General features: G+C 37.1%; 1 non-coding gene across 1 annotated transcript; it reads left to right on the top strand.

Annotated features, from left to right (window-relative positions):
• Window positions 1-39219: 39219 nt before the first annotated feature.
• Window positions 39220-39323, top strand: LOC146891241 (U6 spliceosomal RNA). Its single transcript, XR_014997844.2, has one exon. It is a non-coding gene; the product is annotated as a U6 spliceosomal RNA (small nuclear RNA).
• Window positions 39324-72089: the final 32766 nt, after the last annotated feature.

The raw sequence follows: 72089 nt of genomic DNA, 5'->3' as shown, positions 1-72089 counted from the left end.
AGTCCCCGTGCCAGCCACATTTAGAGAATCCAGTCACATTCAGAGAATCCGATTTGATCACGTGCTCATTCAGTTCCGGTCCTATTGGCCTTGGTGAACTCTCATTAGATCAGTCCCCTTGTATCAGTGGGTGAACGCACTCCTCACGGTCCTGCGTTCCTTGTTCATGTTCTCCCTCCTTCTGCTCCTCATTTTGACCTTGGGGGCTGAGTCCAGTGTTCCAATGTGGTTCTCTGTCTCAATCTCCATCCATCAATGGGTGAAGGTTCCCTCTGGTGTTGCCTTCTTTGCTCACGTTCTCTTTCTTTCTGCTTCTTGTTTGGGTTAAGGTAGTTAAGTCCAGTATTCCAATGTGGGTCTCTGTCTCTATCTCCATCCATCGCCAGATGAAGGTTCTAAGGTGATATGCAAAATATTCATCAGTATGGTTATGGGACAAGACCAGTTCAGGCACGCTCTCCTCTGCTGTCCAGGGAAAAATTTGGAGATCTCTCGTTGGACCTGGGAACCCCTCTAGAATCAAGTCTCTTGTAAACGCTAAAATGGCTTCCTTAGATGAGATATATACTTCCCTGCTTCCATAACCATTTTTCCTCCCTCCCCCCATCCCAATTCCAGAAGCTTTCCCCAATCCTCCCCTACTCCCTTCTCTCTAACCATCTCCCCTTACTTCCATCCCCCAGACAACCCCGTGCACCCAAGTTTGCCTTGCAATCTTGATTACTTCCAATATCCAGCAGGATAACTATAAGATTTTCTTCAGGGTCACCTTCTTATTTAGCTTCTCTAGGATCACGAATTATAGGTTCAAAGACTTTTAATTATGGCTAGAATCCACTTTTGAGTGAATACATACCAAATTCCTCTTTTTGGGTCTGGGTTACCTTGCTCAGTAAAGCATTTTCTATTTCCATCATTTTGCATGCAAAATTCAAGATGTCATTGTTTTTTACCACTGAGTAAAACTCTAATGTATATATGTTAAACACCTTCTTTAACCATTCTTCTATTGAGGGGCACCTAGGATGTTTCCAGGTTCTGACTATAACAAATAGTGCTGCTATGAACATAGTTGAACAAATGCTTTTGTAGTATGATAGGTCATCTCTTGGGTATATTCCCAAGAGTGGAATTGCTGGGTCCTGAGGGAGGTTGACTCCCAGTTTCCAGAGAAATCCCAACACTGATTTCCAAAGTGGCTGCACAAGTTTGCATTCCCACCAACAATGGATGAGTGTTCCCCTCACCCCACATCCTCTCCAGCATAGGCTATCATTGGTGTTTTTGAGTTTAGCTATTCTGACCAGTGTAAAATGGTATCTCACAGCTGTTTTGATTTGCATTTCCCTGATCGTTAAGGATGTTGAGCATGACCTTAAGTGTCTTTTGGCCATTCGAAGTTCTTCTGTTGAGAATTCTCTGTTCAGATCATTACCCCATTTTTTAATTGGGTTAATTAGAGTTTTAGTGTCTAGTTTCTTGAGGTCTTTGTATATTTTGGAGATCAGACCTTTGTCTGATGAGGAGTTGGTGAAGATCTTCTTCCAGTCAGAAGGTAGCCTTTTTGTCTTAGTGACCGTGCCCTTTGCTTTACAGAAGCTTCTCAGTTTCAGGAGGTCCCATTTATACATTGATACTCTTATTGTCTGTGCTACTGGGGTTCTACCTAGGAAGTGGTCTCCTGTGCCTATGTCTTATAGACTACTTCCCACTTTCTCTTCTATCTGGTTCAAAGTTGTCAGATTAATGTTGAGGTCTTTAATCCATTTGGACTTGATTTCTGTGCATGGTGATAGATATGGATCTACATTCAATCTTCTACAGGTTGACATCCAGTTATGCCAGCACCATTTGTTAAAGATGCTTTCCTTCTTCCATTGCATACCTTTAGATCCCTTGGCGAAATGCAAGTATTCATAGGTTTGTGGGTTAATATCTGGGTCTTCTATTCGATTGCATAGGTTGAATTCTCTGTTCTTATGCCAATACCAAGCTGTTTTCAATACTGTAGCTCTGTAATAGAGTTTGAAGTCAGGGATAGTTATACCTCCAGAAGTTCCTTTATTATATAAGATTATTTTAGCTATCCTGGGTTTTTTGTTTTTCCATATAAAGTTGATTATTATTCTCTCAAGGTCTGTGAAGAATTTTGATGGAATTTAATGGGGATTGCATTGAATCTATAGATTGCTTTTGGTAAATTTGCCATTTTAACTATGTTGATCCTCCCAATCCAAGAGCAGGGGAGATATTTCCCTTTTCTGGTATCCTCTTCAATTTCTTTCTTGAAAGACTTAAAGTTCTTTTCAAATAGGTCTTTCACTTCCTTGGTTAGAGTTATCCCAAGGTATTTTATGCTATTTGTGGCTATCATCAAAGGTGAAGTTTCTCTAATTTCCCGCTCTCTTTCTTTATCCTTTGTGTATAGGAGGACAACAGATTTTTTAGAGTTGATCATGTACCCTGCCACATTACTAAAGGTGTTTATCAGCTGTAGGAGTTCTTTGGTAGAGTTTTGGGGTCGCTTATGTACACTATCATATCATCTGCAAATAATGAGAGTTTAACTTCATCCTTTCCAACTTGAATCTCCATGATCCCCTTATGTTGTCTTATTGCTATTGCTAGAACTTCAAGCACTATATTGAAGAGGTATGGAGAGACTGGGCAGCTTTGTCGTGTTCCTGATTTCAATGGAATGGCTTTGAGTTTCTCTCCATTCAGTTTCATGTTAGCTGTCGGCTTGCTGTAAATAGCTTTTATTATATTTAGGTATGATCCTTGTATCCCCAATCTCTTCAACACATTTATCATATAGGGATGTTGAATTTTGTCAAATGCTTTTTCAGCATCCAATGAAATGATCATATGTTTTTTTTTCCTTTCAGTTTATTTATATGATGGATTACATTGATAGATTTGCATATGTTGAACCAGCCCTGCATCTCTGGGATGAAGCCTACTTGATCATAATGGATAATTTTTCTAATGTGTTCTTGGATTCGGTTTGTCAGGATTTTGTTGAGAATTTTTGCGTCAATGTTCATGAGTGAGATTGGCCTGTAATTCTCTTTCTTGGTTGTGTCTTTATGTGGTTTTGTTATCAGGGTAACTGTAGCTTCATAAAAAGAATTTGGCAATGACTCTTCTGTTTCTATATTATGAAATACATTAAGGAGTATAGGTATTAGCAGTTCTTGGAATTTCTGGTAGAATTCTGCATTGAAACCATCTGGTCCTGGGCTTTATTTTGTTGGGGGGTTTTGATAACAGCTTCTAATTCTTCGCGACTAACAGGTCTATTTAGATTGTTCACCTGGTCTTGATTTACTTTGGTAAATGGTACTTATCTAAAAACCAGTCCATTTCTTGTACATTTTCCAACTTTGTGTCATATAAACTTTCGTAGTAAGATCTAATGATTTTCTGAATTTCCTCTGTGTCTGTTGTTATGTCCCCCTTTTCATTTCTGATCTTATTAATTTGAGTGTTCTCTCTCTGATGTTTGAGTAGTTTGGAGAGGGGTTTGTTAATCTTGTTGATTTTCTCCAAGAACCAACTTTATTTCGTTGATTCTTTGGATTGTTTTCTGTGTTTCTATTTTGTTGATTTCAGCCCTCAGTTTGATTATTTCCAATCTTCTACTCCTCCTGGGTAAGTCTGCTTCTTTTTTTTCTAGAGCATTCAGATGTGCTGTTAAGTCTCCAATGTGTGCTTTCTCCATTTTCTTTAATTGGGCACTTAGTGCTATGAACTTTCTTCTTAGCACTGCTTTCATAGTGTCCCATAGGTTTGAGTATGTTGTGTCTTTGTTTTCATTAAATTCAAGGAAGACTTTAATTTCTTTCTTTATTTCTTCCTTGACCCAGGGATGATTCAGTAGTTGACTGTTCAGCTTCCATGAGTTTGTAGGCTCTCTGGTGTTAGAATTGTTATTGAATTCTAACTTTATTCCATGGTGATCCTATAAGACACAGGTGGTTACTAATATTTTTTTGTATCTGTGGAAGTTCGCTTTGTTACCGAGTATGTGGTCAATTTTCGAGAAGGTTCCATGAGCTGCAGAGAAGAAGGTATATTCTTTCCTATTTGGGTGGAATGTTCTATAGATATCTGTTAAGTCCATTTGATTCATTACCTCTATTAATTCTCTTCTTTCTCTGTTGGGTTTCTGTCTGATTGACCTATCCATTGGTGAGAGAGGTGTGCTGAAGTCTCCTACTATTAGTGTGTGTGGTTTGATGACTGCCTTGAGTTCTAAAAGTTTTTCTTTTTCATAAGTGGGTGCTTTTATATTAGGGGCAGAAATATTCAGGATTGAGACTTACTCCTGATGATTGTTCCTGCTATGAGTACAAAATTCCGTCTCCATCTCTTTTGATTGATTTTAGTTTGAAGTCAATGTTGTTGGAAACTAGAATGGCCACACCCGCTTTTTTCTTAGGTCCGTTTGCTTGGAAAACCATTTTCCAACCCTTTACTCCGAGTAGACGTCTGTCTTTGTGATTGAGGTGTGTTTCTTGTATACAGCAGAATGTTGGATCCTGTTTTCTTATCCAATCTCTAAGTCTGTGCCTTTTTATAGGTGATTTGAGTCCATTGATATTAAGTGATATTTATGACCAGTGGTTGTTGACGTTGTTGACTCCAGTTATTATTTTTTTATTTGTGTGTGTGTGTGTAGTAGAGTTTGTGTGTTTCCCTTCTTTGAGTTGTGGTTGTGAAGGGTTGCTAGATGTCTGAGTTATTGTAGGCAGTATTGGCAATGTTGAATTCCTTGGGTTGCGATTTTCCTTCTATTACTTTCTGTAAGGCTGAATTTGTGTCTACAAATTCTTTAAATTTGTTTTTTTCCTGGAATATTTTGTTTTCTCCGTTGATATTGAATGATAGCTTGGCTGGGTATAGTAGTCTGGGTTTGCATCCATGGTCTCTTAGTTTCTGCACTACCTCTATCCAGGACCTTCTGGCTTTCATGTTTTCCATTGAGAACTCTGGTGTAAGTCTGATAGGTTTCCCTTTATAAGTTACTTGACCTTTTTCCTTTGCAGCTCTTAATATTCTTTCTTTAATCTGTATGTTTTGTGTTTTGATTATTATATGGTGAGGGGATTTTTTTTTAATCAAGTCTACTCGGTGTTCTGCATGCTTCTTGAACCTTCATAGGAATATCGTTTTTTAGGTTGGGAAAGTTTTCTTCTATAATTTTGTTGAATATATTTTCTGGGCCTTTGATCTGCAATTCTTCTCCTTCTTCAATTCCTATTATTCTTATATTTGGTTTTTTTTTTATTGTGTCCCAGATTTCTTGAATGTTTTGTGATGACAATTTGTTGAATTTGCCGTTTTCTTTGATCAGAGCATTTATTTTCTCTATGCTGTTGTCAGAATCTGAGATTTGTTCTTTTATCTCTTGTATTCTATTGGTTATGCTTGTTTCTGTAGTCTCTGTTTGTTTACCTAGATTTTCCATATCCAGCTGACCCTCGGTTTGTGTTTTCTTCATTATGTCCATTTCAGTTTTCAATTCTTGAACTGTTTCCATTACCTGTTTGATTGTTTTTCTTGATTTCCCAGGTTATCATTCATGGATTTACTCGTTTCTTAAAACTTTTTGTTATACTTCTCATTCATTTCTTTACTCATTTCTTCAAACTTTTTGTTATACTTCTCATCCAATTCTTTAAGGGAGTTATTCCTATCCTGTTTAAGGGACTCTATTACTTTCATAATGGCACTTTTTTCCACTTCCTCTGAATTAAGAGGTTCAAGTCCTTCTATTGTAGGGTCATTGGGATCTGATGTTTTCATGTTGTTTTTTCAGATTGTTGGAGGAGTTCTTGCCTTGGCGTCTGCCCATATCTTCCTTCAAATGCTCTCTATTGGATCTCTGATATCGGGTCAGCTTTCCTTGTTGGGCAGGGACTTCACTGACAGAAGGCCTACCTTTCCTCAGGTAGGCTATTGAAACACAGGAACTGCTTCCTGATGGGTTGTACTTACCACCCAGGCCCAGCAGGCAAGGGAGCTGAGCTGGGGATATTTTATGGCCCCAGGGTGAAGGGAGGAAAAAGGAAGGTGTACCTGGATGAAAGCTGGGATGACAGGCAGGAGAGCTTAGCAGGGTGGAGCCACCACTGCAGGGTGACCAGGCAGACAAGGGGGATGGAGAAAGTCTGAGCTCCTCCTAGCCGGGCTTCTTCCATGGGCCAGGAGCAAACTCACCCCTTTAATGTATGTCCTCCAGGGGCTCAGTGCCCCTTGCTGGCCAGGAATTTCACTGATCTGACACAGAGCCCACCTGTCCTCAGGGAGGCTATTGAAACACAGGAACTGCTGCCTGATGGGTTGTGCTTACCACCCAGGCCCAGCAGGCAAGGTAGCTGAGCTGGGGAAATTTTATGGCCCCAGGGGGATTGGAGGAATAGAGGAAGGTATGCCTGGATGAAAGCTGGGATGGGAGGCAGGAGAGTTTATCAGGGTGGAGCCACCACTGCAGAGTGACCAGGGAGTCAAGGGGGTCAGGGAAAGTCTGAACTCCTCCTTGCCGGGCTTCTGCTGTGGGCCAGGAGAAGACTCACTCCTCCAATGTATGTCCGCCAGGGGTTCAGTGCCCCTTGCTGGCCAGGAATGTCACTGATCTGACACAGGGCCCACTTGTCCTCAGGCAGGCTATTGAAACACAGGAACTGCCTCCTGCCAGGTTGCACTTACCGCCCAAGCCCAGTGCCTCCTTATACCATTCTTACCTTCTTCTCTTGGCTTAATCCTCATGCGTCCCCTTTAGCAATAACTCAATTAGATGTAACCTATTTCTATGTTTCATTCGATGGTTAAAAAAAAATGTCTAGTTGGGGAATTCCATCTTTATTACTTAGTGATTCAATTTATATTTCTTTCATATATGCATATATTTTATGAATTTTCTTCTGTGGTAGGTTTTCATATAACCCTTCAAATGACCTTTAGTGTTGGCTGTCCAACTCTGTATTTTTTTCTTTATACCATTCTTACCGTCTTCTCTTGGATTAACCCTTCAGTAGCAGTCTCTCCTTATCTGTCCATAAATTTCAAGGCTATTAGAAACAAAGATATGTAAAATGATAGGAAATGTATTTTAAGTGAAAAATCAGACAATCTAAAGGTTGAAAAACAATAATTTTGATGACTCCTACAACTTAGGAAAAAAATGTGAAAAGATGAAGTGGCTGAGGCAAGGGGTTGGAAATAAGTGTCATAAAAAATTATTGTCAGTATTAGTGATCATATTGTATAAATTTTTAAAATCAACAATTTTTCAGAAACTCATTATATTGATATTGTCAATTTAAATGTCTATCTATTTATTGCACAGAATTAAAAAATCTAAACTAATTATATTTAAATTGGATTTACTCATGCTTCATAAACCAAGGATCTTAACAGTCAGCAGTCTCTAAGTACTTCCTATTGCAGAAGTCATTTACATATTGGGGCAAGATATTCTCCATTAACAGTGGTAGGTTGTGCCATTTCAGGTGGATATTCCTTTCTAAGAATAAGAATTCCTAACTAAAATATCATTTAAAATATACTTATTTGGCATTTCCTCCATCTTCCTTGAAAGCTAATTTACAGTAGCATTTCTGTCTAGTTTCATTATCCTGACTCTTCATTTCCAAATGCTTTTCTTCCCCCTCATGCATATTTCACCCTGACTGAAATTACATTCTGCCTCTGGGCTGTTACAGCCTTTCAATATTATCAGATAGTGACTCTTTAGAGTTCTCATTTAGCTAACCCACATCTGCTGTGGCTTGGTTCAATCACTGCCCATAAATCAACTCTTCTGTCTGTAGAAAACTGAATAAATTTGGTGTGTTACCTGATTTTTCAACTGATAGTTTCTCTTACTGAGACTGGAGTTGCAACTCTCAGCACCAAATCACAAACCTTGCAACAAATGTCCTCCGGGGGCAGAAGAGGATGTGTTAGGGTTACAGCATGACAGACAATTGATTAGTAAATGACATTCTGAAACTTGTGTGACCTAATAAGCAAATGAGTTCTTTGTGGGTAAATGGGAGTCAGAGGGAGGAACTGTTGGGTACAAGTGTTTTAGTCAGTTTCATACTACCTGTTAAAATAAAGCAAATTTTTATGAACACAGGCTGTAAAATTAAAGAATAGCTCAGTAATTGGTAAGTCTTACTTAACTTCTTCAAACAAGAAGCTCCATTATATTGTAGTGAAACTGGTAACTAATATAGCCAAAGGGCTTAGGAAGTCATAGCACATGGAGATTTCCCATATGCTAAGGGCTTCCTCTATTTTCACTGTTCTTACCCCAAAATAAAATATTCACAGACACTTTGCAGAATTCATTAGTTCTGTTATTAGATATAGAATATATTAACTTCATTAGTGAAAAGCCTGTGGAAACTTAGTCTCAGGCTGATATTTAAGGACTGAGGGAAGCATCTCTTGTTTTCTCTCTTGTTAGTTACCTTATCTTTGTTTCCCTAAAACTTCTTGTCTCGTAAAAATGACTAAACACCTGGCTTCCCAAAAAAGTTTGCTAACACACCAGTTTTCCTAAGAGAAATGTCCATTTCCTTTTACCATCTCATTTCATTTCTCACAATATAATTTGCCATTTTTAGGTAGAGTCTTTCTTTTCTTTCTATTTGTATTTGAAATTTGATTTGACTCAGTTCTACCATGGGTATTTTAACCTCTCTTAAACAACAAACCTCTTTCAGATGTTCAGTTTTATATTTAGAATCCTATCATGAACTGCTTTCATTTAGTAAATCCACACTTTTCGGTTACTTGTAAGCTTGGTACACACAGGCTCCCTTCACTTTTCATCAGAAAACTAAATAGAATGTTGCAGTGGGAGGCCACTTGTTTGTTCCCAACTGCCAGCCCCGAAATAATCACATAGAAACTATATTATTTAAATACTGCTTGGCCCATTAATTCTATCTTCTTATTGGCTAACTCTTACAAATTAATTTTATCCATTTCTATTAATTTGTGTATCACCAAGAGGCTGTGGCTTACTGGGTAAAGTTCCCAGCATCTGTCTCTGGTCGGGCTACATGGCTTCTCGCTAACTGATCCTTCTGTCTCCCAGCATTCAGTTTAGTTTTCTCTGCCTACCTCTGTTCACTGCACAGGCCCAAGACAGCTTCTTTATTTGTTAAGGGTAATCACAATATACAAACCATGTGCTTTCAGTTCCAGTCATTTTCACTTCTTTTAAAAGCATTTTTTATAATTTAAAACATTTTAAAAATTTAGGAACACAATGTATTTTATTTTCTTTTCCTTCCCAAAATTCATGTAGATCCTCTCCTCCTCCCTACTTATCCAACTTTAAGTTCTTTCTCAAAAACAAAACAAATCCAATAGAAAAACAAAATGTTCAAAATCTAGAAAATAAATACAACACTCCCCAAAAAGAAAAGAAAGAAATAAACAAATGCAATCCATCAAACTGTTACCAAATAAATGCACACAAAAATATGTTATTTTCATTATTTGTTGCTTATCTACACCAGAACACGATGCCTGTCATGAAGTAGTTGTTATAATTGATACCATGACAACAGAGTATATAATTTTCACCCTTCAAGTAGGCAAAAATGACAATTCTTTTGTTAAATTTTACCCTAGTGGCTACCTTTTCATTCATTCAATCACTCACTCTAACAAAATAAATATAGGAAGATAAAACAAAATCTATCCCATTGAAGCTGAACAAGATAGTCCAACAGAAGGAAAAGTGTCCAAGAGAAGGCACACATGTAGGAGTTTCACTAACTTGAACACTCAGGAATATCATAAACACTAAGCTGGAAGCCATAATGCGAGAACAGAGGACCTGGTGCAGACCACTACAGGCCCTGGGCATGCTGCTTTATTCGCTGTAAGTTCATATGAGCTTTGCTAATGTTTATTTAGATAGTCTTGCTTTCTTGGACTCTTCCATATCTGTGGGTCTTACAGCCTTTCTGCCTCCTCTTCTGTGAAGCTCCTGAACTCTGATGTGAGGGGCTTGCTTGAAACTCCTTCCCCCAAGTAGGACTCTAAGGTGTCTCACTCTTTGAGTAATATCTGGCTATGGATCTCTGTATCTGTTCCCATCTGCTGATGGAGGAAGCTTTACTGATGATGGCTGAACAAGACAGAAATCTATGAGTATACCCAAATATTCAGAAAAAAATGTAGTGATAACTTTGTAAATTTTTCTTACTGAGATATAAGAAACAACATGTGGGTTGCAGCTGTAACTCTCATTTCAATAGCTTACCAACTTCAAGGAACATGATACTGCAAACACATTATAGAAAGACCTTTCATTTTAAATAATGACTTAATCAAATCACTGAGTTCCATACATAATAATTTGTTTATATTTATTTCATGTAAACAAATATATTTATTTTTAAAAATAATATTATTATTTTAAAAAATAATATTCCACATTATGACCTTCTTACTGTTCTTTGATTTGCATCTTCTTAAATCTCTTTTAGAGGACACTGTCTTATAAGAGGTACCCTGGTCTCTTGGCTGCTACCATTTTTCCTGTCTCTTCTGTGACATCCCCAAACCTTATATGTTTGGGTTGTGGGACAAGCTCCACACTATCATTGGTTCTCTGAATTTGAAAGTTGTGGCTTTCTGTTATGATCTTTCTGTAATGATCTGCAAGAGGAAGTTTTCTTGATGTATCTGCAGATACAAGGAGAAGTATTAACAATGCATTTAGAGATTAATTATTTTAGGAATGTGGTAGTAGAAGATATTCATCTAAATCGCATGGTCTCATCAGTCAAGGGTTGTTGGCTGTGTTAATAGTACCACACTTGAATTTCCTCCTATTAAGTCAACCTTAAGTCCAATTGGTTGCTGTTGGGTCTCTTGAAGACAAAAGAGCAATTATTGAATCATTTGTAATATGTTACTGCTCTCATCATTTTGAAATTCACAGGCTTTACCATTGGGTGGGGAACAGGACCAGGACAAGGATGTGCACTCTCTCCATACAAATTCAATGTAGTGCTCGAAGTTTTAGCTAGAGTAATAAAAGAGAAAAGGAGATCAAGGGAATACAAATTGGAAAAGAATAAGCCAGACTTTCACCATTTGCAGATTATATGATAGTATAAATAAGTGACACCAAGAATTCTACCAGAGAATGTCACAGATGATAATACCTTCAGTCATGTAACGGGATAAAAGAATAACTCAAAAAATCCAAATAATAAATGGGCCAAGAGATAAATCAGAAAAACATTACCCTTTACAGTAGTCACAAATAATATAACATATGTTGGGGTAGCTCTAACCAAACAAGTGAAATACCTGTAAGACAAGAACTGTAAGCCTTTGAGGAAAGAAATCAAAAAGGGTATCATAAAATGGAAATATCTCCCATGTTCTTGGGTATGTAGGATCAACATAATAAAAATGGCAATCCTACCAAAAGCAATCTACAGATTCAATGCCATCCTGATCAAAATGCCAGAACAATTCTTCACAAATCTTGAAAGAACAATATTCAACTTTATATGAACAAACAAACAAAAACACCAGGATATCCAAAACAATCATGAACAATAAAGAAACTTTGGAAGGTATCACCATCTTGACTCAATCTCTTCCATGGGGTCATAGTCATAAAAAAAAGCTAGGTTGACATCGAAACAGACATATTAACCAGTGGAATTTAATTGAAGACGCTGGTATTAACCCACACACCTATGAATACTTGATTTTTGACAGAGAACTTGAAATTGTAAAATGAAAAAAAAGCACCTTCAACAAACAGTGCTGGCATATCTGGATGTCAACATGTAGAAGATTGCAAATAAATCCATATATATTACTATGGGCAAAACTCAAATCCAAGCGAATCAAAACTTCAATATAAATCTGACCACACTAAACCTGTTGAAGTAAAAGAAGGAGGTAGCCTTTTGAATACCTTGGCAGAGGAGACACCTTCCAAAATGTAATAGAAGCAGCACAAGCACTGAGTGCAACAATCAATAAATGGTATCTTTTGAAACTGAGGTGCTTCTATAAGGATATGGTAAGACAAAATGTCAGTCTACAGAATGGGGAAAGATCTTCACCAGCGTCTCATCTGACAGAGGGTTGATCTTCAAATTATATAAAGACCTCAAGAACCCAGACATCAAAATAACAAATAATCCAAAAGAAATTGGGGTACAGATCTAAACCATGAATTTTCAATGGAAGAACCTCAAATTGCCAAAAGACATTTAAGGAATTGCTCGACATCTTTAATCATCAGGTAAATGCAAATCAAAATGACTCTGACATACCATCTTACACCTCTCAGAATGTCCAAGATCAAAAACACTGATGACAGCTTATGTTGGAGAGGATGTGGAGTAAGGGGAACTCCTCTCTACTACTGATAGGAGTGTAAACTTATACAGCCATTTTGAAAATCACTATGATGGTTTCTCAAATAAAATGTGAATCAATTTGCTTCAACACCTAGCAGTATCACTCTTGGGCATATACCCAAAGGATGCTCAATAGTACCACAAGGGCACTTGCTAAACCGTGTTCTTAGCAGCTTTATTCACAATAACCAGGCCCTGGAAACACATATATGTCCTGTAACCAAAGAATGAATAAAGAAGATGTGGCACTCCTGCCCTCTTCCCTTCTCTCCTCCATACTCCCCTACCACCCTTTCTCCTCCCCCATGCTGCCAATTTACTTAGGAAATCTTGTCTACTTCCCCTTCCCAGGGGGGATCCTCCACTTAGCAGAGGAGAACATGAAGGATGGAGAAAATCAAGTTGGGTAAAGGACAGAGGGAGAGCAAGTAAAGAGATATCTTGAAAGAGGCAGTCATTTGGGGGTTATAGAGAAACCAGAAAATAGGGAAAATCTCTGGAAACTACAAGGATGACTCAAGCTAGAAATCTAAGCCATAGTGGAGAGGGCAACTAAACTGACCTTACCCTGTGATCAGATTAATGACTACCTGAATTGCCATCAAAGAACCTTCATCCAGTAACTAATGGAAGCAGATACAGAGATCCACAGCTAAGCATTGGGACAAACTCCCAGAGTCCAGTCATAGAGAAGGAGAAGCAATAGTAACAAGCAAAGGGCCAAGACCATGATGGAAATACTCAAAGAAACAGTTGACTCAGGCCTTTGGGAGCTCACTGATCCCAGGCTGAAAGCTGAGGAAACAGCATAAGACAGAATTAGGCCTTCTGAATGAGGGTGATAGTTATGTATCATAGGCAGTTGGTGGGACCATTAGCAGTGGAACCAGTACTTATCCTTACTGCATGAACTGGCTTTTTGAAGCCTATTCCTTAAAGAGGGATAACTTCCTCAGCTTAGATGCATGAGAGAGGGCCTTGGTAGTACTTCAAGTGATGTGACAGACTTTGTTGAATCCCCTTGGAAAGCCTCATCCTCTCTGAGGAGTGGATGGGGACTGAGATGGGGAGAAGGTGGGAAGGAGGCCTTGGAGGACAGGAGAAAGAGAAAACTTGGATTGGTATCCAAAATAAGATTATTTTATAAATAGTACAAGAAAATGTGATACATTTACACAATGGAGTATTATTCAGCTATAAAATAAATAATGTCATGAAATTTGCTTGCAAATGAATGGAACTAGAAAAAATTATTTTCAGTGAGGTAACCCAGATCCAGAAAGACAAATACAGTATGTACTCACTCATAAGTGGATACTAGTTTTAAAGCAAAGGTTAACCAGACCACAATCCACAGTTCTAGAGAAGCTAGGAAATAAAGAGGATCCTAATGCGGACATGAGGACCACTCTGGGAAGGGGAAATAGATGAAATTTCATGAACATTTAGGGGGCACGGGAAGGGCTGTGAAGGAGAAGGGATAGTGGACGAGAACATGAGGGGATGGGATGGCCTAGCTGGGAGGGTATGGTGGGGGAGAGCAAGGAAAGAGATACCGTGATACAGGGAGCTTTATGAGCCTAGATAGAAATCTGATGCTAGGAAACCTCCTAGGAACTCACAAGGATGACCCCAGTGAAGACTCCCAGCAATAGTGGAAAGGGTGCCTAAAATGGTCTTCCCCTATATTGAGATTGGTGACTACCGTAACTGTCATCCTAGAACTTTCATCCAGTAACTGACGTAAGCAGATGCAGAGATCCACATCGAAGCACCAGGCTGAGCTATGGAAATCCATTTAAAGAGAGGGAGGAGGGATTATATGAGCAAGGGAAACTCAAGAAGACAGAAAATCCGAACTTGTCAGAGATCATAGACTCTAGATTGACACCTAGGGATCCTGCTTGAGAATTAACTCGTCCCTGTGCATGGGGGGCAACAGTTTTGTAGTTTGTTTGTGGGAGCCCTGACAGTGGGACCAGGATCTATCACCAGTGCATGAGCTGACTTTCTGAAGCCCAGTCAGTATGGTAGGACGCTTTGCTCAGCCTTGATGTAATGGGTAGAGTGGGTTTGGTCCTGCCTCAACTCAATGTGCCAGAGGTTTTTAACTCTCCATGGGAGGCCTTACCTATTTTGAGGAGTGGATAGGGGTGGGATGGGGGGGAAGTGGAGAGGTAGGGGAGAAGGGCAGAAGGGGAGAAAGGCAGAACTGTCGGTCTGTAAAATGAAAAATACAACAAAATATATTTTAAAAGAAAAGCAAAGTGGAGTAGACACCGGACTCTGGGAAGCATACTTTTGGAAATTGAAAGATTAGATGTGGAGACCTGATTTTCCAATAAAGATAACCAATTTCTAAATCTTCTTTTTTACTTCTTTTTGGGACTTGGATCTTAATTGTTAGATATTTCAATTGCCAAAGTATCAATGGATTAACAGTTCTGTGTGGGAAAAGCAAATTCACTAGTGGAATTTAAATTGACTGCTGTGTCCTCATGTGACCCACAGAGTTGAAAGCACACAAAATAGAGAAAAACTCTTTAATTTGTTTATATTAAGTTAAAATCCTTATGGAATCGAAACTACCTTTATCTTTGAGTATTTTCTCAAACAAACTAGTAAAAAAAAAACAAAATGAGAAAACATTTTTGCTTAATGTCATACATTTTCCTAGTAAATGTTTAAATTTCCAACCGATATATTATCTTTATTATCTGAAATTTAAGGAGTATTTACAACCAGTAAATTTGAGATTATTTCAATTAAAATTACTTGACATTAGAAAAAATAATTTAATTTTAGTCTTGGTCTTACTTTATTTTGAAAGTACACCACAAGATTTTCAATCCCTTTTCATCAGTATTCTGTAAAAAAAATCACAATGAAAAGTGCTAACTCTTTGTGACTTTTTCTTTGTGATATTTTATTTTGTATAAATATCTGGTACTCTGTTTGACTCAGCTTGAAGCATTTCTGTTTTTTTCTAATGTGAAGGAATTGATTATTTAAGTGTCAGGTCCCTAAGGTTTGTCCTGGTTTTGACATCCAAACACTTGACTTTTAAGTGAGTTCTATTGCAGGCAGCATGCTTGCTATCCCTAGGCACCACATTTCTTTCAATAGTGACCACATTAACAATTACTGCAGGGCATCTAAATGGATGCTGTGAAGTAAATAGAAAAGGGATGGACCGCAGATAGCAAGCTTGAAAAGGAAATTGAATAAGAACACTTTGAAAAACCACTTGTAAAGAAGGAGACAATGTCATTCTTGAAAGCCTAGATATGAGAGAAGCCTATAGACTTTCTTAAGTTCTAATGGTCCCAGCTAAGGTGAAGTATTTGTCCAAAAATATTGAGAGAGAAAATGAGTCACCATCAAAATTTTTCCTTGACAATTTAAACATTTATTTTGAAAGAAACAAATGTTTATTCCCTAATCCTTTGTCACTAGTAACTAGTTTATTCATTGGGTGTATATGTGCCAGTGTGTGCATTTGTGTGTGTATATTTTTAGTTGCTATGCACCTTACAGTAGGTCTGATATCAACATGACAACGTATTAACCCGTTTATCATATCTTTCTTTTTTATTATTTAACAGTGTTTCACTCTGAGGTTCTGGCTGGTACCAAATTACTTGAAAGCTGTCTGTGCTTCCTTCCACATCCTGAAAGCAAAGACATGCACCACCACATCTAGCGTATGTATCACTATCTGTAAGGAGTTAACCTGATTGAGAAAGTAAGATTTCTCAAGATACAACACTAGTCAAATTTTATTCATAGACTAGAAACTAAGAAATATTTCTTTGTACATCTGTAGTGATTGGAAAGAAAATGGTCTCCAAAAGGAGTGACACAATTAGGATGTGTGAACTTGCTAGAGGCAGTGTGCCACTATGCAGGCAGACTCTGAGATCTCTCTTTCTCAAGTTTCCCTCAGTGTGACTGTAAGTTGACTTCCTCCTGCCTGCAAGATGTAGCACTCTCAGCTCTAGTACCAATTCTGCCTGCCTGCACCCATGTTTCCTGCCATAATGATAATTGATTGAACCTCTGAAACTGTGAGCCAACCCAACTAAATGTTTTCTTTATAAGGGAGTTGCTATATTTTTGTGTCCCTTTCCAGAAATAAAACTCTAACTAAGACAACAACAAATTTATTTTTAGAAATTGATATGAACTTAAATGATGTTGCTCAGTATTTCAACAAAAGAAAACATAAAACCTTGCATATTTTATCTGAAAAAGTAATAATCTCAGAAATATTCTCTTATTTACTTAAATATTAAATATTAAAGATTTTGTTTAGAAAGAGAAATATTTTGTTACAAATATTCTCGATATCTAAGTGACAAGGCACTAATTCTTGGAATTTAAACATGTAGATTTATTAGTATCTATACTATTTAGCATTGCTCTTTTTTAAGAAATGAGAAATTCTAAGAGCAGTGATTCATTTAAGTATTCTTACTATGTGTGGCTATTATTTTGAATTACCCTGTAACACATATCTTCTCTCTCTCTCTCTCTCTCTCTCTCTCTCTCTCTCTTTCTCTTCTTCCATTTCTTTAGGCATTGTAAATATCATGCAGACATAGTATGTTGAGAAAAATGGACTCAAAATTATCATACCATTTTTATCAAATTAGTGAGTTTAAATTCTCCTACATATAAATTTAAGGATTGGTTTCCAGATGTGATATTAATATAATTATTGTAAACAAACTGCTAAACCATAGGTGATATCCTGGAGTGATGAGGTATATTATGAGGGAGATATATAGCTTGAAATACAAACACAAATAAATTTTTGAAATAGAACATAGTATAGTTCAGGAGTACGTTGGTGACCAGACATGATCTGACATCCAAAGTTTGTTAGAAGTCATGCCACTGAGTCTAAAAATTGTCCTTTCTAGCCAGATGCTTGGACACTCAATAATTATCTACCAGGAAGAAGAATACTCTCTTTATAGATGGCAACAGTTAGGCACTCTAGTATCCACGTACATAGCTCAAGAGTAGCAGTAGCAGGTTTCAGCATCAAGATCTAAGATGAATTTATGGTGAGTTTGAACAAAAGAAAAGAGATGGGCCAATATTCCCTCTGTCAAGAGATCTACTGGCTCACTTTCTGGTCAGAAAATTATTAACTGGAGATGATTAACACTGTCACATTCATTTGTGGTTTTATATAGGAAGCAGAACACAAGAAACAATCAGTAAATCCAAAGGAACATGGAGCAATGTCCAGAAGAAATCAATTAAATAATTTTAGATCCTTTAATAGACTTGTGTAGGGAGTCTATTTCCCTAGCTGCTGTGGGACCCTGTCCTCCCTGATCCTTGAGACCAATATATTGGATGCAAATAATGTTTATGCTAACCAGCTAAGCTTTCTGCTAGTTCTGTCCTTGGTTCTGCTATAGCCTGGTATATTAGCCTGAGGGATCTATTTTACTTTAAAATGGTAATTTCTCAACCTGCCTCAAAGAAGCTCAGGTGCCAAGGCCCATCTAACCTGTCTGACATTGCCTTGTACCCTCGACCATCTGCCTGGGGAAAAACTCCCATAGAGGCCAGTTTCCCCAGCCCCCTCTGGGTGGGAGGAGTTTTCCTTTATTGGGGCCTTTATTTTCCTCCTCCTGCTCCAGGATGGGAGGAGGCTTTGCCTTTTTGATCCTGGTTGCTCATTGGTATAAATACCCGACTTGAGTTTAATAAAGGGGCCATTTACTCTGGTAAATGAGCAAAGGTCTCTTTTTGTGTGTGTCTCTTTTAACCCTCAGGACAATCATCCATTCTCATGGGCCCGAGTTTGGGAAAGCGTGCGCCTGGGTCGGGTGTGGTTATCCGCTGGAAGGCGGACTCTAACAGATGGCGTCCCTGGGTGGGCTTTGAAAAAGAATTGAAAAATCATGTCCTGCCATCAATGGATCCACCACGAGAACCCCAATAGAGATGAGGGTCACCCCATGATCCGGAATCTGGCCAGTTTTATAATATGCAATTGTACACATGTAATAGGGGATAAATAGCTTGACATATAAAATATGGATGCCAAAAGGTCTGATCCAGAGCTAAAGGCCAATGGGTAAATCAGCTGCTAAATTTCATAAAGAGACTAGGCACCAGGATTAAGATAACACTACACTAGAGACTGCTTAGACTAATTTTAAAACTCAGTCCCTGGCTCTCACATGCAGGGAACTTTAATTTTTGCCTAAGAGCACAGGCTGGGCACAATTAGCTCCCAACAGAAATCCGTTCCCAAGGCAACAGGGCCAAAGTAGCTGATGACTAGCAAATAATATAGCTGAGGGCTCATGGAAATGCGGGCCTCGGGCTGAGAGAGGATTCAACAGATATGTTTATGAGTTCTATTAAAAATTTTTAAATAACAAAAGAACAGCTTCACAGAGCTTGTCTTTCAGGGAGACTAAAAAGCTCCCATGCATGTTTAAATGCGGGTCACAGGACCGCACTTGGCCCCTCACAATGGCTGAGACAGCCATGGTTCTACAAGATGCACTTAGGAGCAGAGAAACAGGCTGCTATATAATACATGGAAAAATGCAGGCAGCCGCCAGGCCCTGCTTATGAATGGCGGGGCCATTACAGGCAGGCCAAGGAGGGTAAACACAGCGATATGCCAATACACTCAGCCGCGGATGCAAACTTGTCCAAAAGGCACAGCCGCGCTGACCAGACGCAATAAGGCAATGGCGCATAGGCTGGCTCGATGAATGGCTGGCACGCTAGGCGCCTCACAAACTCCAACACCTCCCGGGCAGGGACTACGAAAGGAAGACGCAGGGCAACACAGGACATGGCGCTGTTCTGGCACCTGAGCTGGCTTAAAGGGCTTGCCTGGACAACAGAGGCAGCCCACAAAAAGCAACTATAGCCAGGCCTTGATGATACAAAAAATAGTTAAAATCCGCCCACCTAAACTCAGATGACAATTTACAAACAGAAAGGAGGGATCTATGTCCCGCCTCCCGCTATGCAGCGCAGTTTCAGCAGTTTTAAATGGAGACTATGATAGATTCAAAGATTTTACAGACCCAAAAGAGGTTAGCTAAATCTTGAAATGGTTTGTTGCCTAATTTTCTAAAAATCCAAACTGTGCCAGTTTACATTTCCACCAATGGTGGAAAAATTTCTCTTAAATAAAAATTATAAACAATATTTAATCTTAATCATGTTATAAGAATAAAATAGAGTCAAGAGTTATTTTGATTCACACTTTTCCAATGATTAAAGATGTTATTATTTGAGGATTTTTTAAATGTCTCTCAATCATTTCAAGTTTGTCTAATGAGAGTTTTCAATTTAGGGTTGTTGCATATATTTTTATTTTATTAATTGCTCTTTGGAGGACTAATTTCTGGAGTCCTTATGTTTTTTATATGGATTGATGACTGACAAAGATTTCCAAATTTATAGCCAGATATGTCGATCCTATTATTTCTCTAATGTTGGCGGGAGGCAATATGCCCCCATAAAGATATCAATTTTGATAATGCTATCCAGTTGTATGAATGCTCACATACTGGATCAAATAATTATTTTCTGCCCCTGGAAAAGTTCCAGGCGGAACTGATTCTAAAAGATGTTTTGGAGCTGACCATTCAACCCAGTTCAAAACCTGCTATGATGGTGCAGGCCAATAAAAAATGATGTTTTAAGGTTGGCTAATTCAGGCCAATATTTATGCTGGTTGCTATGGCACAGGCCAATAGAATTTGCTCTTTGGAGCAGAGATCTACAGGTCTCTAAGTTCAAGACCAGCCTACTTCCAGTACTGACTGTGCTGAATTTTTACACTGAGTTTTTAGTACTCTTAAATGTTAATTTGGGAGAAGAGTTTTGTTTATGTTTTTTCTAGGAATGCTGACATGCATCTGGGTACTGTTCATGTTGTGGATTCATCTGTCCAGAGGCCTGAGGACAAAGCCTCTGCTATGGAGCTGTCTGACCTGATTGCTGTGGAGCTGGCAGGTTCCTGAAAAGTGATCCAGCTCCTACCCTTGTTCTATCAGTTATTGCTGTATTGTTATTGCTGTACAATTGCTATACTGCTGGATTTCCCCTTGATTTGTCAGTTATTGCTTGCTATCAGTTTTTCTTATCCTGTCAGCTATTTCTGCTGAGCACTATGGGTATCTTCAAGGCAGGTTGCAAAATGCCATGGTTGTTCAAATTAAGAATTAAATACTGAGGTTAATATTGACAGTTTGGATATGGTTTTTTGACCTTTGTTGGTCACAGAATAGGATTTTTACTGTTTTTCATGGTCCCTGAAATACAAAATTTACTAATTGGCTGTCATTTATTCTAATTAGCTTTCCAGGGATCTTACACCAATGCTATTGAGACCTTACTTAAAGGGGCTCTATTCTGAGCAGAGTTTCCCAAAGCACAATCTCCTTTGGGAATGCTTATATATGCTGGAGCATGACATTCATGATCTCATGAAGCCGGAGTCAGGACTACTCAGGTCAAGTCCTTTTGGCATTCGCCTCAAAATATCTTTCAGCATAATCTGGCTGGACTCAATGTATGACTAGTAACCAAAGATGGGTAAGGATTGAATGGGAGGAGACTCTGACCTAAGACCGAAAGGTATTTTGACGTGGAATACTTTTTCCACGATGGGTAAAGAATATGCCTGGCCATCACCACCTAAGACAAGATGCTAGTCATCATATTTTATATAAAAGGGGGACTTGTGGGACCCTGTCCTCCCTGATCCTTGAGACCAATATACTGGATGCAAATAATGTTTACGCTAACCAGCTACGCTTCCTGCTAGTTCTGTCCTTGGTTCTGCTACACCCTGGTATATTAGCCTGAGGGATATATTTTACTTTAAAATGGTAATTTCTCAACCTGCCTCAAAGAAGCTCAGGTGCCAAGGCCCATCTAACCTGTCTGACATTGCCTTGTACCCTCGACCACCTGCCTGGGGAAAAACTCCCACAGAGGCCAGTTTCCCCAGCCCCCTCTGGGTGGGAGGAGTTTTCCTTTATTGGGGCCTTTATTTTCCTCCTCCTGCTCCTGGATGGGAGGAGGCCTTGCCTTTTTGATCCTGGTTGCTCATTGGTATAAATACCCGACTTGAGTTTAATAAAGGGGCCATTTACTCTGGTAAATGAGCAAAGGTGTCTTTTTGTGTGTGTCTCTTTTAACCCTCAGGACAATCGTCCATTCTCATGGGCCCGAGTTCGGGAAAGCGTGCGCCTGGGTCGGGTGTGGTTATCAGCTGGAAGGCAGACTCTAACAAGCTGCTGCTTGCTTCTTCTTCTTCTTCTTCTTCTTCTTCTTCTTCTTCTTCTTCTTCTTCTTCTCCTTCTTCTTCTTCTTCTTCTTCATCTTCCTCCTCCTCCTCCTCGTCCTCCTCTTCCTCTTCCTCTTCTTCTTCTTCCCCTTCTCCTTAGTATTTATTATTATTATTATTATTATTGATTTTTATTGAGCTCTACATTTTTCTCTGCTCCCCTCCCTGCCTCCCCCCTCCCTTTAAACCCTCAACCCTCCCCCAAGGTCCCCAAGGTTGTCAATTTACTCAGAAGATATTGTCTTTTTCTACTTCCCATGTAGATTAGATCTATGTAAGTCTCTTTTAGTGTTCTCATTGTTGTCTAAATTCTCTGGGATTGTGATTTGTAGGTTTTTTTTTTTTACTTTATGTTTAAAAACCACCTACGAGTCAGTACATGTGACAATTGTTTTTCTGTGTCTGGGTTACCTCACTCGAAATAATGTTTTCTAGCTCTATCCATTTTCCTACAAAATTCAAGATGTAATTTTTTTTGTTGTTGTTTTTTCTGCTATGTAGTACTCTTACCTTTCCTATTCATCTTTTCCTCTAATAGGTGTGGTTGGGTCTGTCTGAGATTCTTTTGAATAATCTTATAGGTGTCAGTGAATTCAAAGCTCAGATGGTTGTTCCTCCTGGTACAGTCAGTGTCACAGTTCTAGTTATCTGTTGGTTACTGGGTGTGTCTGGAGATAGCTCAGCACTCCTGTGCCTTGTTCTCTGCTCACTTGCAGTTTGCTCCAAAATAGATTTTAATATCCATACATCTCCTTAAGTGGAAAGCATATGTCATTAATGATATCTCTAAGAGTTTGCTAAAAGACTCTGAAATGATGTTTGATACAAAGTTGATCACATTTGACTGGAAACGGAATAGGACTGAACCAGCTACCTAGGACAGAGGGCAAACAAACTCCACAAGGAGCAGAAGTCAGGAGCAAATCCAATCCCAGAAGCCAACCCAGTCCCAGGACACTGGCAGATCAGACTTAGCCAGCAACCAATCCAGAGTCAGCGATCTCCACCAGAACAGGTACAGGGGAGTAACCACTGAGCAAGTGAGTCAGAGCAAGAAACCACTGAGGTTCCAGACATGAATCTGAGACCTTCAAGGGAGTAGACCTAAGCCAGTACCCCAGTGGTCGTGAGTCTAGGACCTCCCAGGAACTAGGCCTGAACCAGGACATCTGCCTATCTGGGCATGAGTGAACCTGGAACCTCTGAGGGAATAGGCAGGAATCAGAGATCTCGGCAGGGCCAGGTATGAGTCTGGGTCCTCAAAGGGAGTAGACCTGAGCCAGGACCTCTGTGGGTCTGGGCATTGGTCTGGGACATCAAAGGGAATAGATAGGAACCTGGAACCTGTGGAGGTCCAAGCATGAGTCTTAGACCTTTGAGGAAGAGAGCCTGAGCCAGGTCCTCTGTGGTTCCTGGTACACACAAGCCTGGGAACTCCAAGGCAGTAGACTGGAGCCAGAAATATTTGTAGGACCAACTCAAATTCAGGAAATTCTGAAAGAGGGGATCCAGACCATGATTTACAGAAAGAGGGTAAAGCCAGCAACCTATGCCAAAGTAGGCCTGAGGCAACAAATTCCAAAAGAGCAGATCAAAGCACAGGAGCACTGTGCAACCTTCAGGAACTTGGAATAATCAACATGGTAATTAGAACTGTGGCACTAACTGTAACATGAGGAAAAACCATCTGAGCTTTGGATTCACTGGCACCTAGAAGGTTATTCAACAGAATCTCAGACAACTACAACCACACCTACAAGAATAAAAGATGAGTAGAAAAGGTAAGAACACATGTTACACCACAAAGAGCAACACAATACCAGTAAAACCTAAAGACCCTAAAACAACAAGACCTGAAAAAACAAATATGGCTGAAACAGAAGAAAATGACCTAAAAATAACTTCAAGAAAATGTTTGAAATGCTTAAAGAAGAAATGAAAAATTCCCTTAAAGAAATGAAGAAAAAGACAAACAAAAAACTGGAAGACATCAGCAAATCACTTAAAGAAAACAAAAAAAAATAAACATATGAAAGAGACTATTCAGGATTTGAAAAAAGAAATAGAGACAATAAAGAAAAAACAAGCCAAGGGAATTATAGAAAAAAATGATGAGGAAATAATCAGAAACCAAAAATGCAAACAGGAACAGCAGAATACAAGAGATGGAAGAGATAATCTCAAGTGCTGAAGATACAATAGAAGAAATAGACTCATCAGTAAAAGAAAACATTAAATCTTATAAAACATTAACCCAAAATATTTAGGAATTATGGGACACCATGAAAAGGCAAAATCTAAGAATAATAGGCATTGAAGAAGGAGAAGAATTTTAACTCAAAAGCACAGAAAATATACTTAACAAAATCATAGAAAAAAGTTTTCTCTACCTAAAGAAAGATATGCCTATGAAGATGCAAGAAACCTAGAGTACACCAAATAGACTTGATACAAAAAAAGTCCTCTTGCCACATAATAATCAAAACACTAAACATACAGAGTTAAGAAAGAATAGTAAGATTTGCAAAGGAAAAAGGCTAAGTAACGTATAAAGGTAGACCTATATGAATTACACCTGACTTCTCATTGAAGACTATGAAAGCCAGAATGTTGGGGTAAAGTGCTATGCAGATATTAAGAGACCATGAATACCAGCCCAGATTACTATACCCAGCAAAACTTTTAATCACCATAGAAGGATGAAACAAGATATTTCATGACAAAACTAGAGTTCACTAATACCTAGCTACAAACCCAGCCCTACACAAAATACTAGAAGGAAAACTCCAACACAAGGAATTTGGCTCCACCAACAAAAGCACAGACAATTGATGGCCTCATAGCAGCAAATCTCAAAGAAGCGGAAAATGCACGAATTAACATCACCAATAATGAAAACTAAATTAACAGGAGATAGCAATCACTGGTCATTAATATTCCTTAGTGTAAATGGACTCAACTCACCTATAAAAAGGCACAGGCTAAGAGACTAGATATGAAAACAGAATCAATTCTTCTTCTGCATACAAGAAACACATCTCAACCTTAAAGACAGACATCATCTCAGAGTAAAGGCTTGGGAAAAATATACCAATCAACTGAACCTAATAAACAAGTGCATATAGCTATCCTAATATCTAACAAAATAGACTGCAAGATAAAAATCAGTCAAAAGAGACAAAGAAGGTCATTTCATATTAGTCACAATAAAAAATCCATCAAGAGAAAATCTCAATACTGAACATCTATGCCCCAAATAAAAGGGCACTCTCATATGTAAAAGAAGCACTTCTAAAGCTTAAATCATACATTAAACAGTACACACTAATAGTGGGAGACTTCAACACTCCCCTCTCACCACTGTGCAGGTCAATCAGACAAAAAAAATGAACAGAGAAGTAAAAGAGAACGAATAGATGTTATGCCTCAAATGGACTTAACAAACATCTATAGGATATTCCATCCAAACAGAAAAGAATATACCTTCTTCTCAGCACATCATGGAACCTTCTCAAAAATTGGCTATATACTTGGTAACAAAACAAACCTCAACAAATACAAAACAATTGGAATAATCCAATGTACCTTAGATCACTTGGTTTAAAACTAGTAGTCAACAGCAATACTAATTTCAGAAAATCCACAAACACATGGAAATTAAACAATGCTCACCTGAGTCATCAATGGGTCAAAGAAGAAATAAAAAGTGAAATTAAAGACTTCCTAAAATTCAATGAAAATGACCACACAACATACCCAAATTTATGAGACACAATGAAAGCAGTGTTAAGAGAAAAGTTTATAGCACTAAATGCCTACATAAAGAAGCTGGAATTTAATGGGAGATCACCAAGGCCAGTTGGAATGGGACTGATGGAGCACATGATCAAATTGGACTCTCTGACATGTGGCTGATGGTGGAGGTGGAGGCTATCTGAGAAGCCAAGGACAAGGGTGCTGGGCTTTGATTCTACTGCACAGACGGGCTTTGTGAGAGCCTTGTCTGTTTGGTATGCTCACCTTCCTGGACCTGGGAGGAATGGGGAGGACCTTGGACACCCCATAGGGTAGGGAATCCTGACTGCTTTTTGGCCTGGAGACAGAGCAGGAGGAGGAGTGGGGGGAGGGAAGGGGAGGAAAGTGGGAGGAGGGGAGGAAAGTGGGAGGAGGGGAGGAGGTGGAAATTTTTAAGAAAGAAAGAAAGAAAGAAAGAAAGAAAGAAAGAAAGAAAGGAAGGAAGGAAGGAAGGAAGGAAGGAAGGAAGGAAGAAAGAAAGAAAGAAAGAAAGAAAGAAAGAAAGAAAGAAAGAAAGAAAGAAAGAAAGAAAGAAGCCGGAAAAATCCCACACTAGTAAATTAACAGAACATTAAAAAAAAACATTAGAACAAAAAGAAGCGAACTCATCTAAGAGAACTAGATGGTAGGAAATAATCAAAACAAAGAAAACAATACAAAGATTAAATGAGACAAAGAGTTGGTTCCTTTAGAAAATCAACAAAATAGACAAACCTTTATCCAACTAAAAAAACGACAGAGAGAGAATATCCAAATTCACAAAATCAGAAATGAAAAGGGGGACATAACAATAGACACAGAGGAAACACAGAGAATCATCAGGTCATACTTTGAAAGCCTGTACATTTACACAATGGAGTACTGCACAGCAGAAAAAAATAACATCTTGAATTTTGCAGGAAAATGGATGGAGCTAGAAAACATCATTTCGAGTGAGGTAACTCAGACACAGAAAGACAAATATCACATGTACTCACTCATAAGTGGTTTTTAAAACTAAAACAAAGAAAACCAGCCTACAAACCACAACCCCAGAGTACTTAGACAACAATGAGGAAACTAAGAGACACTTACATACATCTAATCTACATGGGAAGTAGAAAAAGACAAGATTTCCTGAGTAAATTGGGAGCATGGGGACCTTGAGGAGAAGTCTGAAGGAGGGATGGAAGAGGCAGGGAGAGAAGCAGAGAAAAATGTAGAGCTCATAGAATCAATGAAAAACAAACAAACAAACAAACAAACAAATAAATAAATGAATAAGAACACTGAAAAAAAGATGCAAAGTTGGATGCCAAGATTTTGGCACAATTATTACTAGATCTGTCCCTGTGTTTATCAAATCCTCAATTTCAATGTCATTTATTTGTGTTTTTAACTTCAGTCTTTCATCATTTATAAAAAATTTCCAAACTATTTTTTTATTTTCTCTCCTAAAATTTTTGTCTTACCTACTGAAGCTATTCGCCATTCAGAGCAGTATGTTTTATAAAAGAAGACATTAGGTTCTTTAATTGCTTTGTAGAGGAGTTTCCTTCATGGTAAAAGGAAATTATTGAACCAAATTTGACATGGCTTACTGAGTGGTCCCCTAAAGTATTTTTTATTGACAAATGGTTAGCTTTCATATCCCTTGCTGATCTTCATTCATCAGTCCAATATCTGCCTTTGTTAGACCTTCTGTATATTCTAGAAGGCTGGGATCTTCGGTTCAAATTATCTGTAGAGAAAAAAAAACAAACATTGTTCCTAGAAATGACTTGACTAAAATCTCTTTTTAAGTAACATTGTTTACCACAATCAAAATACCTGACATTTTGCTTTTTCTTAAAGTTTGTTGAAATCACCTCTATCATTCAAGTATCGTCATGATTATGCGATTCAATATTGACTGTGTTTTGGATCCATTCATCTATGTGTGTTGATTTCACCTTTAAATACCTGATCATCTTTCTGCAATGTGAATTAGCATTTTCAAAACCAAAAATTCAATTAAGATTTGCTTAACTTCTGGATCTGACATCATCCTATTCACAGCTGAATTCAATGTTTGTGAAAAATCAATATAGGGTTCTTTTTGACCCTGTATAATTTTAGTAAATGTCTCAGTTCTCCTTTTGTTTTATTTTCTTCCCTATCCCAAGCATTCAAAGTTGCCATATAGAATAGAACCAATTTGTGTTCATCATATATAGACCTTCTTTGCAAACAAACATAATTGCCCTCATGAGAATTGCTCTTGGGAAGCTTCAATACCTCTAGCCCTACTTCATTGTTCAAAGACCCTAGCTTCATGTTTTTACAAAATCTTCCATTGTAACTGATCAGCTTTCTACCTGGCTGTAACCAAAACTTTCCAGTCTTGTGGAATAATTTTGTTACTAGTTGCCCATGAACATAACAGCTGCCTCATAAATTTTGAATGCAAGGAATATGAAATGATTGCTTCCTTAAACCTAACGTTTCAACAGGATTCAGAAAGCACTTCTTAGCCTTGGGGATTCTTTTCATGTGGTTACTGTTTCTGTATGATAACTGGATAAATTAAAGTTGGTTTTCTGATAATCTTGGGTTGCTCCTCATCATCTTGATGTGATTGAGCATCCTTTTGGTATATATCCAAAAGTGATATTGCTGTATCTTGTTGTAGACTAATCCCTAATTTTCTGAGGACTCTCCACACTGATTTCTGAAGTGGCTGTACCAGTTTTCACTCCCACCAGCAATGGAGAAATATTTCTGTTACCCTCCAACCTCTCCATCATAAACTGTCATCAGTATTTTTTATCTATGGTATTTTAACAGGTGTAAAATGAAATCTCAGAGTTATTTTGATTTACATTTCTCTACTGGCTAAGAATATTGAGCATTTCCTAAATTATCTTTCAGCCATTTGAGATTTGTCTGCTGAGAGTTCTCTGTTTAGGTCTGAACCACATTTTTACTGGATTATTTGCTCTTTTGATGTCATATTTCTTGTATTCTTTGTATATTTTTTCTTGTATTCTTTGTATATATCAGTTCACTGTTGGATGTTGGATTGTGGGAAATCTTTTCCCATTCTGTACGCTGGCATTTTGTCTTGTTGATTGTGTCTTTTGCTTTACGGAAGCTTCTCAATTTTAGGAGGTCCCATTTATTAATTGTTGCTTTCAGTGTCTGTGCTACTGGGGTTATATTAAAAAATAGTTTCCTGTTACAATGCATTAAATTGTTCTTGCTTTTTACCAGTCAAATTTTTAATATTTTTATTGGTAAGTATTAAAAAAGCTTGCACATTAACGGTAGTCACTTTTTATAAGGATTGTATCTTATGAAGAGTGTGTTTCTCTAAGGTTTGTATTTTACCATTCAATTTCTCATATTTGGCACAGTTATCAAGCCATTTTTAAGGGTAAAATAAGAATTACCTAGCTGATAATACTTATGGCTGACATTAAGTCAATCCCAACTAAGTTGTTTATCCCACAATTTACCTTTTCTCTTTGCATCCCATCCATAGTAGCAATAAACAGAGTACTAATGCCCTGCATTATGATAGTTTAAAAAGTTCCAAGTATCTTGCAGACTCTATCACTGATGCTCACAGGACTGGGTTGTCAGAAAGTGTTCAGATATAGTAACAATGTTCTACTAGGAAGTGGAGCAGGCATAGCATCAAGGCAACAGGGGAGATCAAGGTACAAGAGGTGATAACACTCTGGCTCCGCAAGATAGAAGTCAGTGTGCTTTTGGGGTGGTGACTTGTGGACAGCAATGGGGAAGGTTAGCCAGGCACCCAGACCAGCTTCTTCCCTTGCACTCATGAACTCCAAGCAGTAGTGATCTGAGAGGTGCGTCTGTGCTATATACACTGACTTGGCTGCAGGAAATGCAGCTATTTGGAATATGTCTTCCCTACCTGACACTAGCATTAGCAGTATGGTAGACAACTTTGGCGGCTAGGTGACAGCATCCATAAAGGTCTAATCCCCAAGCAGGTCTCAAGGTGGCTGAGCTGACATTAGTTTGCAGCCCAGAGAGAAGTTCCTAAAACCCCTGGATGCAGGAAAACAGACTGGAGAATGGTGAGGTGTAGTCTTTCTGTTGCACCTCAAGATGGCTGTATCAGATGGTGTGGTGGAATTATATGGCTTTTGCATGGTTTAATAATACCCAATGTGTGCACCAGATAATGAGATTTATTTTAGCATTTATTATATAATAAAAATATTATAGAATAAAACTTAGAAACAAATATAAAAATAAAAGCCAAGACAGTCACAACAACTATAACACATATTGTCACCATCTACTTCCTTACTCAAAAAAGCCTGCATGATCTTCTGGCCCACCTCCTCTTCCACAGTGCCTCTATTTCTCGAGTCCTGGGGAGCTCTATGATTCATTCTGACTAGCTGATTGTATATCCTGCCTCTTACCCAACAGCCTGCTCCAACTGGACATAGGGCCCAAGTTAGATAAGTTTCCCATAACACAAATTACTCCTAATCTTTCATGACTTGCTACATCAGAAAAGACATTGTTTGCAAATTTTGCTGTTTTTGTTGCTTTGTTTACATTATTTTACCTCTGTCTGTCTGACTGACTGACTGTTTTTCTCTGTCTCTCTGTATCTCTGTGTGTGTGTGTGTGAGAGAGAGAGAGAGAGAGAGAGTTTCCCCTAATATAAATTTATAAATTTAACAAGAAATATTTTAAAATGTATAAAAGCTAGTACAATTAACAAATGGAAGATCCAAGATTTAAAGCAAATCTCCTACACACACAATAGCTCCTTATGAAAGCAAAATGTTTCACAGAATTATTTATTTATTGCCTAGTATCAAGAATCTAAACATTCGTGCAGGGGAAATTCATTCTCCTGGAGTAACAAGTCACGAGATATCTGATATTACGTTTGACTAATATTTTGTGTTCTGTTTTCAATTTTTAAGGTGGTTCCTCAATGATAGGGGATTCACTTCTTGAAACTGGTCAGACAATCTCTGGAACTTATGTAACGCTTGGTATTTACTCTTAGTTTCAATGTTCAAACAAGAACACAAGAGCAAATAAAGGACAAAGAACAGGAAAAGAGAAAGGAGGTAAAGATGTAAAAGAAGAAGGATAAGTAAATCATAAAATGAATTTTCCCCCTTTGGTCCAGAGCTGAAATATATGGGTACACATTTTAAGCTTTTTTAGAGAATTAACTTTCTTATATTCAAATGGTCCTTCATTTGTGTTAATACCATTGGGTGCCTAACGCCCCAGGGCAATGTGACCTATGGTTCTGTAGTGGGAAAAATAGAAAGTCTAAGGAATGCAGAGAAACTTAGACCTTCCATCTAGGTAATGTCTGTAATGAATGGCCTTGGATTTAAGCTATCTTATTAAGAAAAGGAAAACTCTTGAAAACTCATCAAGGACAATGGAGCTCCTCCTGGTGGTAGGCTTCTGCTACTGAAGCATCTTCAGCATTTTCATACAAAACAAAGAGAACAGTGAGCAAATACATAGTTTAAATTCAATAACTATATTCTCAGGAAGCTAAGAGTTGAAATCATGAAATTTAAAGTCAAAGCATGTTGCCTATCTATTAACATTGATTTTAGTTTAGCTCAGGTATCAAGACCAACATAACAAAATAAATCTAGATTCATACAATCAAATCATAAAAAGTTTTTGATACTCCAAAGACAGGGTTTTTAAATTTAAAATATTATTTATTATTTTTACCATTGTCAAGTAATTGTCATCCTGTTATTACAGCAGAGAAATTGAGTTCAAAGTCATTTAAGTAACCATCTACAAGTCACCATACATTAATGGTTAAGTGGATTTAAATCATGGCTTGTCTGCTTTTAAAACCTTTTGCTATCTCTTTTTGAGTTGCATCACTTCCACTAAATTATAATAAATGTCCTAATGCTGAGAAAATTAAAAATATGTCACTGATACTTCATATCTATGCTCAGTTATTATAGCTGATACTCTTGCTATTTATATGAGGATAGCTGAAAGGGGGAAAATATGAGTCACTGTATACATATCATGCTGCTAATGTAGTCACTGTCTCCAGAGCCTGTCACCACATGCGGCTCTGCCACTTTTCCCCTCCAGCTGTCCGGAGCTCTCCCGTAACTGATAGCTCAGTTCCCTAGTGAGTTGGCTGCTTGAGCCTTTCAGGATCCCAGGGTTATACACTTCAGTCCTGGACCACTTCAGGTTGCATTTCAGTATGCACTGAAGACAGACCTGCTTTACATATCCAGGGTCATGAAAAAGACACTGTTTGATCCATGAGGGAGGCAGAATCAAGGCCATTCATAGATTTAATACTCTCCTGAATGTACCTGATGCTGTTTGCTGGAAAGAATAGTCTGCTTCTAAAAATAAAACCAATCCACATATTAAGATATAGAAATAAGCGCTTTAAATATTTCAACTAATTCTTTAATTCTGAAAATAAATTTTTCCTAAAATTTCATTGAAAAAATAGCTACAGGATATAACATACATGCTACATATAGTGCAACAAATCAATGCCTTTTGTGTTGGTGGTTTTAAGTGATTACTTGCAGTTTGGTCAATCCTTTGAACCCTACAGATGAGAAGAGAGGTCTTGTGACAGTGAGCATTGTGGGAGGTTGGAAGGTGATTGCTTCCCCCAACCGACTTAACACTGTGATTTTTGAATCCTGAGAAGCAAATGCCAGAAAATCAATTCATTTGCCTCACTGCACTACACACTTGCTCACCCTGTTGCTTGCAGGACTGCACATGGTAGAGGTCACATGTTATGCATTTCCCCACACACTCTGAGCTCAAGTGAGGTCAGGAGCAGCTGGACAAAGCAGCATCAGAAAGCTTGGCAAGCCAGGCAGTACCTGTGCCTCTGGTGGCACTTGGTATTTGTCTGATGTGTCTGCACTGAAAAGGCATTAAAGCAGCAATGCTGCCGAGATTGGGTCCACTTGGAATTCTTTACATGAATGCCATGAAATATTTTAATTCAACCGCTGTCTCTGAGCGTTGTGTTTTGCCTGTGTTATAAAAAGATTCATATTGAGTCCTTTAGACTGCAGCATTTTTTTTTGGGGGGGGGGGTTCCTTAGCACTAATATTCCGCGAGTTGATCAGAGTTCATCAAATGCTTTCTTTCTGGTACTTTCATTATCCATGGCTAAGTGGAAGGCGTGAGGATGAATTTGAACTCTAATGAAAATTATCTGTGCTGTTTAGTTTCACGTTGGGATTGTCATCCTGGAGGTCAGTGGTAATGACATGTCAGCCTCTTTCTGACAGTTTGCATACAGCACAGTTTACTCAGAGCTCAGCAAAGCCAGCTGCAGAAGATGAGCAGTTATTGAACTGTCAAGTGGGGACAACCCCGGTGGCAGCTGATGCGTTTGAGATCACCTCCATAACAATGTCAGCTGCTTCTTCCTCCTCTCCTGTTCCTAATAATAACATATTTTTTTATCAAATTTACAAGTGTGTTTATAGGAATCATCAGCCTTTCAGAAGTTTGAAATGCTTAGAAAGAGAAATAAAATGCAATTGCCTTAGAACTCGGAGAAACATTTGACAGCTGATGGGACATGCTTGCTATGTTGGTGTCCCTGTCACTGCAATTCTCCTAGGAAGACGGTGGAAAATATAATAAATACAGATTGGCATGACATAAGCTGGGAATTTATATTCACGAACTTTATAGATAATAATGCATGTTCATAAGTTCATTTTTCACTTTTTTTTAATAACATAAAATCAGAAAATCAAGTTGTTTTAAGTTATTTTGCATCAGATCACCAAGAAAATTCATAAAAAACCATCCAGAGATGAATGAAATTTTTTATTTTTGGTATAATTTTTTTTTCACTTCAGCCCAGGTCTCCCAGAAATACATGTTTGGAGCAATAAGTCATTTAGAAATTGATTTATAATGGAAGAAATTATTTTTTCAAATCTCTGTAATTATGGAAAGATAGTGTGTATAAGTAACTTTAATGGTGAGATTGTTTTAGAACAAATTCAACATCTTATTATTCACAATGAAAAAATATCTTTTATAATAGTTTAATAATACACCTTTTCATTTGTGCAAGTATAGTTTTGAAACTCTGTGATCAATTTCTAAAAGAACTATTCAATATTCATGGATGTATTTGTTTTTTTAATATATTCATTTATCATACTATTTAATAGGAGCCTACAGAATGGGAAAAGATCTTGACATACCCCACATCTGACAGAGAACTGATCTCCAAAATATGTAAAGAATTCAAGAAACTAGAATCAAAAACCAAATAATCTGATTTAAATATGGGGTACAGATATAAACAGAGAATTCTCAACGAAAGATTTTCAAATGACAGAGAAACATTTAAGGAGATGTTCAACATCCTTACCCATCATGAATAGCTAAATCAAAATGACTCTGAGATTCCACCTGTCAGAATGGCTAAGATTAAAAACACTAATGATAGCATATGCTGGAGGGGATATGGAACAAGAACACTCCTTCACTGCACCTTGGAGTGCAAACTTGTATTGGCATTTTGCAAATCAATATGGAGGTTTCTCGGAAAGTTGGGAATTAATCTAAGTCAAGAACCAGCTGTACCACTTTTGCACATGTACCCAAAGTATCTCCTTCAACTTCTAAATCTCTTCTGCTGTTTTGGATTCTATCTCTCCATTCATCTCTTACCAAAAAACTCATCACTTGCACCCCTTGCCTGTTCTCCTCTCAATTCCTCCACACTTATCCCTTTGACTCAATGTCCCCCAGATCCTCTAAACTCCTTTCCCAAACTCTCAACAACCTCCTCACCCATCCATCTCATACTCTTGTCCTCTTGACCATCTAAGTTCCCTCTTTGGAATCAAAGTCAAGTTTTCTCAACTTTTCTATAGCAGCCTCCAAAACCTGTTACACATTGTCTCTGTCACCAATTGACAGAAGCCTTTTAAATTATATTTTCCTCAACCCAACCAGAGCCTTCTTTTAGATAAAAGTTGTTCACCAATTAACCTTATATAGCCAATCTAAACTTTCCTGGCTCCTCTCAAGAATTCTTAGACTCCAAACAAGTGTTCCTGTCTATCAACAGCTTAAGTTGTCCCTCCTATTGCCTATTTCTAAGGATGGTATCTCTCCTTCTTTCACTGGGATCTTTCCCCTTAGCCCTGGTCTTGGGACTCCTCTTTCCAACTACCAGTATGAGAAAACTTTTTCTAAACTCCTTAACTTTAGCTCATCCACTAGTAAATCTGCATCAAAAATTTCAAATCAGCTACACACTGTTCCAGCAAATCTTGTGCCAGACCCATCTGATTCCTTGGAATCTATATTCTTGTTCAGTCTCACACACTACACTTCCCTAGCCTCAGATGGTCCCACAGAATCTGGACATAGACATAGAATGAAATAGTTTAAACTTCTAGGCCTTGGTCAACAACCCAGCTTTCTAATGTCAACAGGAAGCAGTCAGAGAGAACAACATCCACATGCCCAACACCCAGGCACCCAAAAGTAAAATAAAAGATGAGAATGAATGGATTCTAGCACACTTGAGCATGCAATTCAGGAAGGCCTTGCCCACTCCACAATTCTCTCTGCCTTGCTGAAAACCTTTAGATTGCATTCCTGAAACTAGCCCCCAAGTTCTGTTCCTTATTTGGCCAATCCCTCCTCCTAAGACTGACTATCAATGTCCAGCTATCAAGGTATTGAACTCAAGCTATCAAAAGTCCCCTTTGATCACCTAATTAACATGCTCAAAGAACACTTCATCCTAACATAGAGTTTCCCCTTGGATCTTTATAAACTGCCATTTTCCCATGTGCATATTCTGTCTTCTCTCTTTCCAGAAGTAGTCCTGTCTGACAGAAAATATAGCTTGTTTATTTTGATGAAATAATTTTGGGAATAGTCTTTATTCTTACTCATTGTGATTAACATAAGGAGCAGGAGAGGATCAGAAAGGACTTGGGGGAGAGGTATAGTATTATCAAATATATTTAAAGTCAAAAATTGTTTTAAAAAGAAAAAAGTAATGCTTTGCCAAGCACCTAACTCATCCAAACAAATAAATTCTTAAATGTACGTTTAAAAAATACTTAGAGAAAGATAATATTGAGCTCAGAAGAATGTTCAGTTGGTTAAATGCTTGACTTTTGCGCACAAGAACCCGAGTTTCATCCCCGGAACCCAAGGTAATGAAAGAGTGTAGTGACATTGGGTTTTAATTCCAGCCCTGAAGAGACAGGTGGATCTCTGCAGCTCTCTGGCCAGCCTAGTCTAATCAGAGAGTTTCACACCAACATGAGACCCTTTTCAAAAAAGTTGGTTAATCCACTGATTTCAAATAAACTTCATTGCACTGTTGGAAAGTAGTAATAATAAGCACAATATATGATTGTTGGGTTTGATACCTTCAATGTAAAGCCCTGTGGAATTGCTATGTATTATTAAGTAGATTGCTTTAAATTTTCTCTTCTATTTTTGTTTCTTTTCTTTATAGAAAAAAAAACTATGAAAACTTATTGTCTCTTACCAGATTTAGTACTATATTTACATTTCAATTACATCTTAACCTTAGCTGCACACCACGCAGAGTTGTGGGGCTACCAATTATATTGCTGGTAGGTTATATAATCTCCCAATTACAACCAAAAATAAATGCCAGGTGTTTGAATCTGGAGTCATTAGAAAGTACAGGAAAGTCTTCAGCTGACCTTAGTCTGTCTTGTCCAAATATAACATACAACTCACAAGATGAAAGAACCAAAAATGAGGACATGGATCCAACTGCCTATACCCCAGGAGTCAGGATGGAGACAGTGGGAAGGAGAAAGCTATGTCCTCAATGTGTAGCTGACACTTGTGCTGTCCTTTCTGGGACTCTTTGGATTCTACTACACGGATTGGTTTTCTCCTCTTTTATTCACAGTTTCATTTTGATCAATAATAGAATATGTTACAAATCCATAAAGTAATTATAATATTAAAAATGTGCATCTTCTCCCCAAGAGTAGGCAGTTCAAATTGTACTAATTACTTGAATATTTTTTCTTTAAAAGCGAGAAAAGAAATAGAAGACAGAAAACACAATATATCAGTTCATGCTTGAAAAAGAGAAATAATTTGAACTCACAAGCCAACCTTTTATGTTCAACTACAGATTCTTACTCATAAGTTTATTTTATATTTGAAATCAATATTTGTTGAAATTTCTTTTTTAACATGCTTCAATTTTTCTAAACATTTAATAAGGCCTCTTAGCTAAAAAATTGCCCATAGTAGGTTATAGCATTTTTGCTGAATATGTAGTATATTCAAATAAAGTCTGAAGCCAGATAATCTGTCTGGTCTGAATTATCCTGACCTCAGCCTGAACCAAATCCTTTATTTACTTCCTGCCAAATCATGCAGAGAATTCCAACAATTGTGGCTACTGACATTTGTATCTTTACTATTCCATTTTGCTGTATTATTTTGTGATCATATTAATATGTTCCCTATTTTATTGTAGCAGCTTTATTTATAAACTTTTATGTATGTGTGTATTATAGGACACTGCTTGTTCACTTGTTCATTTTCTGGCTACCAGACTTCTGAAATAATCAGAGAAACTATATTATTTGCAATACTGTTTGGCCAAGATCTTAAGAGTATTTCTGGCTAAATCTTACATCCTAACCTAGCCCATCTCCATTAATCTGTGTATCACCACATGGCTGTGGTTTACCAGGTAAAGTTCTGGAGTCTGTCTCTGGCGTGGCTACATGGATTCTCTTTCTCTCTGCCTCCTTTTCCCCAGCATTCAGTTTAGTTTTCTCCAATTATCTCTACTCTTTTGTCCTTTCACAGGCCCAAGATAATTCCTTCATTAACCATTGGTATTCACAGCACACAGTGGGGAATTCCACATTATGTGTGAGTGTGTGAAGTATGCGTGTGGTATCCATACACTTTCATGTACAGGTAAACACACTTATGCATGCACAGAGGCGAGAGGAAAACATCTGAGGTAATGCTCTATATCTTCTTGCCTTATTTCTTTTGAGTCTGGCTATATCGCTGCATCTGGATCTAGACTGGTGGGAACAAAGCCCCAGTGACCCTTCCATTTCTGTCTCACAGCCCTGGAGTTCCCAGTCTACACATCCTTGCTTGTACTTTTACATAGATTCTCGAAATCTGAAATCAGTTCATTGTGCATGAGAAGCAAGTGTTCTTACCACTAGGTAGTCTTTCCACATTACTTATTTTCAACAAAAATGTATCATAGATTATGATTTTGTTATTCTATCAATTCTATGTATTTATCCTCGCTTTGGTAAATGGTTCATCTCCATCCTCATATAATTGATTGTCCAAAAATTTTATAACCTTTTTCTGGATTTTTATCCTCATCTTCTACTATTAATCATTCTCTTCCCATCAGCTGCCATCACTGTTGTAAAGACATTACCTGAAAATTCAGGGTAGCCCTACAAATGTTTTGCTCTTTATACCATTGTCAGATTTTTGTCAATGTTTATTCTATCATTTTAAATATCAATCAGATCATAAAATATTTTATTGAGAGTATTCAAATAGCTCCTTTATTATTCAAAGAATCCAGTTAACTTTGATTACGACTTCTACATTCAGAAGTTTTTTTGAGAACTCTCTGGAGTTCTCAGTTTTATGTTTCCTCCTGGAATCAAACTCAAGTCTTCAGACTCAGGAGGTGAGTACTTTTAATGCTGAGCCATCTCACTAGCTTCCCAGTGTCTGTTTAGTACAGAAGTTTATTGTAATGTTTTATATAGATTATAGCTCTGTAGTGCTATTCACAGTTGTTTATTCTTCTTTAAAGCTTAGTTCACATCCTATGCATCAGGCATCCATTTGTATATTTTTGTTTCATTTCGTTTTGTAGAGAGCTAATAGATTTTTGCAGTTTTTTTCACTGTTCTCTTACTAGTGGATGCTTAACAATGATGTTATTTATAGTTTAATGTCAGACACATAACTATGTAAAAGAGGAAAAAGGACATTTGTCACAGCACAGTACATACAAAATAATTTTATGATTACGTGTTTTGGAGTAGAAGACAGTAGCAAGGAGCATATCAACACAATAAGATTTTTTCAAGTACCCATATCTATACAAGGCAAAGAAATTTGAGTGAGTGTGAGTGAGTGACCATGTATGCTTGTGTATGTGTATTCATAAAGGTTGAGATTTCAGCCAATATCTGTGTTTTTTGACTCTGTGATACTGTAATACCTTGTGGGGGAATATGTAATACAGTTACCCAACTTGTAGTGATCAAGGAGTGAATGCAGAGAGAAAACTGGTGCTACAAAATTCTAATGACTCTTTGATCACATACTCCCAAGGAATGAAATGCTCCAATCATATCCCATATCCTAAAGGTTCCTACACCCTGAGAGTGCCACTTGAGAGCAATATGGACATTATAGACTCATAGGATATTACATAAATTGAAAGAAAGAAAAATTCACCCTTTTGAGGCTTCAGTCCTTGAACTGTCCAGTTGCTTTTATATCTATTACAAACAAAGGTAAAATATTATGATATTAGGGGTTAGTAGAGGGGAAATCTTCTATGATGTGGCAGGCAGGAAGGTTAGTAAGCAAGTTTGATTGCTTAGCAGCAGAAATACTAAATTTAGAACAATTCAGAGAATCTTAACATGATACCTGTGAATATGGTACTCAAATTCATGAAGATTTCAATATTTTAAAATAATATCACTGAATAATAACACCTTCCTTTGATACCTACTGGACAATAAACAATAATAGAATATTAATGGGGTCAATGGTATCATTACACAGTCACCTCCAAAAGATCCTGCATCTCAACCCTGTTGCCCTGCAGCCAGGCATGCAATACATGAACTGTTGAATAATGTTGAAGGTCCTTACTATAATAATCTACACATGAATACAGAGCAAAATGTACTCAGTATATCACCATGTTGCTATATATCTTTGATGAGGACTCTGGGATACCATCAAGTTTGGGTTGTGGGATATATAAAGAATAGTATATTCGAGAAATAAAACTTGCAGAGAAAAAATAAGTGTAGCTGATGAAGACAGATAGCTGCTAATGCAGGAATGTGGGAGCAGCCACTAATGGGAGATGGAGCCACAGGTACAGAGAAAATGAAGGTCATAGATGCCGATGACTCACAATGCAAGGACCACAGATAGAAAAAAAAATAACAGTAACAATGTTTTTTTTTCTATCAAACAGCTCCTATTGGGATTGTGGAACAGACCGCCTCAGAAGTGGGACTCTATCCAGCTGCTCTGGGTCACACATGTGTAGGCTTCAGGGATCCATTCCCTCTACACTTACTCTCCTTTTATTTCATTGGAAATTATTGAAAAATTTGAAATTGCTATAATGTCCTCAGGGTGTTTGTTTGCAGAAAGGGGGGCAAAACTGGCTGCAAGTAGCTGCCCCTCTTAAATCAACTAGTCCCTATTTTATTAATACGTTTAAGTTCCCTTGAACTTCCTTCAATGAATCATTAAATACTCCAATATTTGTAGTTCCAAGAAGAAGGTTCCATGGAAATGAAGATTCAACTCTTACCTGTGAGTCCTGGAAAAATCAAAAAGAATTTCAGAGACTCCAAGATAAAATAACACCGAGTTAATATTCTGTTTTAAAGTAGAGGTAGAGAGATGGAAAGGAAGGCTTTACTCAAAGTCAAGCCTAACACCATCAATCTGACTGTTAAATTCTGAAACTCCATGCTTAGGATCTGGATCACACGGGCATGCTTAGAGGGCTAAAAATTTGAGCATACCTACAGATATGTTCACTGCGTTGATATAGCCCCTGATCAGCCCCTAATCAGCCTGTCTCTTCTCATTCTGCAGTTTTCATCAGCAAAAGTTCTATGACATTCTTTTCTTGTTCAATTCTTTCTTTTTTTTCTATAGCATATTTTTTATTGATTCTTTTGGAATTTTGCATTATGCACCTCAATTCCAATCAACTCCTATTCCCTACGAATTTGTCCCTCACCCTAAAGTATCCCCTCCAAAAGAACCTCCTCTGCCTCTACAATAATTAAAAATAAACAAATAGAAAAAAAAACCAACTTGTTCCTCCATCTTTCCTGCCTCTCTAACACCTCTTTGTTTGTCCTAGTGGTATTGGGAGCTGAAGTGTGTCTCTCAGTATAGCATTTTATATAGTGATCCCCACCACAAATGTTCATTACAATCATTGGCCAGGTTCAAAGCCTCGGACATACCCTCATCACTGGATCTTCACTGAAACTTCTTTTGATTTTCCTGCTGTGGCCCCAAGTTATGGAGATTCTGCATCTATGTGTCTGCAGGATCAGTCCCTTCACAAGTTCTAACAGGTCATAGATTGGGTAGACATTAGGGTGGACAAATCCCAGGCCAAGGATGTGGGCCTCATTGGTAGCTGAGCTGGTCAATCTGGGTCACTGGGACTAACCCCTCAGGTGAGGGGCAGAGTCAAATCTCCTAGTCTCATGCCATTCTATGTCAGTGGTGAGGGATGGGGCCATATCCTTCAGTGCAGGGACCACCTCTCCCAGGATGGGGAGGGGACCAGCTCTCCTGCTAAACTGTGCAGTGAGTGGCAGTCCAGTTATCCCAGTGAAAAGTGGGGCTGGCTCAACTCAGTCTTCATGTATGGTTTCTTTGGCCCCCAGCGGTAACATGGCCAAGGAGGTCAACACAGACCCCAGCTATTTAACTATATTTAATTGCAACTTTGATATTGCTATCACTTTATTAATCACCTTCCAGGTACTCAATCTGGTTATATACTGTCCAGTTTCCAAGATTTTCTTCCGAAGTTCAATGGAAGCTTCAATGACCATAATTTTTGTGTGGTACACATTAGAAAGCCAACATCATATGGTTGATGCCAATGTCTGCTTTTTTTTTTAAAGCCCAATTTAAACCACAAATATAGCCGCTTTTAATTGCCTGGGGGGGTGAATACTGCAAACTCATCCCAAGGGAATTATTCTTTAAAGGGTCTCTGTGAGTAGGCTATCCCCATGTTCTTTTCTCAAATATAACTCTGCAAAAACAGTTGTTACATATGCATCTTTTTGCCTGTGCTGGTTGAGTCTTGCTTGTTCTTGAGATTCCCCTCAACAAGTCCTTCCTATCGGCCCTTTTCAAAGCACCTGGCTTCTTGTTAATAGAACTGATTTCCCTGGCACACAGAAGCTCCATTCCTGAAACACATTCTTTTTTGGGGCCCTGTAAAGGTAGCCAGTATGGCGCAGGCTGCTGTCGGAATATATGCTGTCACGAAATTTATTGGTCTGCCTTAGCTAATATGTCAATTTTAAACACATCCTATCATAATATATTCGGCCACAAACAGAATGAGAGTAAGATGTTTCCAGAACGTTGCATGACTACTTTGTGAGTCCGTTGAGAATTAATCCCCAGTTTTGTCTGTAACTCAGAAATATAGCCTTACTACCTTATCAATATTCAAAAGAACTATTCATTAAACTTCCTTTGGGAAAGTTAGGATTTCTTTAACTCATGTCTTTAAACTTCTCCACATTTCTCCTATTCAGAGTTTCCTAACCTTCTGAACCACCTCAAAAAGGAAAGGCTTGGAGGAGTTCCAACCAGAGGGGTGAGTCTGGGCTATCCGGGGCAGACTGTCCCGGAAGAGACCACAGCCCCCCTCCTCAGCTTCTGCAGCAGGGTCTTCAGTGTTCCCCTGGACTCTACCCTGCCACCACGGTCGCCCTTTTGTCTCCTGTGTACTTGGAATACCAACTATCCCTTTTTTCAGTGCTGAGGAGCTCTGTCCAGAGACGTGAGTGTGTGCTAGCCAGGCGGACTGTCCCGGAAGAGAGCACAGTCCCCCGCCCCAGCTTCTGTGGCAGGGTCTGCAGTGTTCCACTGGACTCTTCCCACCCAGACTGTCACCCTTTTGTCTCCTGTGTCCTTGAATACCAGCTGTCCCTATTTCAGTGCTGAGGAGTTTCAACCAGAGGGGTGAATCTGGGCTATCCGGGGTGGACTGTCCCGGAAGAGAGCACAGCCACCACACCTCAGCTTATGCTGCAGGGTCTTCTGTGTTCCACTCGAACCTACCCTGCCACCAAGGTCACCCTTCTGTCTCCTGTGTCCTTGGAATACCAACTATACCTACTTCAGTGCTGAGGAGTTCTGTCCAGAGAGGAAGAGATGGGCAGGCGCCAATGCAAGAATTCCTCCAACAACCTGAAAGGCAACATGACATCACTAGAATCCAGGGATCACGAAACTAGAAGAATTGAACACCCTACTCCAAAAGAAATAGAAGAAATCGACTCTAAGCGGAACTATATGAAAATAATAGAGGAACTTAAACAGAAGGTGAAAATCTGCTGTATAGAAATGGAAGAGAAGTGTAACAAAAATATTGAAGATATGAGTAAAGAAATAGAAGACAAGTATAAGAAAAGTTTGAGGAAATAAGTAAATCCGTAAATGAAACCCTGGGAAACCAAGAAAAAACAATTAAACAGGTAATGGAAACAGTTCAAGAATTGAAAACTGAAATGGAGGCAATGAGGAAAACACAAACCGAGGGCCGGCTGGCTATGGAAAATCTAGGTAAACAAACAGAGACTTCAGAAACAAGTATAACCAATAGAATACAAGAGATAGAAGAACGAATATCAGACTCTGAAGACACCATAGAGAAAATAAAGGCTCTGACCAAAGAAAACAGCAAATCCAACAAATTCTCATCACAAGATATTCAAGAAATCTGGGACACAATAAAAATCCAAATCTAAGAATAATAGGGGTAGAAGAAGGAAAATTGCAGATCAAAGGCCCAGAAAATATATTCAACAAAATTATAGAAGAAAACTTATGCAACCTAAAGAACGATATCCCTATGAAGGTTCAAGAAGCATACAGAACACCGAATAGATTGGATCAAAAAAAAAATCCCCTTGCCATATAATAATCAAAATACAAAACATTCAGATTAAAGAAAGAATATTAAGAGCTGCAAAGGAAAAAGGTCAAGTAACTTATAAAGGTAAACCTATCAGACTTTACACCGGAGTTCTCTATGGAAACCAAAAAAGCCAGAAGGTCCTGGATAGAGGTAATGCAGAAACTAAGAGACCATGGATGCAAACTCAGACTACTATACCCAGCCAAGCTATCATTCACTATCAACAGAGAAAACAAAATATTCCAGAATAAAAACAAATTTAAACAATATGTAGCCACAAATCCAGCCTTACAGAAAGTATTAGAAGGAAAATTACAAACCAAGGAATCCAACATTGCCAACCCCACCTACAATAACAACCGACAGCTAACATCAAATTGAATGGAGAGAAACTCAAAGCCATTTCACTAAAATCAGGAACATGACAAGGCTGTCCACTCTCTCCATACCTCTTCAATATAGTGCTTGAAGTTCTAGCAATAGCAATAAAACAACGTAAGGGGATCAAAGGGATTCAAATAGGAAAGGATGAAGTTAAACTTTCGTTATTTGCGGATGATATGATAGTGTACATAAGCAACCCCAAAAACTCTACCAAAGAACTCCTACAGCTGATAAACACCTTTAGTAATGTGTCAGGATACAAGATCAACTAAAAAAAAATTGGTTGCCCTCCTTTACACAAAGGATAAAGAAGCAGAGAGGGAAATCAGAGAAACAACACCTTTCATGATAGCCACAAATAGCATAAAATATCTTGGGGTAACTTTAACCAAGGAAGTGAAAGGCCTACTTGTCAAGAACTTTAAGTCCTTGAAGAAAGAAATTGAGGAGGATACTAGAAAATGGAAAGATCTCCCTTGCTCTTGGATTGGGAGGATCAACATAGTAAAAATGGCAATTCTACCAAAAGCAATCTATAGATTCAATGCAATCCCCATCAAAATCCCATCAAACTTCTTCACAGACCTTGAGAGAACAATAATCAAGTTTATATGGAAAAACAAAAAACCCAGGATAGCCAAAACAATCTCATACAATAAAGGAACTTCTGGAAGCATTACCATCCCTGACTTCAAACTCTATTACAGAGCGACAATATTGAAAACAGCTTGGTATTGGCATAAGAACAGAGAATTCGACCCATGGAATCGAATAGAAGACCCGGATATTAACCCACAAACCTATGAACACCTGATTTTTGACAAGGGAGCTAAAGGTATACAATGGAAGAAGAAAAGCATCTTTAACAAATATTGCTGGCTATTTGTTAAAATAGCTGGCTATTTGTTAAAATAACTGGATGTCAACCAGTAGAAGAATGAAAGTAGATCCATATCTATCACCATGCACAAAACCCAAATCCAAATGGATTAAAGACCTCAACATTAATCTGACCACTTTGAACCTGATAGAAGAAAAAGTGGGAAGTAGTCTACAAGACATAGGCACAGGAGATCACTTCCTAAGTAGAACCCCAGTCGCACAGACAATAAGAGAATCAATGAATAAATGGGACCTCCTGAAACCGAGAAGATTCTGTAAAGCAAAGGACACTGTCAGTAAGACAAAAAGGCTACCTTCTGACTGGGAGAAGATCTTCACCAACCCCTCATCAGACAAAGGTCTGATCTCCAAAATATACAAAGAACTCAAGAAACTAGACACTAAAACTCTAATTAACCCAATTAAAAAATGGGGTACTGAACTGAACAGAGAATTCACAACAGATGAACATCGAATGGCCAAAAGACACTTAAGGTCATGCTCAACCTCCTTAGTGATCAGGGAAATGCAAATCAAAACAACGTTGAGATACCATTTTACACCTGTCAGAATAGCTAAACTCACAAACACCAATGATAGCCTATGCTGGAGAGGATGTGGAATGAGGGGAACACTCATCCATTGTTGGTAGGACTGCAAACTTCTGCAGCCACTTTGGAAATCAGTGTGGGGGTTTCTCAGGAAACTGGGAGTCAACCTCCCTCAAGACCCAGCAACTCCACTCTTGGGAATATACCCAAGAGATGCCCTATCATACTACAAAAGCATTAGTTCAACTATGTTCATTGCAGCACTATTTGTAATAGCCAGAACCTGGAAACAACCTAGGTGCCCCTCAATAGAAGAATGGTTAAAGAAGGTGTGGAACATATACACATTAGAGTTTTACTCAGCGGTAAGAAACAATGACATCTTGAATTTTGCATGCAAATGGATGGAAATAGAAAACGCTTTACTGAGCAAGGTAACCCAGACCCAAAAGAGGAATATGGTATGTACTCACTCATAAGTGGATTCTAGCCATAATTAAAGGTCTTTGAGCCTGTAATTCGTGATTCTAGAGAAGCTAAATAAGAAGGTGAACCTGAAGAATATCCTATAGTTATCCTCCTGGATATTGGACGTAGACAAGATTGCCAGGCAAACTTGGGTGCATGGGGGGTGGGGGAGTGGAAGTAAGGGGAGATGGTTAGAGAGAAGGGAGAAGGGGAGAACTGGGGATAGCTTGGGGGAATGGGATGGGGTGGAGGTAGGAAGGATGGATATGGGATCAGGGAAGTATTTATCTCAACTAAGAGAGCCATTTTAGGGTTTGCAAGAGACTTGATTCTAGAGGGGTTCCCGGGTCCAAGGAAAGATCTCCAGATTGTTCCCTGGGCAGCAGAGGAGAGGGTGCCTGAACTGGTCTTGGCCCATAACCATACTGATGAATATTTTGCATATCACCATAGAACCTTCATCTGGCGATGGATGGAGATAGAGACAAAGACACACATTAGAACCCTGGACTTAACTCCCTAGGTCCAAATGAGAAGCAGAAAGAGGGAGAATGTGAGCAAGGAAGGCAGGATCAGAGGGAGCCTTCATCCAATGATGGATGGAGATGAAGACAGAGACCCACATTGGAGCATTGGACTGAGTCCCCAAGGTCCAAATGAAGAATAGAAGGGGGGAGAACATGAACAAGGAAGTCAGGACTGCGAGGGGTGCATTCACTCACTGATACAAGGGGTCTGATCGAATGAGAGCTCACCAAGGCCAGCTGGACTGGGACTGAACAAGCATGTGATCAAACCGAATTCTCTGAATGTGGGTGACATCGGGGCTGACTGAGAAGCCATTGACAATGGCACTGGGTCTTGTTTTGTCTGCAAGTACTGGCTTTTTGGGATCCTAGTCTGTTTGGATGCTCACCTTCCTAGACCTTGAGTGAGGGGATAGGAACTTGAACTTCCCACAGGGCAGGAAACCCTGACTCCTCTTAGGACTGGAGAGGGAGGAGGAGAGGGAATAGGGGGAGGGGAAGGGTATTGGGAGGAGGGGAGGAAGTGGAAATTTTTATAAATAAATAAATAAGTAAATTTTAAAAAAAGAAAAGAAAAGTCTTATCTTGATTGACACACAGCATCAGGACACATATATGTGGGTGTATATATGTATATATATATATATATGTATGTGTATATATATATATATATACATATCTTCATAGATATTTGAGGTCTGTGGCAGTACAGCATATGTAGATGGGTGGAAATGCAGATGATGCTATTTTCCTCATGATGATCTAGAACTAATAAGCTAAACAAGGTGTACTCAACATCATAATACTCACTTCTGGGGCACACCTCTGAAATCCCAGATTCTTCCATTTAGTATTAAATCATAAACTTTTCAATATCCCCATTGAAGGGATGTACTTGTGAGTAAACCTTAAACATGTGAGCCATTAGAGGTCGTTTTATAGCCAAACTGCAGAAATGACCAAATACATTTATTTCAAAATTGTAATGCCCTAATTTGCAAAGAAACTCACTTGTGATACTTATTGTTTTCTTTGTGGTCATTGCACCTATAGTATACTGCCGTGTTTCCAGATACTTTCTTGTTGTTTTGATTACCCTTAGTAACATGAGAAAGTGTGTGTAACAACACTGTAAAAAGTCAAGACAGTTTACCAATAATAATTTTCAATTATTTTTATGCAAATTGATTCTACGGTTTCTGATGTTGTCTTATCATAGCTTCCTCCTAAATAATGTTTTTTACAATCATTCTTCCATTTTGAAATATTTTAAAGATTTATTTTATGACTATATGACTATACACTACATATGGACAGATACTTTTTAAAACCAGAAAAGGATGATGGGTCCCCCGGATTTGGAGTTACTTTCTATCTTCTGGTACCTGATGTGGATGCTGAGAGCTGAGTCTAAGTACTCTGAAGATGGACCAATTAAGTGCCCTTAACTGCTGAGGCATTTTTCCCACTTCTCATTTCATAAGCATTTTATGCTCATTTATTTCTATGAGTGTGTGCATGTATGTGTAGGTTCATGCATGTCATGACATATGCAGCTGAAAATCAGATTAAAGCTCATAAGATTCAGTTCTCTCCTTTCACAGCATAGTTCACATGACCGAAAGTCAGGATCCCAAGTTGGCATTAAATGCCTTTACCCACGGAACCATTTTGACAGTCAAATTCCGACAATTTGAATGCCAAATAAGATCTTTCTCCTCTGAGTGATACACTACTATATGTCCAAATTTGGAACCCTATCACATGTGTCCATTAATGATTCAGTGCCTAAAGTCATCCTCCGTTCTGGAGATTTAAGAATCCTACTTATGCAGCAGCTAAGCTTTAGTTTCAATAACGTTTATCCTGCCTGTAGAGGGCATGCATTTCATCAAAAGCTCAGAATCATTTTTCTCTAATCCTTGATCAAATATCATTAGTGTAGGAATAAAATATTTTGCACCATACTTCCAAAGTGCAATTGATCGAAGTGCTTTTTCTCCAGAGTACCATTTTTTGTTCAGGTTAATTTTGGCACACTTCTACATTATGTACGTTCATAACGCTAAAAACTTTACAGTCCTTACAAAATTAACATATCCCTGGAGTGTGTGAAAAATCTAGTTTCTAGGGGCTAGAGGGATGGCTCATAAGTTGAGAGAATTCCCTGCTCTTTCATGGGTCCTTGAGCTAGATTCCCAGTAACTAAATCATTGCTCACAACCATCTCTAGAGGCATCTGATGAGCTCTTCTGACAAAAGGTATACCTGCAGATAGAGCACTCACATTAAATAGATAAATCATCAAAAAGCAATCTAGTTTCTAAGTCACAGTTTGAAAAGAGAGATACCTAGCTCTTTTAAATTTCAGCAATCTAACACACATGTCCTTAAGTCCTGAGTCTTGAAAGTATTTTCTTTCATAATCAGTGTTAGTGACATAATGACATTGCTAAGGTTTCATCTGTCTGTCGCAAGTACATGTTGAATGGTGACCTCATTCCTGAGATCACAGAAGCTTAACCTTTGAAGCCAGGCATGGTGTTACAAACCAGCATGCTTAAGGCTGTATCAGGAGTATCATGAATTTGAGGCCAGCATGAACCACGTAGACGATAGTCTAAAAATAACAGTGAAAATACAGGAGCAGACACAGAAGAAGCAGAAACTTTGAGAAACATTTATCGTAGTGAAATTTGGATACGTGGTAATATACCTCCAAGCTGGTCCAAATGAATATTAAATCATGAGTTAACATGTCTTAAGTTAGCTTCAGAACATTATCAAAATAAGGGAGAAAAGTGGTGCCAAGGAAACTCCCAGAAATCCGTAAGAATGACCCCAGCTAAGACTCATAGCAATAGTGAAGTGGGTCCCTGAAGTGGCCATCTTCTGTAATCATATTGTGACTTCCTACTTGTCATCAGAGAGCTTTCATCCAGTAACTGATGGAAGCAGATGTAGAGATCCACAGCCAAGCACTGGACCGAGCTCCTGGAATCCAGTTATGAGAGAGAGAGGGGACTCTACAAGCAAGGGGGAGTCAAGATCCAGTGGGGAAACCCACAGAAAAAGTTGACTTGAGCTAGTGGGGACTCACAGAATCTAAACTGAAAGCTAAGAAGTGACCAAGGCCCTGTGCCTGTGGGTGACAGTTGTGTAGCTTTGTTTGTTTGTGGGACCCCTAGCAGTGAGATTAGGGATTGTCCCTGGCACATGAGTTGATCTTTTGGAACCGATTCCTTATGCTGGTATGCTTGCTTAGCCTTTATACAAGGAGGAAGATCTTGATCCAACTTCAACTTGATGTGCCATGGTTTGTTGACTCTTATGAGAAGGCCTGACCCTTTTTGAAGGTAGGAGGAATGAATAGGCGAGGAAGGTGTATGGAAAGTGTGGGGAGGGAATGGGAAGAGAAGAGGGAAGAAAAACTGTTGTTGTTTGTAAAATAAATAAAAAGTTAAAAAACAAAACTAAATCTAATGTGGATGTGAGAATGCATTTAAAGAAAGACACACAACAGAATGTGACATTAATGAGCAATTCCAAATTCTATGAATATCTTAAAAACTTTAAGTGGAACAAAAAGACACATAAAACATTTTCCTTAATTCTCTTCTTCCTTGTTATTTATTTTTCCTTATCATATTTTAAAAATTATACTTATTTACCTATTTAGGGTAGTGATATGCATGTGCCATTATAAGTGATAGAGGCAGAGGACAGCCTGTTTCTTGTTCCTTTATGTGGTCTCAGCAATCAAACTAAGTTTGTTGGGCTTTGCAACAAGCTCCTTTACCTACTGAGATAGCTTGCCTATCTGTATTCACCAGTATTTGTGAAATGGCAGAGAACACCATAGTTAATGAATGTTAATACTTTCCTCACCCTTCTTGGGTTCCTGAAATTTAATTATGGGTCTGGTAGCTTTTCCCAGAAATGAGATTTAGTTAAAGAGAAAATTGTGAAGAATTAATAAAGTGACATAGTTACTAATGATTTCCTTTGACTTCATCTATTAGGTGCATATGAAGTTATCAAAGCAAAAATATGTCTAACTATTATTTCATTAGTTATTTTGAGAACTATGTTTTATAGAGGATCAATATGTCTGGTTGAATGATTTTTCTGTTTATTGGTAAAATTGCCCTTGGAAATATTGTTTTATTTTCATTTGATGGCCAAGGTGGGAAATCTATGTAATTAAGCCTTTTGAAACTTGACAGGGGGTGAAAAATGTGTTCTTACCACCTAGCATAATTCCTATAAATAAATAATGAATGTTTTGTGCTTTTTCAGACTTTTAGTTGCACTCAAACCTCCAAGAAATGCAAAATTGACTGATGTTCATAACAGAACTTAACTAATATAAACAAGTGCGTATTTCTTTCTGTATTTACATTTTCTTGGAAAGCTACTATTCTTTCAAAAGGCACAGCTTAAAAATTCGACACTTGTTTCAGGATAGTTTCAGCAAAATTATTGCAAGTTTCTTAAGATGCATGAGGTGGAAACAGGTGTAAAAATGTAAGCAATTTGTTTCTTTCTAATTTTTATGTAGAAGTAGATATGGAGATTTTTCCCCTGTTTTTATTCACGGTACACTTGGCAGTATTCTTTGTATTAAGATTTCTTTCTTAAACTTCTTCCTCTAAATGCCACAATTCTTAAGAAGTATCTTATATTAAGAGATAATATGAGTTTCATATTAAAATATGTTATTCTTTAGACATACTTAATAGTCCTTAATTTATGACTTAATCTTATTAAGTCAAACATTTAATTCAGCAAGTAGATTTGTAACATGGTATGAAACACATTTATTAGGGAATTAAACTGATAAATAATTACTGATTTTAAGGAAATAAAAGAAATTGTTCTTTAGGACTCAAAGAGGTGAGTCATCAGTAACAATCTTGTCACTGTTGTCCAACAAATTTCAAAGAAAGTTAAATGCTAAAAACATAGAAAAGAGGAGTTAAGATTAAAAATATTTACAGGTGTTCATAGTGTTATAGGCTCATTAACATTCTTGTGCTCTGGCAATTGGGATAATCCTAAAAATTTGGAGAAGTCTGTAGAACACAGATGTTATTTATTAATAGACAGAATTGCTTGGTATTAATCCTCTTCATATCATTGACTTCTTTCCCTTGGACTGTAAAAGGAATAATGAATCAGGCTGAGATAACGAGTAATTTCATAAAATCATTTAGGTGACTCTGCAATCTGAAGATAACAATTCTATACAGCTGTATTGTAGTCTGTCATATCTCCTTAAATTTTTCCAAAGAAATATGAACAGTAAAAACTATTTCTGTATAGGTTGCTATGTCTTCAAATATATTATTTTTGAAAATACTAAAACTAGAAAATTTGTTAAAACACAAAACTTCTTAATATTTGTTAATGCTTATGGAAATTGTTGCATTAAATAGTTGGAAAAATGGGTCAAATACCAGTATTTCATTGCTTAGTGGATTTTCTGGTTTTGTATATGGATAATATGAATGCAATATTCTATAGTAGGGAAAGAAAGCTTTTCCCATGTGTGATGGTTTGAAAGAAAATGGTCCCGAAAGGGAGTGGCACTATTTGGAGGTGTGGTCTTGTTGAAGTAGATATGTTCTTACTGGAGGAAGTGAGTCATTGTGGAGGTGGGTTTTGAGGTCTTTTTCTCAAACGTCACTTAGTTTGACAGTCAGTAGACTTCTTGTTGCCACTGAGTCAAGATGCAGTATCTCGGCTCTCATGCCATGCCTGCTTGAATGTTTCCATGCTCCCCTTTGTGATCATAATGAACTAAACCTCTGAAACTGTACGTGACCCACCTCAGTTAAACATTTTTATGTATAAGTGGTCCCACGGTCATGGTGTCACTTCACAACAATATTAAACTGTAACTAGGACATTATCATTCAAATAATTAAAATGTTTTGAAATTAAAATATAGTTACATTATCTTCTCTATCATCTTTCCTCTAACCCTTACCATGCCATGCACCCCTTTCTCTCATATCCATGGCCTCTATGTACTTAATTTTATTTAAATATATATGTGTGTGTTTCTACATTTATTGCATATGTGTTATATATACATGTATTTATATGCATACATACATACATATATACATACACATATGGACTGAATAGATTGTCTTTATAATTTAGGAATATGATATATATTATATATATAATTTATATTATTTTTTCTAACTTACTTCTCTTTGTCCATATAATGTTGCTTTTACATGTATGATTTCTGGGGTGACCATTGGGTGTCGGATAGTTAATTTAATGACTTTTTCCTAAGGAAAATTGTTGCTCCCCCTTCAAGCAAAGGCTAATTGTCTGTAGTGTTTCAAATTGGCTTGAAGTTCCATGAGATTTTTCCCTTTCATGCAAGCATGTCTGTTGTTTTCATCTTTGTTCAGGTAAGATTAGACAGCCACAATCATTAGACCTTATGGGATTAGCTTCTCTAACTCTTCAAGAGAACAGAAATTTCGCTGTTCCAACATTTCTAACTCTCTTGCCATGATCCCCGAGCTTTACATGTAGGAGTTGTGTTGTAGTTCTGTGTATGCCTTGAACCTCATCATAGAAAAGTCTCTTTATAACTGAGAAAGTTACAGAAATTGATCAAAATTCAGGAAACAAGTGGTCATCTGGTGCCCAGTCCCAGCTGGTATGTCTATAACACAGTTCCTGAGGTTAAATAGCCTTCAGATGCTTGACTGTAAGGGCCCATTCTGATCATTCACTTTCTGGCACTGTCTCAAACAAAGGCAATAATCATCTTCACATGAAAATAGGCATCCATTACAATAGTACATCTTAAAGAAAGCATTTTGATTTTGTTCTCTCAGGCATTTCTGAATTTGTGTAAATTTCGTTTTTCAATATAATATGTGTAGAAATTTCTTAGTTAGCTATAAATAAGATAATTATATTAAAATCACCATGTTCTGTCTCTTAGAATATCATCTTATTACTTTTTATGTCAGAAAGTTAAACAATAAGACTCTTTTAATGATGACAATACATGTGATATAGTTACTATTTACATTTTTTAAAATATTCATGCTGTAATTAACTTGTGGAAAAGGTTGCTCTTTTGTACCTATTCTATATCATGGGCAAAATGATTGTCTACTGATATAATACTATTTTCAAGTATATGGGATTTTAAAAAAGGTTTTATTGATAAAAATAAATTGTAAAGTTTTATATCAATGAAAATACAAATTAAACATAGTGAGTGAGACTAAGAGAAATTTGTGCAGAGGTTGCATAATATCCTTTACTCACACAAAAATATTAACTTCAAGTTATTGGTGAAATATCCCCTAATGGAGCTTATTTTGCCAACTTCTATGCCTTTTTAAAGGAGATCTTACCTCCACTGTAACTAAGAACCAACAGAAGCTACTTATATGTTTAAAATGAATAAATCTGCCTGTTATTTACAAATGTCAATTGCAATTTCCTTTGACCTGACTAAAGCATTGTATAGTACACTGTATTTCCCTGCACAGTAAATTTAAAATCAAGTGATTCATGACAAGGTTCATTTATGCATTTTCAGTACGTGTATACACTGTCAGTCAGGGTGTTTATTATTTACTTAGTTCGGATTACACAAACATCTTTCAGTAAAGACATAAGGAAAACATCCTACTGAAATCAGTACTTGATGTAGACAAAACTCTTAACTGCTTTTTCTTTCAGGCCCCTAATCATCCTGCTTAACCTGGTTTTAGAGAGTTGTGTAATATCTCAGTCTTTTGTCTTTCTAGAAATTTGCTGGTCAACTCTTTGCATGGAGCAATGTTTAGGCTACATATCAGATGAAGTATGATATGTAGAAGGAAAAAATAATCAGGAATATAGTGTCTGGCATTTCAGTAAACTTAAGTTGCATGTATAACTTTGGCACTTATCTAAGAAATAAATGTGGACACCCTCCCCCCACCCAGGACTTGGCCTTTGTTGCATACCCAGTGTCCCACTTGCTTTTCTTGGTGGTCCCTTTCAGCCTTTCCATCTATCTATTCTTCAGTCTCTTTCGGAGTAGTGTTTCTTCAGAAGTGATATTTCCCCCTCCGTTTGTCCAGTTCTTTTCAGATCCTCTCTCCACCTTCCCAGTGAACCTACCTTTAACATTGTGGAAAATAAATTCTGAATATGTAGTGAAGATACAAAATACAGAGCTGGGCGGCGGTGGCGCACGCCTTTAATCCCAGCACTCGGGAGGCAGAAGCAGGTGAATCTCTGTGAGTTTGAGGCCATCCTGGTCTACAAGAGCTAGTTCCAGGACAGCCACCAAAGCTATAGAGAAACCTTGTCTCAAAACAAACAAACAAACAAACAAAAAACCAAAAACAAAAAAAAACCTAAACTACGGACAAGTAGATTTCTCTTTCCCAGAGTCCCAGATTTGCACATTCACTTTCCTGACTCTTAATTACTGTGGACAAAATTTGATGAAGAGTACTATTTTCACACTTCAAATTCTGGACCAACACCATTTCCACAATCCCAGGAAATATCCATATTCATTGACAGTTGTTTCCACCTCCTTTCACAATCAGTGATTCTAGAAAAAGCCTTTTGTTTTCCTAAAATTACTTTTGCAACTAGCTTGCCTTCACATTTGCCTTCGGTATAGTCAAAATGCAGCTTTGATAGTGGTTTTCTCAAAATAAGCACACAGAGACTCTTCATTTTCTCTGTCACTTTCTTATGTAGTCCATAAAACTTCTGAAAACTTATTCTAAACACTAACAGATATAAGACAGAATAAACATTAGCATAGTTTTCTTTCCTATAAAAAGTCATGAATGTTGTACCCAAAAAGGTACCAGGGAAATTGTCTGTTTTAAGTGAGAGCTGAATGAATTACCATAGGAAATTCTGGAGTGGGTGTGGTTGGGGAGATGGCTCAGTCATTACCTATCTAATCCTGCAAGTATGAAGGTCTGAGACAATTCTAGGATTTCATGGGAAAAAAGAAACCAAACAAAATACTGACAAACCAGGTATGTTTTGCATGTGTTCTTAAACCCAGTGCTGCAGAATCAGACTCAGTAGGAAGCACAGGATTCTCAGCTTGTTCTACAAGGTAACCATAAGTCTGAAATTAAACTTGGATGATATCTGGGTGATGGTACCTGAGGTTGGTGATTTTGTACTATGTATGTATCCTCAAAAATATGATCACGTGCCTCTACACTCATATGTACCAAACATATTCACATATGAATGTAGACACACACACACACACACACACACACACACACACACACACACACACCAAAATATTGAGAGAAGGGGAAATGTATTAATCTCCTCAATCCAGTGTCTTTTAAGTGTGGTAATTACTAGTCCATTCATTTGAAAACCCTTCACTGAATTTCTATTATTTATCAGAGAAAATAATAGTTTATGTTTTTATTGATAGCATAAATATTTGGAAGCAATTGATGAAGAAAACATTTCATTTGCTTTTGAAGACAGTGCTTCAAATCAGGCTACACCTGGGTGTTTACTATGCTGGTAGTCTATTTTTCCAATTTCCTAATAGAGATGTACTGGACTTGGTGAGGGGGAAATTCTCCCTCCAGGGGAAAATTTGCAGAAGAAAAAAAAAATTGAAGCTTAGCAAAGAGTTTCTTTTACCCAATGTATTTCACACTGACCCTCTATCAAAATTATAATATTAATATTGACTCTTATCTAGTTGGAGTCAAGTTCTACTTTCTGGCTCTAGATCCAGTTTATGAGCTCTTGGCTTTGTCTTGCTCCACAGCTCAGTAGTTACATAACAATGACTAAGCACCCCATGCACACAGTTGCTTCAGTTCTCAATAAAGATCAGCTGTCTGTGGGCTTGCATAAGCAGTTATTTACACTGTCTGGAAGCAACTGATCACAGCAGTCCTTGGCAGAGCTGCCCATATCTAAGCTCTTGTGAAAGACACAAACAAAAAATTAGAAAACAGGTAGGAAGTTAACAATCTAGAAAGAAAAGATTGTGAGCAGAGATTCGCAGGATGTACAGAATACCTTTTGTTTGACATAAAGCAGATACATTAAACTATATTTATTATCTTATTATTAAATTTTGATGTTCAGAAATATGTTGTGATTTATGATAGCAGGGATAATTTTCTCTCTTGAAAGGTAGGAAGAAACAATGTATGGTTTTGAGAACAGGATTCTTTGTCTAAATTTTAAGATATTTCTTGTAACAAAATTTGCAAAGCTAAATTAGAGACTCCCTCAGAATGTTGATTGTATGACTATAAAGCTGATTTATTAATGGATGTAAGAATCAATAGCTCCGTTTTATATAAGAACAAATATACGTAAATAGCTGAGTGCTGTAATTTGTTTGACAGTCACATATATACACAGTCAATAATAATGATTAGGAAGTTAGTCATGGGTGCCATTGATGTATTCAAAATCAAAATGTATTCAAAATGTATTAAAAATTCCATTTTTATCTGTTAACGTATATTTTAGAATTATTTCTATCTACTCATTAAAACCTCACATGTGTTATTTTTTACTTTCTCTATGATCCTTTGTCATTCACATGCTGAATGACTGAGTTCAGTATCCTTATTCTATGAATCTAATATAGCTTACTGTGCTGGATAGTTTTATGTCATTTTGAAACAAGCTGAGAACAACTGAGAGAAGGGAACCTCAATTAAGAAAGGGTCTCCATAAGGTGGGGCTGTAGGCAAGCCTGTAGGAAATTTTCTTAATTAGTGATTTATGGGGTAGAACGCAGCCCATTGGCAGTTGTCGCATCCCTGAGCTGGTGGTTCTGGGTTCTACAGGAAAATAGAATGAGCAAGCCATGTAAAGCAACCCAGTAAGCAACACTCCTCCATGGCCTTGGCATCAGCTCCTGTCTCCTGGTTCCTCCTTTTTGAGTCCCTGTTTGAGCTCCTCTCCTGACTTCCTTCAATGATGATCTGTAAGCTGAATTAAACCTTTCTTCCCCATGTTGATTTGGTCATGGTGTTTCATCACAGCCATAGTAATTCTTTCCCAGTAAGATGGTTTCTCATAAAATCTTAGTGATGACATTTAAAGCCATTAGTTTAGTTGTAAATTTGGCAAATAAATTTAAGAGCTGAGGTTGGTTTATAGTCTTAAAAATACTCAGGTGTAAATTATCTGGAATTATGCCTGAATTGCTGAAGACAGTACCAGGGCATGCACACAAGACAGGAAGCTCTGTCTATATAGTGTGTCCACATAAGCGGCACACTTTGAGCAAAGAAAAGCTTCTGCCCTTGTTCTCTAGCTATTTCCCTCTAGATCTTGTTTAAAAATAGGAACTGAACTTTTTCCCTAAGTGATTAAGTACATGCAGAAGCAAGGGTTATTAGGCAGAAAGCAGAGGCTCTGAGAAGAGCAGAAGGGAATTTCTGAATGTTCAGAGATAAGCAAGCATTGCTGTCATCTGTCTCTTATAAACCCATCTTCAGTTGAATGTAAGCCTCATTGAGCTTTCCTTCCAAGCAAATCTTAATTGAGGAGATTTGTGTTCTAAATCCCAAGCTCTTAACGACACCCCTCCACCTCCCAAATAGGGCTGGGTGAGGAGCAGAGAAATGAAGTCTCCTTCTTGCCTTGGGATACTGATTGTGTATTCATTCAACAAATAATCTTCTCTTGCCTTTCAGTCTTTGGGTTGCTATGTCTTCTTAAGGAAACAGCAGAGAATCTCAAGGCCAAAAGCAATAAAATCATTTTGACAGTATATGGGACTGGCATGCCAATGCCAAATGTAGACTGGTAAATTAGTACTACAGATTACCTTACTTTTTCCTTGGGATAAGAAATACTTTACAATATCTTCTTCCTTTCCCAGTAGGAGCATGCCTTTATTAATCACTGTGATAAATTGCTTTGGAGAAAAAGAATTGATGATAGACATTTATATGTACTATTTAGCTGATATTGAAGTCTCACATTCAAATTCAGTTTCTATGCCTTTGAGTTCAGTCTTCTTAACTTTGGCCTGAAGAAGAAGGTGTCAGAGTTGTTATTTTGTTCCTTCTTCAGCAATCACTAGCCTCTCAACTTCTTTTGCTCAATTCTGTATTATTTACTTAGTTAGAGTGACTTTTTGGCATATACCCCGTTTTCAGCTTTCTCAATCGTGCCATTTCAATCCTGGATTTCTACATGGTAGTCAAGCATAAACTCACTACTCTTTATTTAATATCACCTGTAGAGTAAATCTAAGTATGCACACAAATTGCCTTGGACATTTAGATTTCTTTTATAAATAATGAAAAGTGCTAACAATCAGAGACAATAATGCAGGGCCCTAGATATTAGAAACAGGAGGGAGCTAAAGAGGCAAATAGGACAGGTAAGATGGAGCATGGAATGTAAATCAATGGTAAAGTACAGGACTATTTGAGGATGAAACAAGCAAACAAATTAGAAAAAAAAATGAATCGTGACATAAAAGAATCTAGTTTCCCAGAAGATGACCACACCTCCATTAGAAGTGATAACTTACAAAAACTGGCTTTAAGGGCAAATGGCCTATTTCCAAAAGCTGGTACCTACACAAAGTAGATTGCACACTGAAAAAGGCCTCCAAGGAATCTTAGGAAGAAAGAAATAGGACCTCTTCATTTTTCCTAAGTCTTGAGGACCCATTTTCAGCAGAAACAAGCAGGAAAGACTAACAAAGATACCTGGGAAAGATGGTTCTCTGTGTTAATAGCAGAATCAACCACAGAACAAGTGATACTGGCCAGAGCAAAGAGGCACACCTTACTATGGGAGTATACTTACTTCAAGACTTCAGTTTTTGTATTCTAAAATGTACCACCATGCTTTCATAGAGGCAACACCCTTCACACGAATGGCTTCAAGCTAAGGTAAACGTGTAGCGGGAAAGCTATGATAGGTTCATTCCTAGGAATGATTACCTCTGTTAGGCAATTTTGTTTGTGAACATGCCATTGGTTTTGACAAAATATCCCTAGAGATGCATTATAATCAAAGACCCTTGATTTTGAAATTTGATTACGTTTAAAACTCGGTATACAAAAATATTAGCCTGTACTAATATGTGAGCCCAATGAAACACAAGTACATTGTTCTGATATTTGCTTCTTTGAAGTATTCTTTATATAGGAAAATTCAATACATTTAAACAAACATCACATGTAACTCACATTTCTCCTTCAGTTACCCCACACATTCATCCCAATAATTTCTCTTCCATACTTCATGTCTTTTTCATCTTTATGATCCCTCTTAAGTCCTGTGAGTTTGCCCATATGAGTGTGGTATGGAACTGAATTATGAGTAACCTACCAGACCTAAACTAACAACACCAAATTCTACCCTAGATCTTAAAAATTCCTCACCATGAACTTTTGAATAAGATTCTATAGTACCAGACTTGAAAATATCTCCCCTGAAGCAAACCTCCAAACTAATTAGAAAGTGATTGGTTACCCAGAACAGTAATGTCACTATTCTACCAAAAGGGACAACTGACCTAGGATGCAAAAACTGATTTCTTAGTTAAGTTTATCCCCAAGTGTTTTTTTCTTTAGATGTGATTGTGTATAGGATTTCCTTCCTGATTTCTTCTTCAATCCGTCTTTGGCATGCAGACAGGCCACTTAGTTGTGTGTGTTAATTTTGTATCCGTCCACTTTGCTGAAACTGTCAGCACTGATATTACTTTAGTGGATTCCAGTAGATCTTTAAGGACAAAACCATATGCAAACAGGGAAACCTTACCTGGTACTTTTCCTGCTGTTACCTCTTTTATGACTTTCACTTGTCTTTTCTCTTGTTAAGATTTCAACCGCTATACTGAATAGGTGTGGAGAAGGTGGGTACACTTGCTCTGTTGATGAGCTTAGGGGGAACTCTGAGTTATTCTTCATTTAATGGATGTTGGTTATAAGATTGTCATGTACAACCTTCATTAGTTTGAAATATCTTATCTGTGAATTTTACCAAAACAGGAGTGGTATCAAAGTATTTATGTGTGTCCAGAGAGATGATTATATCATTTTTGTCTTTGAACCTATGTAATGGATAACTTTTGGTCCTCCTCCATCCACTTCCTGAGTGCAATTGACAGATATATGTCAACACTCCCATCATCATTGGGTCTTAAAATTGGAAAACTAATTCAGTTTTAGAGAACAAGAAGGAAGACTTTATGATTAGAGACTCTACGCAATGTTACTGGCTTTCGGGAAGAAAGAAAGGTCATAAGCCAAATGAAATAAATGATCTCTTAGACCCGTTTTCAATCAAACAAATTCTTCAGAACATCAAGGAAAGAATTGAGCTCAGTCAGTACTTGGATCTTTGTCAAATATTTCCAGCATCAGTCATAGGTACACACATCCACATAGATACACATAGATCATTGTAATACAATTTGACTATGTTGATTAAGTCAACAAATCATGGTATTCTCTAACTGTAAAAATTATGGAAAAATTAACAGCTGCTGAATTTTTAACCCATTATATCAAAATTGCAGGATAAGTTTGATTGCGTCTCTGCTGCATTTATTCTTTTCTCCTCAATCTCTCTTTAGATTTTATTATTTTGAAAACCAGTACCTAGAGAAAAGACTCTGTTCACGGTGCAATCGAATCCAAGCTCATGCTCCGTACCGTTCTTTGACTGTGCCTTAATGTAGTCAAATCATTCTGATGTTTCAACTTCAAATTTTGAAACATTCTATCGGGAGGGAGTCAAATGGGAAAATGCCCTAGATTTAAAAATGGAACACGGCCCAGATGGATTCAATGAAAGGTTGCACTTCTCTGCTTGGAGCACAGACACAGATTGTTAACTAGATGTAAGGGAGTCATTCAATTGAAGTTCAAAAATGCAAAAAAATAACACTTTCACTTTAATTCTCTGGCGAACAGGAAATTGTTCTTTAAGTAACTGAAATAACATGAGTCTAGGGAGGAAAAGTTAATTGTGCAGCTCCATTTGGTGTAGTGTCACACTAAAAAGAGCAGAAATGGATAGAAGACAACCTTATAATATTTTGAGATCTGAAGATGGAAGGCTGGCTCAGAGTGATGTAGGTTAAAGTATCATGTATAAATGAATTAATTAGATGAAGCACTGAAAAAAATAGCGGAAAATGAAAGAGACAGCTTAACCTTCACAATGAGAATGTTCAAATGAAAGAATTCTACATGTGATTGTAATAAGGATAGCAATGAAAATTACTGTCTTCATCCTCACATTTATCCTGAGCAGTACAAACAAAGCTTAGATATAATGTATTTATCAGTGTTAAAAAGAAGTAAAATAACAGAGAAATCTAATATTTAAAAATATATTCATCACAGTTGATTTCTTTGAATTGTTTTTAAAACGCTAGTCTCTACTGTGTCTATTGCTGTCTTGTTTAGGTAGTTTATGTTTAGGCAGCTCATGTTTAGGCAGTCATGTTGTTGAAAGATTATGGCTGTATCTTCTGATGTTTCAGACCCACATAGGAGACCTTAACCCTACAAAAAGTAGCACTGATGAATGCTGAGAGCAGAAGAATTAATCTTCCCATGGGAAGAGCACATCCATTGGTTGCCAAAGACTGAGTAGTCTACTCTGAAAACATTTATAAAAAAATATATTGAAAAGTTTGTATTTCTGTATTTTTTGTAGTGTATGTAGATGCAATAAACAATTAATGAGATTGGAGGAGATGAAGGAGGGCTATATAGGAAGTTTTTAGGGAATGAAAAGGAAGGTGGAAATGATGTAAATATAATCCCAAAAAGTAAAAAAAAAGTAATACTATATAAGATAATTATATAAACATGCCTGTCTTATTCATAAGTTATCACTTTAAGGAAATATTATTTTTCATGTTAGTGTGCTCACTATCACCAACAGCTATTTATCTCCTATGTAAGCCCATATCACAAAGTCTCTGTTAATATTTATTTAGATGCACAGGCAGTTAAGGGTTGTATCTTGAATATATAGAAAGTGAGAAAGGAGAATCTCACTAAAATTTAGGAGCTAAAATTTAGGTTTTGTTATAATATAATCTGTTCCAAATCATATATATATATATATATATAAACAAAGCAGTACATATATAAATGTGTATATAAAATATATGTGTATGTATACATATACATAACAGTACATGTATAAATATGTGTATATAATACAATTAATAATATACTACTGATAATATGTATTCATATTCATATTTAGTTATTTATTAGGCTATGAAGAGATCAACTCTTTGCCATTGAGAACTGAAAGGTAAAATTTAGCTTTCTATTATTCTCGCCATAGTGTTGTCTTTCTTATTCATTTACACATGTGAAATTTTCTACTTCACATAAGTTTTTTTTTTCATTTCCCATTTTCAGTCTTCTCATTCCTTCTCTGTTCTTGTCTCTCTTCTCATATTTCTTCTCTATAGTATTTGAACACACAGTATGTGTTAAACATGCTTACTGGGATTCATGGTGAATAGACATGTCAGGGAACAAACATCCCCCAGTAAAGAAAGAATAAGAAAAGTGAAAGATAGAGAACTAAAACATCTGAGGGTATCTATTATTAAGATGTGCTAGAGAGACAGGACATTCATGAAAGCCAGGAATATTTTGATAGGATAGGTTGAAACTTGAACTCCAATTAAGCAGGCAAGACAGTTTTTCAGAGTACACTAAAATAAATGATCAAAGGCCTTTATATGTTTTTGACTGTGACAGGAAGATTCTTGACATATAAAAATTGTTTTATTTTGTATTTAAAAAATATTCATGCCAGGAAGTAGTGATGCACACCTTTCATCCTAGCACCCAGGAGGCAGAGGCAGGCGAATCTCTGTGAGTTTGAGGCCAGCCTGGTCTACAAGAGCTAGTTCCAGGAGAAGCTCAAAGCTACAGAGAAACCCTGTCTCAAAAAACCAACCAAACAAGCAAATAAAAACAACAACAACAACAAAAAGTATTTATACACAACATCTAGCCTATAGTCCTCACATCCCAGACCTCAGATTTATCACTGCCTTCTCATTCAATTTTGTTATCTGTTTATATGTTTATCTGTCTTTGTGTCTATTGACTGCTTGTTGTGTAAACTCCAGAGTTGCAAAGAAATCACACACACACACACACACACACACACACACACACACACCTTTAGAATGCAATGGGACTAGACATAAAAGTAACTAAATAATATGTTTACTAATTTACTAATAATGTGGTTCTTTTTATCATTGCCTTCCTGGCCAATGATAAATCAATATCAAGAATTCTTTCTTCTTGAAGAATAAGAATCTTTGATACTGAGCTTATGGCTAGTGACTAGAATCCACTCTAGTTTCCTGAAAAAAAAAAAAGGAATCCAACTCATTTCTACTTAGCATTTTCTAGTGATTAAGATACCATAATATTAACATAGTATACCTAAAATTTTCAGTACAGTATTTCATAACTGTTAGATATTAATTAGAAGTTGAATAGAAAGCAATGTGCTTTATAATTTTTAAAGCACATTTCAAAGGAAAGGGGAACATGCTGTTTGGAATCAGATTTGAAAACAATACCTCACTATGTACCTTGTTTTAAACTAAAAGAAAGTTTTGTATTCTTTAAGCATCTACATTTATTCCTGTTCATTAAGGTGTCAAAGCATAAAGTCCTTTTACAAAGTCTGGCTATAGAGAAAGGGTGGAAGTTAAATGTTCATAAGACCTGAGTAGGTTAGAAAAAGACTGTAACTTGGCACAATGCAGAATGTTGACTAAAATTGCCTAAATAAAGAATAGATTTGGATAAAATGGTGGAGAAACCAAAACTATAAAACATTAAATGATTAGAAACCAATCAACAGTAATTCAGAAAATATAATGGGTGATTTTATTTAATGTGATTCAGGGTGAATATTTTTTCTGAGACAAAAAAATGGAGTTTTCTGCCTCATAATTTGTAAAGGTTTTGCCCTGCAAGATTGTTGAACTAGCTAGACAAACTATAGATTTTATCGGTGATTCAGTTCTGCATTTTAAGTTGCAATTGTTAACACATGATCATTCTGAAGAGATGCAAGACTCCACATTAAATATGAGTGACTTCCACTTCCAGCTCTGAGGGAGTATGCACTTTTATGATGTTCCTAGCTTAAAATGTTCTATATTTATATTTCAATGAAGATCTGATTATTTTATCACATTTTCACTGATAATAATAATATGATACATTTACTTATTTTTCACAATCACTGTTTTTATTCTTAAACATTTTGAAATTATTTCTGATTTTTTTCCCTAATATTTCTACTTACCATGAAGGACTATATAGAAGTAAATAGTTTAATTAAAGCCATACAGGTGAAATTGTCTTTCTCTGTGTGATTCTGTATCCTAAGCATCTCTCTGGGACACAGGTGGGACTGTGTAGAGTGGATCAAGAAGTGAGTGACAAGTCCCTCAGCAGAAAAGCACAGTCACTAGTCCCTCGGCCCCTTTCCCACCCTCTTCAGTTACACTAGCCAGCCGGCAGCCAAGCCTCCTTTAGGCAGGTTGTATCAACACCCGCTCATCAGGTCTCATAATCTGCAAGTCCCACTTTGCCTCCAAAATCATTCATCCCTAGAGACCTCAGTCTTTTCCTGAGACACAGCCAATGACTACACAGAGCAGACCAGGAACAGCTCGGTGAGACACAGACAACTGCAATGGTCAATTCAAGAGAGGATTCCTGAGACACAGACACCTACTGCAAGGATTGAACCAAGAGAAAAAAAAACCTGCCTGCACCGATTGGAGGAAGAGACGGGTAGGTGCCAATACAAGAATACATTCATCAACCTAAAGAACAATATGACAACACCAGAACCTAGTGGTCCTACAACAGGAAGACCTGAACATCCTAACCCAGAAGAAGCAGAAGAAAATGACCTTAAATATAACTATATAAATATGATAGAGACCTTTAAAGAAGAAATGAAAAATTCTCTTAAAGCAATGGGAAAAAAGAAAAACAAAAAATGGAAAAAATCAATAAATCTCTTAAAGAAAGACAAGAAAGAAGAAGAAATAAACAATTAAACAGGTGAAACAAACAGTTCAATACTTGAAAACTGGAACAGAAGCAATAAAGAAAACACAAACAGAGGGAAATATGGAAATGGAAAAACTGGGTAAATGAACAGGAACTACAGATGCAAGCATAACCAACAGAATATAAGAAATGGAAGAGAAAATCTCAGGAGTTGAAGATACAATGGAGGACATTGATTCATGATCAAAGAAAATGTTAAATCCAAAAAGTTCTTGACACAAAACATCCAGGAAATCTGGAACACTATGAAAAAACCAAACCTATGAAAAAGAGGGATAGAAGAAGGAGAAGCCATGCTCTACTTTCTTAAGGCAAGAAGAAAAGTTGAAGAGGAAGTTATGGCAAAGATGTAAAAGGGTATTATAAGATGTATTCTAATTCTATTACTAAAGTTTTTGGGTTTTTTTTATTTTTGATATTATAGCACAGTTGCATTATTTTTTTTCTTTCGTCCCCAAATCAAAACTCTCACTTACTCTTCCTTTCTCTTTTTCAAATTCATGTCCTCTTTTCTCAATAATTTTTATTACTTACAAATGGGGAATCATACCTAGTACTGAAAAGCTAGCCCACTACCTGAAGCTATTAAAATCATGAAACTTAGAGATGAATATCAACCAACCACTGTACTTGACCAGAGTAATCCTAATTACATTCTACATATCTGTCCTTATAAGTATAAATTAGTGTAATCCTTAACTTTCATTATGATGTCTTCTCTTTGCATCAGAAAAAGACTATTATCAGAAACAAACAAACAAAATATAGAAAGAAATTAACAATTCAGAGTTGTAAAACCAAGTCCCAAAGGACAAATTTACAATACATCAACTAAGGCTTAGAAATCATGCAGAAGAGGGGACAGAATGATTGAAAAAAGTCTGAAGACTAAGGAGGGTAATTCTGATTTTTTTTATACTTTCATGCAAACACTAGCACATTTTTATTCCATTCACCTGCCTGCTTTGTAGATAAAAGGTTTGTAATGACCATTCCTAGAAATACTGAAACAATCAAAGTGAATTGACATGGTCTTCACCAAGATTATTTTGTGAATTGAAGAAAATATAGGGGTGATATGGCACATTAGGAAAAAGAATCATTTGATAAACTTCCAATACTCAAATTCACAATATATGAGATTGATAAGATGTTACGTTTAAATGATTTTGCCCACTAAGTTAAGAATATTTTTAGGAATTCCAGGCTTAACATTTCAGTGTAGATTTTGAAATGATGATACAGGGAAATGTTGAAATGTCTTAATGGCATAAAGAAATGATTTCAGTCTTTAGGAAAATTTGAATTCTATGACAAATGTGAAATATGCCAAATAAATCTGAATGAAGGTAAAATAGATGGGGATAAAAAGGAAAAATTAAGAAATAAGTAGCATGGTTAGATCAATGACAGAACCTGAGAACTATTGGGAGAGAATATCAATTAGATGTCTCCAGAAAAAATAGCTGTTGGATTATATGTTAAAATCAATGTGACAGTGTATATTGTATATAGGAATGTGGAGGTAATTGGTTAGTTAATATTTTATATTTTTTATTTTTGATTATAATGTAATTACAACATATCTCTCTTCTTTCTCCTCTCTCCACATTTTCCATATACTTCTCTTTATCTCCTTCAAATTCATGCTCTATTTTTCTACTAATTGTTATCTGCCTACATATATGAGTGTGTTTATAAAATACATATTCATAAAACACTTGTGATATTGCATATTGGTATCCTTGCCTACTGAAAAGACTGAGATTGGAGGGTCATTCAGCATACCAGATCAAGAGCAGCTTGTAAGGCCTAGCAAAACTCCAATTCAAAAGCAACACATAGTAGTTTGATATATGTGCAGAATTATAACTACATATACACTTATGTAATTATTTGTAAAATAAGATAGAGTACAAAATACTTCATAATTTCTTGCAAGCCAATTCTTTCTTTGTTATTAAATAATTTATGAGGCTGTATGTGTTAAGATTTGGGCACAAGACAGGAGCAGAATTGAGCCAGTGATCTGGGTCAGAGCGCACCTGAGGCAACAAATTTCACAGGAGTAGGATTGAGCCAGTGATCTAGGCCAGTGCAGGCCTGAGGCAGTGAACACCACAGGAGCAGGACTTAACCAGCAGCCTGAGCAGGAGAAGTCCTGGGAAGGTAAACTCTATGGGAGCAGGAGCAGATCCAGACCAGGGACATTTGTGGAAGCAGGACTAGGCCAGTGCCCTAGACGGGAACAGACCTGAGGTGGCGAACTCAGTACAACAGCAAGACTTGAACAACCAAATATAGATGAAGCAGAAAAAAATGACTTAAAAATAACTTTAGGAGAATGTTTGAGACTCTTAAAGAGGACATGAGAAATTCCTCTCAAAGAAATGGAGGAAAACACAAACAAAAAATTGGAAGACATCAACAAATTCCTTAAAGAAAACCAAGAAAAAATAAACATATGAATGGAACTATTTAAGATGTTAAAACTGAAAAATACACAATAAATAAAACACAAGCCAAGAGATTATATAAACAGAAATTGTGAGAAAATGATCAGAAACCACAAATGCAAACAAAAACAGCAAAATAAAAGAATTAGAAGAGAAAATCTAAAATGCTGAAGATACAATAAAGGAAATAGATTCATAAGTCAAAGAAAACATTAAATCTAACAAAAACTTAACACAAAATAACAAGGAAATATGGGACACCATGAAAAGACGAAACCTAAGAATAATAGGTATACAAGAAGGAGAAGTTCAACTCAGCTCAAAAGCACAGAAAATATATATAACAAAATCACAGAATTTTTTTTTCTTCTTGAGACAAAGTTTCGCTGTAGTTTTGAGCATGTTATGGCACTAGCTCTTGTAGACCAGACTGGCCTTACACTCACAGGGATCCACCTGCCTCTGCCTCCTAGGTGCTCGGATTAAAGGCCTGCACCACCACTGCCCAGCAAACTTTCTTAAAGTAAAATGTATATATGAAGATACAAGAAGCATAAAAAGCACCAAATAGACTGGATCAAAAAAAATCCCCTTGCCACATAATAACTAAAACGCTAAACATACAGAATAAAGAAAGAATATTAAGTGCTGCAAAGAAAAAGTCCAAGTAACATATAAAGGCAGACCTATCAGAATTACAACTGACTTCTCAATGGAAACAGTGAAAGACAGAAGGTCAAGCTTTATAAAGACATTAAGAGACCATGATGCCAGCCTAGACTACTATACCCAGAAAGCTTTCAGTCACCATAGATGGAAAAAAAAGATATTCCATGAAAAAAAAAAACAGATATAAAGAATACGTAGCCATAAACCCAGCTCTTCACAAAGTACTAGAGGGAAAACTCCAACCCAAGGAAGTTGACAACATCAACAAAAACATAGACAATTGATTTCACAGCAGCAAATTCCAAACACACACACACACACACACACACACACACACACACACACACACACAAATTAACATAACCAACAACAAAATCTAAATTAACAGGAGATAGCAATCACTGTTCATTAATATCCATTAATATAAATGGACTCAACTCATTTATATTAAATGATACAGCCTATTAAAAGATATAGGCTAACAGACTGAATATGAAACAGAATTCATCCTTCTGCTGCATACAAGAACCACACCTCAACAGACATCACCTCAGAGTAAAGGGTTGGGAAAAAATTTTCCAATCAAATTGGCCTAAAAATCAAGTGGCTTTGGCTATTGTAATAGCTTAAAAATAGACTTCAAACTAAAATCAATTAAAAGAGACAAAGAAGGACATTTCATATTAGCAACAGGAAAAATCCATCAAGACGAAATCTCAATATACAACATCTATACCCCAAATACAAGGGCATTCTCATATGTAAAAGAAACACATCTAAAGCTTAAATTGCACATTAAACCCCACCCACTAATAGTGGGAGACCTCAAAACTCCACTCTTACTACTGGACAGGTCAGACAGACAAAAAATTAACAGAGAAATAAGGAAACTAACAGATGTTATGACTCAAATGGACTTAAGAGACATCAAAAGAATATTCCATCCAAACATAAAAGAATATTCCTTCTTCTCAGCACCTCATGGAGTGGTAACAAAGCAAACCTCAACAGATATAAAAGAATTGGAATAACCCCATGTATCTTATCAGATCATCATGGCATTAAACTAGAATCAACAGCAATACTAATTCTAGAAAGCCCACAAATACATGGAAATTAAATAATGCTCACCTGCATCATCAATGGGTCAAGAAAGAAATAAGGGGATAAATTAAAGACTTCCTAAAAGTCAATGAAAATGACCACACAACATAACCAAATTTATGGAATACAATGAAAGCAGTGTTAAGCAGAAAGTTTGAAGCACTAAATGGCTACACAAAGGAGCTATAAAAATCCCACACTAGTGAATTAACAGACTATCTGAAAACTTTAGAACAAAATGAAACAAATTCACCTAAGAGAACTAAATGGCAGGATAATCAAATTGAGAACTGAAATCAAAAAATAGAAACAAACAAAACAATACAAAGAATCAATGAGATAAGAGTTGGATCTTTGCGAATATCAACAATATAGAAAAATCATTATCCAAACTAACCAAAAGGTAGAGAGAGAATATCCAAGTTAACAAAATCAGAAATAAAAAGGGGGACATAACAACAGACACAGAAGAAATCCAGAGAAACATAAGGTCATATTTTAAAAACCTGCACTCAACAAAATTGGGAGACTTAAAGGAAATGAACCACTTTCTAGATAAATATCACTTACAAAAATTAAATCAATATCAGATTAGCAAATTAAACAGACCTATAACTGCTGAAAAAATAGAAAAATTCATCAAAAGTATCCCAGCCAAATAAGCCCACATCTAGATCCATTCAGCTCAGAATTCTACAAGATTTTCAAAGAAGAACTAATACTAATACTCTTCAAATTGTTCCTTAAAATAGAAACAGAAGGAACATTACCAAACTCTTTTATGAGGCAACAATAGCCCTGATTCCCAAACCACATATAAAGATTATTAGGAGAGTTACAGACCAATCTCACTCTTGAATATTTATACAAAAATACAAAATAAAATACTTGCAAATAAAATCCAAGAACACATCACAACCATCATTCACCATGATCAAGTCAGCTTCCTCCCAGAAATGCAGGAACTGTTCAACATACAAAAATCTGTCAAGGTAATCCACCATAAAACAAAATGAAAAATAAAAACCGCATGACCATCTCATTAGATGCTCAACAAGTTTTCGACAAAATACAACATTCTTTATGATAAAGATTGTGGATATTGGAGGGCTACAAGGAACATATCTAAATATAGCAAAGGCAAATACAGCAAGCCAATAGCCAACATCAAACTAAATGGAGAGAAACTCCCAGAGTTCCCACTGAAATAAGGAACAAGACACTTGTTCACTCTCTCAATATCTATTCAATATAGTTCCTAAGGTCCTAGCTAGAGAAATAAGAAACCAAAAAGAGACCAAGGGAATACATCAGAAAAGAAGTCTAACTGTCACTATTTGTTTTTGTTATAATACTTTATATAAGCAATCACAAAAATTCTAACAAGGAACTTCTACAACTCATAAACACTTTCAGTAATGTAGCAGGATACAAGATTAACTAAAAAAATCAGTAGCTCTCCTGTACACAGATGATAAATGGGCTGAGAAAAAAAGTCAGAGAAATATCACCCTCACAATAGCCACAAATAGCATAAAATATCTCAGAGTTACTCTATCCAAACAAGTGGAAGACTTGAATGACAAGAACTTTAAATATTTGAAGAAAGAAATTAAAGAAGATACCAGAAAGTGGAAAGATCTCACATGCTTTGGGGTAGGCAGAATTAACATAGTAGAAGTGGCAACCTTACCAAAAGCAATCTACAGATTCAATGCAATAACCATTAAAATCCCAGCAAAATACTTCACAGACCTTGAAAGAATGATACTCAACTTCATATAGAAAAGCAAAAAAATCTCAGGATAGTCAAAACAATCCTGTACAATAAAATAACTTGTGGAGGCATCAGAATAGCTGACTCCAAACTCCACTACAGAGCTACAGTATTGAAAACAGTCTGTTATTGGCATAAAAATAGATAGGAGGACCAATGGAACCAAATTAAAGGCCCAGATATTAACCCACACACCTATGAACACCAGATTTTTGAAAAAGGAGCAAAAAATATCAAATGGATCAAAGAAAGCATATTTAACAAATGGTGCTGGCATAATTGGATATCAACATGTGGAAGAATCAAAATATTTACATATCTATCACCAGACCCAAAACTCAAGTCCAAATGAATCAAAGACATAAAGCCAACCACACTGACCTGATAGAAGAGAAAGTGGGAAGTACACTTGAATGCATTGGCAAAGGAAATCACTTCCTAAATATAACAGACAATGAGAACTACAATTAATAAATGGGATTTCCTGACACTGAAAAGCTTCTGTAAAGCAAATGACATGGTCAACCAGACAAAATGACAACCTACAGAATGGGAAAACATCTTCAC

This window comes from Myodes glareolus, chromosome 17 (assembly GCF_982192425.1).
Source record: "Myodes glareolus chromosome 17, mMyoGla1.1, whole genome shotgun sequence".
In the NCBI taxonomy this organism is placed as follows: domain Eukaryota; kingdom Metazoa; phylum Chordata; class Mammalia; order Rodentia; family Cricetidae; genus Myodes; species Myodes glareolus.
Note: the sequence above shows the minus strand (reverse complement) of the source record. Positions and strands in the feature narration are given on the sequence as shown.